General features: G+C 39.2%; 5 protein-coding genes across 5 annotated transcripts; all 5 read left to right on the forward strand.

Annotated features, from left to right (window-relative positions):
• Positions 1-10,632: 10,632 nt before the first annotated feature.
• LOC124513609 (olfactory receptor 1A1-like) lies at positions 10,633-11,562 on the forward strand. The gene has a single exon (XM_047081734.1). It carries the CDS (start codon positions 10,633-10,635, stop codon positions 11,560-11,562), a length of 930 nt encoding a protein of 309 aa, XP_046937690.1.
• Positions 11,563-30,891: 19,329 nt separating this feature from the next.
• On the forward strand, positions 30,892-31,821 carry LOC124513622 (olfactory receptor 1A1-like). Its single transcript, XM_047081746.1, has one exon. It carries the CDS (start codon positions 30,892-30,894, stop codon positions 31,819-31,821), a length of 930 nt encoding a protein of 309 aa, XP_046937702.1.
• Positions 31,822-43,324: 11,503 nt separating this feature from the next.
• LOC124513618 (olfactory receptor 1A1) lies at positions 43,325-44,254 on the forward strand. Its single transcript, XM_047081742.1, has one exon. It carries the CDS (start codon positions 43,325-43,327, stop codon positions 44,252-44,254), a length of 930 nt encoding a protein of 309 aa, XP_046937698.1.
• A 14,424-nt stretch (positions 44,255-58,678) lies between these two features.
• LOC124513205 (olfactory receptor 1G1) lies at positions 58,679-59,734 on the forward strand. Its single transcript, XM_047080992.1, has one exon. The coding sequence runs from the start codon at positions 58,679-58,681 to the stop codon at positions 59,732-59,734; it is 1,056 nt and encodes a 351-aa protein (XP_046936948.1).
• A 10,993-nt stretch (positions 59,735-70,727) lies between these two features.
• Positions 70,728-71,708, forward strand: LOC124513310 (olfactory receptor 1D2-like). The gene has a single exon (XM_047081167.1). It carries the CDS (start codon positions 70,767-70,769, stop codon positions 71,706-71,708), a length of 942 nt encoding a protein of 313 aa, XP_046937123.1. The 5' UTR covers positions 70,728-70,766.
• The last annotated feature ends 381 nt before the right edge of the window (positions 71,709-72,089 follow it).

The following is a 72,089-nucleotide window of genomic DNA, read 5'->3' on the forward strand; positions in this document are numbered from 1 at the left end:
GAGAGGACAGGGAGAGAAATAGAATGGGGAAGAGTGCAGCACATCGGGATCTTGCAAGACAAGCACTCCTATCTGTTCCCCAAAACCATTGATGAGGGAAAAGGAGAGGGTTTCAATACCACCTGGGTTCTATAAACAGTGGAGCACATAGTCTGAAGGTTCAGAGCTCAGTGCTGGTGGTGCTCTGGTGAGGCAGCAGGGAGACTCCACAAGAGCAGGCAGTGGGGTCGCCCATGTGCCACACTGGGAGAAGCAGTTTCCCTGCTTGGAGTGCATTTTGTAGAGGCCATACAGCCTCCCCATAGGCAAAAGTCCCTGTAGACCAGAGAGCGGCCATGTTTACTGATATCGGAACAAAGACATCAGAGGGCAGCAAAACCTGGGGCTGGCTGTGTGTTGTTATTTGCCATAAATTCTGGGCCTCTGCCACTGCAAAATCACAGGAACATTTTCTGGGATAAGCCAGCATCTGGTCATTGCTTGGGGAGACCCTCTCCAGAGAGTCATTGCAGGTTGAGCCATGGGGCTCTCTGAAGTGTGGGGTTTTGAAACACAACCCCATCTGAGATAAAACTCTGGAGGGAGGTACCACCTGGGAGGCTGACAGCTTGGACATGGATAGGGTAAAGGCAGGGAGCAGATGGAGGCCTGAGACAAAGGAGGGGTGCTAGGTCATGAGTCAGTGAAGCCACAGGCTTCCTATGCCAGAAACTAGAGAGCTGGATGAAGCCATTTTCACTTCTAGCATGCACTCATATGCGCACATCACACAGATAAACCCCAGTAAGCTAAGCAGCGTCACCAAGTGGAGAATGGAGCTGTTTCAACAAGTCTGCCCACCGATATCTTCCAGGCACCTCTCCCAGAAGACCAGTACAAATCCCTTCCACCTGCTTATTAGTCTTCAGACTATAGTGTGCAGCCAAGTTTCATTTCTAGGGGAAACGGATGTAACTTCATTCAGGTTTTATTCTGTTTGCTGGTTCATTCATGCATTCATTTTCTTTGCTTCTGGTTTTGTTTAGGTTGTTTTCTTTTTTCTTTTCTTTTTTTTTTCCTCTTTCTTGGATATAGAAAGAGCAAATTCTTTTTTATTTTTTTATTCTATTTTATTTTATTCTATTTTATTATTTAATTTTTTTTTTAATTTATTTAATTTTTCCCCCTTTTCTCTTTTTTCTTTAGTCTATACAGTTTCTACTACCCAACAAACAGACTGCAGCACACCTAGGATCTAGCTTCCTTTATTTGATTTGTTTTGTTTTCACTTTTTTGCTTTTTACCTTTTACTTTATTAATTTTCTTCTTCCTCCAAAATGACAAAATGGAGGAATTTACTCCAAAAGAAAGAACAGGAAGAAATGATGGCCAGGGATTTACTCAACACAGATATAAGTAAGATATCTGAACTAGAATTTAAAATCACAATTATAAAAATAATAGCTGGAGTTGAAAAAAGCATAGAAGACACCAGAGAATCCCTTTCTGTAGAGATAAAAGAACTAAAGACTAGTCAGGCTGAAGTTAAACATGCTATAAATGAGATGCAATCTTGAATGGATGCTGTGATGGCAATGATGGATGAAGCAGAGCAGTGAATCAGTGAGATAGAAGATAAAGTTATGGAAAATAATGAAGTCGAAAAAAAGAGAAACAAAGGCAAAAGGATCATGATACAATACCTAGAGAACTCAGTGATATATTAAAGAGGAATAGCATCCATATCATAGGAGTCCCAGAAATGAAGAGAGAGAAAAAGGGGCAGAAGGTTTATGTAAGCAAATTATAGTTGAAAATCTCCCTAGTCTGGGGATGGACACAGTCAACAAAATCTAAGAGGCACACAGAACTCTCATTAGATTCAACAAAAACTGACCATCGCCAAGGCATACCCTACTCAAATTCATAAAATACACAGACAAAGAAAGAATTATGAAAGCAGCAAGGGGGAAAAAATTCTTAACCTAAAAGGGAAGACAGATCAGGTTCACAGCGGATCTGTCCACAGAAATTTGGCAGGCTAGAAAGGAATGACAGGATATATTCAATGTCCTGAATCAGAAAAATATGCAGTCAAGCATTCTTTATCCAGCAAGACTGTAATTCAAAATAGAAGGAGAGATAAAGAGTTTCCCAAACAAAAACTAAAGGAGTTTGTGACCTCTAAACCAGCCCTACAAGAAATTTTAAGGGGGACTCTTTGAGTGGAGAAAAAAACCAAACCAAACCAAACCAAAACAAAAAAGACCAAAAACAACAAAGACTAGAAAGGACCAGAGAACATCACCAGAAACACCAATCCTACAGGCAATACAATGGCACTAAATTCATACCTTTCACTAATCACTGTAAATGTAAATGGACTAAATTGACCTATCTGTATGCTGCTTACAAGAGACTCATTTTAGACCTAAAGACACCTGCAGATTGAAAGTAAGGGGATGGAGACCCATCTATCCTGTTAATGGACATCAAAAGAAAGCCAGAGTAACCATACTTATCTCAGGCAAACTAGATTTTAAAACAAAGACTGGAACAAGAGATGACAAAACTCATTATATCATAAGTAAGGAGTCTGTCCACTAAGAAGATCTAACAACTGTAAATATTTATGCCCCCAACTTGAAAGCACCCAATATATAAATCAATTAATCACAAATATAAAGAAACTTACTGATGGGATGCCTGGTGCCTCAGTCAGTTAAGCGTCTGACTTCAGCTCAGGTCATGATCTTGCAATTCGTGGGTTTGAGCCCCGTGTCAGGCTCTGTGCTGACAGCTCAGAGCCTGAAGCCTGCTTTGGATTCTGTGTCTCTTCTCTCTCTGCCTCTATCCCACTAATACTCTATCTCTCTCTCAAAAATAAATGAACATTTAAAAAATTTTTTTAAATAAAAAGAAACTCACCGATGATAATACCATAATTGTAGGGGACTTTAATACCCCACTTACAACAGTGGACAGATCATCTAAGCAGAAGATCAAGAAGGAAAGAATGGCTGTGAAAGGACTGAACAGATATATTCAGAACATTTCATCCTAAAGCAGCAGAATACACGTTCTTCTCAAGTACAAATGGAACATTCTCCAGAACAGATCACATACTGGGTCACAAATTAGCCTTCAACAAGTACAAAAAAATCAAAATCATGCCATGCATATTTTCAGACCATAACACTATGAAACGTGAAATCAACTACAAGAAAAAATTTGTAACGACCACAAAAAGTTGGACATTAAAGAACATCCTACTAAAGAATGAATGGGCTAACCAAGAAATTAAATAAGAAATTAAAAAGTACACGGAGGCCAATGAAAATGAAAACACGACAACAAAACCTCTAGGATGCAGCAAGGGTGGTCATAAGAGGAAAATAGCAATAGCAATCCAGGCCTTTGTAAAGAAGGAAGAAATGTCTCAAACACAACCTAACCTTACACTTAAAGGAGCTGGAAAAAGAACAGCAAATAAAGCTCAAAACCAGCAGAACAAGGGAAATGATACAGATTAGAGCATAAATCAATGATATCAAGATAAGAAAAAAGCAGTAGAGCAGATCAGTGAAGACAAGAGCTAGTTCCTTGAAAGAATTAACAAAATTGATAAACTCCTGCCCAGATTGATCAATAAGAAAAAGGAAAGGTCTCAGATAAATAAAATCATGAATGAAAGAGGAGAGATCACAACCAACACTGCAGAAATACAAATAATAATAAAAGAATATTATGAGCAATTATATGTCAACAAATTGGGCAATCTGAAAGAAATGAATAAATTCCTAGAAACTCCCAAAAGTGAAACAGGAAGAAATAGAAAATTTGAACAGACCCATAACCAGTAAAGAAATTGAATCAGTAATAAAAAACCTCCCAACAAACAAGAGTCCAGGGCTGGATGGCCTCCCAAGAGAATTCTACCAAACATTTAAAGAAAAGTTAAAACCTATTCTTTTGAAGCTGTTCCAAAAAATAGAAATGGACAGAAAACTTCCAAACTCATTCTATGAGGCCAGCATTACCTTGATTCCAAAAGTAGACAAAGACCCACTAAAAAGAATTACAGACCAATATCCCTGATGAATCCGGATGCAAAAATTCTCAACAAGATACTAGCAAGCCAAATCTAACAATATATTAAAAGAATTATTCACCACAATCATGTGGGACTTATTCCTGGGCTACTGGGCTAGTTCAATATTTGCAAATCAATCAGTGTGACATGTTGCATTAATAAAAGAAATGAAAAGAACCATATGATCCTCTCAATAGATGCAGAAAAAGTATTTAACAAGATATAGCATCATTTCTTGGTAAAAACCCTCAAGAAAGTAGGGGTAGAAGGAACATACCTCAAGATCACAAAGACCATTTATGAAAGACCCACAGCTAATATCATCCTCGATGGGGAAACTCTGAGAGCTTTCTCCTTAAGGTCAGGAACACTACAGAAATGTCCACTCTCACCCTTGTTGTTCAACATATTGTTGGAAGTCCTAGCCTCAGCAATCAGACAACAAAAAGAAATAAAAGGCATCCAAATCGGTAAGGAAGAAGTCAAACTTTCACTTTTTACAGACAATATGATACTCTATGTGGAAAACCCAAAAGACTCCCCCCAAAAAACTAATAGAACAGATACACGAATTCAGCAAAGTCACAGGATATAAAATCAATGTACAGAAATCAGTTGCATTTCTATACACCAATAATGAAGCAGCAGAAAGAGTAATCAAGGAATCAATCCCATTTAGAATTGCACCAAGAAGGGTAAAATACCTAGGAATAAACCTAACCAAAGATGTAAAAGATCTGTACACTGAAAACTATAGAAAGCTTATGAAAGAAATTGAAGAAAACACAAAGAAATGGAAAATCATTCCATGCTCATGTATCAAAAGAACAAATATTGTTAAAATGTCAATACTACCCAAAGCAATGTGCATATTCAATGCAATCCCCATGAAAATAACACCAGCATTCTTCACAGAGCTAGAATAAACAATTCTAAAATTTGATTGGAACCAGAAAAAAAAAAAAACCAAATAGCCAAAGCAATCCCGAAAAAGAAAACCAAAGCTGGAGGTATCACAATTCTGGACTTCAAGCTGTATTACAAAGCTGCAATCATCAAAACAGTATGGTACTGGCACCAGAACAGACACACAGCTCAATGGAACAGAATAGAAAACCAAGAAATGGACACACAAATCTACGCCCAAGTAGTCTTCAACAACGCATGAAAGAATATCCAACGTAAAAAAGTCTCTTCAGCAAATAGTGTTGGGGAAAACTGGACAGTGACATGCAGAGGAATGAACCTGGACCATTTTCATGATACATAACAATGAATCAAAATGAATGAAAGACCTAAATGTGAGACAGGAAGCTATCAAAATCCTAGAGAGGAAAACAAGCAACCACCACTTTGACCTCAGTCACAGCAACTTCTTACTAGACATGTCTCCAGCGGTAAGGGAAGCAAAAGCAAAAATGAACTACTGGGACCTCATCGAGATAAAAAGCTTCTGCACAGCAAAGGAAACAATCAACAAAACTAAACAGCAACCAATGGAATGGGAGAAGGTATTTGTAAATGACATATCAGATAAAGGGTTAGTGTCCAAAATCTATAAAGAACTTATCAAACTCAACAAACAATCCAGTGAAGAAATGGGCAGAAGATATGAGCAGGCACTTTTCCAAAAACATCCAAATGGCTAACAGACATATGAAAAGATGCTCAACATCACTTATCATTAGGAAAATACAAACCAAAACTACAATGAGATACCACTTCACACCTGTCAGAATGGCTTAAAAGAACAACTCAGGAAACAACAGATGTTGGTGAGGATGCAGAGGAAGGAAGGGGAAACCTCTTGCACTGTTGGTGGGAATGCAAACTGGTGCAGCCACTCTGAAAAACGGTATAGGGGTTTCTCCAGAAAATTAAAAATAGGGCTACCCTACAACACAGTAACCCAAAGCTGAGTTAAATAAGTCAGTCAGAGAAAGATAAATATCACATGATTTCACTCATATGTAGAATTTTTAAGAAACAAAGCAGATGAACATAGGAAAAGGGAAGGAAAAATAAGATAAAAACAGAGAGGAAGACAAACCTTAACAGACTCTTAAATACAGAGAACAAACTGAGGGTTGCTGGAGGGGTGTTGGTTGAGGGATGGGCTAAATGGGTGATGGGCATTAAGGAGGGCACTTGTTGGGATGAGCACCACTGGATGTTAAATGTAAGTGATGAATCACTAAATTCTACTCCTGAAACCATTATTACACTATATGTTAACTAACTTGAATTTAAATAACATTTTAAAAAAATATTTTAAAAATTAGTATTTACATATATTGTGTAATACACTAAACATCTTATGGCAACTTGTTTTTTCCCATCACACTATGGTTTTTAAAAGTTGTTCCATAGGAATACAATCAGTGTTGAACAATATTAATGAGCTAATGTTGTAAATAACTTATCCATTACTAAATTTTCCGTATGAAAATACACATCCTTTGAATATCTTCTTGAACACAGGTGTAAGAATTATCAGCTTTCCTAGATATGGGATAACTGCTTTCCAATGATAAAATGAATTTTTCTTCCCTAGCAGTTGGAACTGTCAGACTTTACAGCTGCTCCAAGATGAGGATGGTAATTGAATTTTATTTTAATTTGTTTGAACATTTCTATATTCTTCTATGACTTGCTTTTTTATGACTTGCTAATTCAAGCCATTACTTCCTGCTGGGTTTTTGCTCTACTTCTTAGTGTGTAGGAATCTTCTGTATTGTGGACAACAATGTCCTATTGATATGTGTGCAGCATATACCTCTTCCAGTCCATGATTTGTCATTCTTTATGGTGTATGTTTCATACAAATGTTTGACTTGGTTTCTTTCTTTCTTTCTTTCTTTCTTTCTAGAGAGAGGGAGAGAGAGTGCAGGTGGGGGAGTGGCAGAAGGAAATGGAGGAAGAACATCTTCAGCAGGCTGCACACTCAGCAAGGAGCCCGTCTCTCTGTCGTGGGGCTCCATCCCGCCAACCCGAGATCAGGACCTGAGCCACCCAGGCGCCCCCATACAAATGTTTTAAATTACAAGTAGACAAATGTCACAACATTTTCTCGGATATGTTGTGCACGTTGTGTCTGGATTAAGAAATCAATCCCTAACCTGATATCATAAACATATTCCTTTTAAAGTTGGTGAAGTTTTGCTTTCCACAGTCAATCCAGTAGGACTCATTCTTTGTGTCATTTGTTATGTACGATACCCGGTTGTCCCAGCAGTCTTTACCAACAGTTAGCACAACCACTCCCTGATTCTGAATCAACCATGTCATCTACTGATTGCTAAGAAATACTTGATCTATTTCTAGGCTTTCTGGTCTGTTACACAGATTCATTTGTCAGTCCCTATGGCCAGAGCTAATCCACCACATGAAGTACCAAGGGAAATAATTTCCATAGCTATAGGGCATTCCTCTCTCCTTATGCTCTTCCTATAGTTGTATCAGTTCTTCTTTGCTCTTTGTTCTCATGCATGAATATTTGGGTCATTTTACTAAGGTCCATTTTTAAAAGAAACCTGTGGTATTTTGACAGGAATTGCAACAAAGCCTAGATTAATGGAAGAGAATTGACATATTTAAAACACTAGTCTCCATAAACATTGCTTAAGTCTACATTTTTTATGGTATTCTTGTTGTCCTTCAGCAAAGTTTTGTAATTTTATAATCCAGTCTTGGACTTCATTTTATTTTATTTTATTTCATTTCATTTTATTTATTTTATTTTATTTCATTTAAATTCAAGTTAGTTAGTATACAGTGTAGTCTTGGGTTCAGGAGTAGAATCCAGTGATTCATCTCTCTAATCTGACACCCAGTGCTCATCCTGAAAAGTGCCCTCCTTATTGCCCTCACCCATTTAACCCATCCCCTCCAGCAACCCTCAGTTTGTTCTCTGTATTTAAGAGTCTCTTATGGTTTGCCTCCCTCTCTGTTTTTATCTTATTTTTCCTTCCCTTCCCCTATGTTCATCTGTTGTGTTTCTCAAATTCCACATATAAGTGAAATCATGATATCTGTCTTTCTCTGACTTATGGACCTCATTTCTTAGAATTATTTCTACGTTCCTTAAATTTTCTGTTTCTATGGGGAATAGGAATCTTTTAGAGATAATATTTTGCAATGTATTTTTAAAGTGTATCAACAGTATTGATTTTTCAATATTGATTTATAGCAAATAATTGTTCTGAATATTCTTAATTCATATAGGGAGTCTCATGGGTTTCTTCTGTAGACAATCATATTTTTCTGTGAATTCTTTCCATTTTGTTCTTTTTCTTCCAATTCTTATATGGCAAAAATTTCTTCTAGTGTTCTCTTCCTAGATAGGACAATGCTTCCAGCACTTATGCCAAAGGCTCAATATAAATTCCCTGATGTATATGGATTTTTGGCCAGATTTTCCAGAGATGCCACAGCATCGGCTCTAGCTTACAGCTCCTGCTCTGAGTTCTTTTTCTTTCTCCTACCTCTGTAATACCATTTCTTTCTTTTAGATTTAGCTCTGTGTTTTTTCTTTTCCTTTAATAATTAATATAGATTGTCTATATGTTTTAATAGGGATATACCTATCAAACATCAGCTAAGTCTGTCGTGTTACCAACACACTGCCTCTAAAATATTATACTTCTCTACCATTTCAGCTAACCATAATTTCTGAGCCATCCCATTTATTGAACCCTCCCAACCCTGAAATAATATGGTCCTTTGTGTACAGGAGAAAGGGCATTTAAGAGAGAAAATCAAATTCATTTAGGTGCAGAGATTTTTTTAAAAATGCATATCATTTTTAGAGGGAGATCATTTTAGCTGTTTCCCCTTGCCAACCATATAATTTCAATGTGTACTATAGGAGACACTGAGAATTGGTAATTAAATTAATTACAGATAGATTTAATTATTGAGTCCAGGTCTCTTTAGAAAATCTAGTGAATTACTTAGTATATCCTGGACCACAGTAACAAATACATGTAAAATATGCAATAGTTTACACAAAATACAGTTATTTTTCTATTGTACAGTAGTCCAAGTGGGTGTGCCTGGTGGTGGGTAGCTTTCCTGCATGAAGAGCACTAGGGACACAGGCTCATTCCACCTGTGATTCCACCATTCCCGTCAGCCTCCTGGCCATTTACATCCAGCTGGCCCAAGGAGACAGAGAACTTGGAGGAAGAGCAGAACATGGACGGATTGGCTAGAACTCAGTCACTTGCCGCACTCCAGCGCAAGGGAGGCTGGGTATGTAATCTAGCGGAATGCCCAGGAAGAAAAGAACAAAGGGGATTCAGGTAATATCCTGGTAGTCTCTAGCACAGTTTGCCTCAGAGCCCAGGTGGATGAAAGGAGGGAACCTTCTTCAGCAGAGAAACAATTAAGAGAGCACTACAATATTTCAGGTAGAAATTGATGGTGGTCAAAGCTAAAGCACTGAAACAATAAGTATAAAATTTATGTACATATAAAAAAGAAAACTTATGTATGAATTATTTAAAAGGAAGAATCAACAAGATCAGGTGTAGAGATGAGGGATAACCTAAGTGACAATGTCTGGTAGCATCCCTCTCGGGAGAACCCATGAAATAAACCTGGCTATATTCAAACCATTGACTACAAACATATTGGTGTGTAAACTAATATTCTAAATAACCTCTGGAAGGGAGATGAAAATAAGATATCGTTCTCTTTCTCAAGCATTTTGCTGTCTCCTCAGGGAGGATGTGCAGAGGATGAGGCTCAGTCGGACATGTTGGTAGGATAACTGTGCATGGAAATATGGGAAGAAAAGACAGTCTACCCACAGATACCTAGAGTCTACTAAGCAGGAGATGAAGCCACAATGGAGTTGGATGGGTCACCAGAGGAAATAATAAAAAGAGGTAAGGCAAGGTCAAAGAGAAAAACTTGATTCCATAAATTTAAGGGTTTGGAATAAAGATAAAATCTGTTGAAGGAGGTGGTGAATATCTACTTTCAAAATTGGCTACCTGGAGAGTAAACACCAATTCTTCCTTTGTTACAGTCTAACTCCAGTGGTCCTCTGATTTACAACTTTCCATGCCAATGTAGACAGACCCTGGTTACCTCCCGGCTCTGGGTTCACCCTCAGTCTGGACAGTGGAACAATATCTAATTGTTCACTGTACCCTGGTATGAACCACCCCTTGCATTGGAGAGTTTTTGCAAAGAATCCAAAACACTGTCCTTTCATTTCCATGTGTAATAAAATTATCATGTGATTCTTCCTTCTCCATTAAGTTGTAAGGTATTACAGAGTAAAGACTATGTCATATATGACTAAATGGATAAACTGTTTTTCACATATGTATAATTTTTCCACAAAGCCTAACAAACTTTCTAACACAGAGAAATTAGGTCCAGTGACAAACAGGGATTTTCCCTAGAACATATTGGCTATCTATGCATTTAGTAAACCCAAGTATAGACACAGCAACCACAGAAGTTAAAAATGTTGGTTTAGAATATCATTACATACAATAAATTTACTAATAATGCTGGATTCCTCTTCCCTTTCTGCTGAAGGATCCATGAGAGGAGATAACCAGTCCTTTGCCCTTGGTTTCATTCTCCTGGGACTTACTGGTCAGCAACAACAGGAAAATTTCTTCTTCATCCTCTTCCTCTTCATTTACCCCATCACATTGATTGGAAACCTGCTCATCATCTTGGCCATTCGCTCTGACATTCACCTTCACAACCCCATGTATTTTTTCCTTGCCAACCTCTCCTCCGTTGACATCTTATTCTCCTCTGTAACCATCCCAAAGATGCTAGCCAACCATGTCTTGGGCAGCAAAGCCATCTCCTTTGGGGGATGTCTAACACAGATGTATTTCATGATTGACATGTCTAACACAGATAGCTATATCCTGGCTGTGATGGCATATGATCGTGCCGTGGCCATCAGCCGCCCACTTCGTTACACAACAATTATGAGCCCACGGACTTGTGTCTTGCTGGTTGTTGGGTCTTGGGTGGTTGGAAACGCCAATGCCCTCCCCCACACTCTGCTCACAGCTAGTCTGTCTTTCTGTGGCAACCAGAAAGTAGCCAACTTCTACTGTGACACTGCCTCTTTACTCAAGCTGTCCTGTTCTGACATTTACTTTAATGTGAAGATGATGTACCTAGGGGTTGGTATTTTCTCTGTGCCATTACTATGCATCATCATCTCCTACATCCGGGTCTTTTCCACAGTCTTACGGGTTCCATCCACCAAGGGTGTGCTCAAAGCCTTCTCCACCTGTGGCTCCCATCTCACTGTTGTTTCTCTGTATTATGGGACAGTCATGGGCATGTATTTCCGCCCTCTGACTAGTTATAGCCTGAAGGACGCAGTGATAACTGTGATGTACATTGCAGTGACCCCAATGCTAAATCCTTTCATCTACAGTCTGAGAAACCGAGACATGAAGGCTGCCCTGGGAAAACTATTCAGCAAAAGACTCTCCTCATAACCAAGTGAGGACATATTGAGGAATGCAGTCATCAATTAGGCTGCACTTGAAAATCCAGCTGCAATCCCCTCCCCCTCCAAGAAGCCACTTTTGTTTCCAGCCACTGAAGTCTTATCAGATCTTGTAACAGTTTCATGAGACATCCCATTGAGATTATAGATATAGATGTTAGTGTTCCTTTTTCAGAGTTACAGCAAAGGAATATTGGGATCATGTCCCAGCTACGCTACTGACTAGCACTTCATTTCCGTATCTAAATAATAAAAATAAGAATGTCTTCCTTGTCTGTCATAGGGTGTGAGGGTAACAGTACTTCATGCTTTGAAGGTTGTAAGTCCCTATTGAAATGTCTATTGGACTATTGTCAATTGGACTATCATGCTTCATCATCCCTACTTTGCTTGTGAACCTTGAGGGCAAGACCTATCTTAACACATCACTCTATTTCTTCCAATGTTGGTCATTAAAGTGCAACCAATAAATACATGGAGGTGAAATAAAGGAATGCAATTGAATAAATGTAGCCTGATAATGATCAGGCATGATCAGTTTGACATTCGTTCCCATCCATCATATACCTGCTATTTCTGAAAGTTACTTTTGATCCATTTTTTTAATTTTTTTTTTTTGAGAGAGAAAAAGACAGAGCATAAGCAGGAAAAGGACAGAGAGAAAGGAAGACACAGAACCCAAAGCAGGTCCTAGGCTCTGAGCTGTCAGCACAGAGCCCAACATGGGGCTTGAACTCATGAACTGTGAGATCATGACCTGAGCCAAAGTCAGACTCTTAACCGACTGAGCCACTCAGGTGCCCCTACTTTTGATCCGTTTAAGGAGAAATCATACCCACTATTTTTATTATTTAATTTTTTTTATTTCAGTATAGTTGATAGACAATGTTACATAGTTTCAAGTATACAGGTAGTGATTTGAGAAGTTTATACATTGCCCTACACTCACCACAAGTATAGCTACCATCTGTTGCCATACAATGCTATTACAATATCATTGAGTATATTCTTTATGCTGTACATTTTATGCCTATGACTTATTCCTACCATAGCTGGAAGACTCTATTTCCCACTCTCCTTTACTCATTTTGCCCATCCCAATGATAGACAAATGGATATGGAGATGCAGTATATATATATATATATATATATATATATATATATATATATAATGGAATATTAGCCATTAAAAAGAATGAGATCATACCATCTGCAGCAACATGGAGGGACCTTGAATGTTTTATGCAAAATGAAGTGTCAGACTGAGAAAGACAAATGCCATATGATTTCACTCACTTGTAGAATCTAAAAAAAAAAAAAAATGAATAGGGGCACCTGGGCGGCTCAGTTGGTTAAGCATCTGATTTCAGCTCAGGTCATGATCTTGCAGTTCATGAGTTCAAGCCCTGCATTGGGCTCTGTGCTGACAGCTCAGAGCCTGGAGCCTGCTTTATATTCTGTGTCTCCCTCTCTCTCTCTGCCCCTCCCCTGCTCGCACTCTGTCTCTCTCTCTCTCTTTCTTTCTCTCTCTCTCTCTCTCAAAAATAAATAAACACTTTAAAAAAAGGAATAAACAAACATATCCATTATTTCTTAATACAAATGATTTAAAACAAAGAATTAGATACTTTCATGTATTCTGAAAGTGACTACAAGAAATAAAAGATGGATGCTGGTGTAACCTTAAAGTTATTAACTACAGGAAGAAGTTACTTCCGTTAGAACAGAAGGCTCTAAATGGAAACAGTGGTGCTCCCAGGACCTGGGAGCTCAGAAGAATTTCATATCTGGTGCTCAGGTCTTTGAGAAAAGTTGCCAACCTTCTGCCACTTAGTCCTCACCTGCTGAAGTGACCCCAACTTTCATTCCTGGGGGATCTGACTCCTCAGTAGTACTTCCTGTCTTTTTGGGTGTGTTGGGAAGGGCTGTTGACATAGTTTCTATTCTATTTCTGTTCATGGAAATACTAATGCATCCCAGACATGGCTACAGGCATGGGCCTCCTGGCAGCCCAGTATGTGGTATCAACACAATGTCCTTCTAATTGGGATCGACCACTCAACCAGCAGAGGAATCCTTTATTTTCTGAAGAGTCCATAGAGTCTTGCTGCAATCTGGTAAATCTTTTCATAATAATATAAACTGAAATATGTAAATCCCAAAAGATTATTATTGATAACCTTTTCATAAGGCTATTAGCTACTAAAGAACCAAAAATACACTTTGTGACAATAGACGTAGATGCAATAAAAATGCATTAAAACAAAAACATGAGAACAACGAGTATAGGATTCAAGATGAAGGGTCATCCAAGAGGAAAGACTGAAGAAAATGGAAGGGGATAGCAACATATAGAGGTTATTACTAAAGTCCTAATTGTCATGTTGGGTGGTGGGTCAATGAGTGTTTACGATATTTTTCTTTAAAAAAATACAATACTTCTCTTTATGAATTAATCAATACATAGATGATGGATAGGTAGATAGACATACGTAGATACATTAAAAAGAAGAAGAGATCTGCATGAAGCAATGAGGGGGGGGTTGTCTTTAATCCAGGATTGGAGAGAGAGAGAAAGCAGTAAGGGAGTAGTGGAGTGGGGAGACCAAGAATTTAATCGGGCATCTCAGAGCCCCCTAGGAAGAGACAATGAAGATATAGACAAAGAATCTAGATGCAAAAGTAATGAGGACATAGAAAAAATAGAATACAATAACTTTTATAACAATAAATGATGCCTGTAATAAAAAGAGTGAAGGAGAGAGTGATTTTTTAAAAATTATTTGCACTTGGGGCAGATTTTAAAGGGTTCCTGTGGGACATCTCATGGAAGTATTAATAAATTGTACAATGAAGATACAAAACATCGCAGCAAAATTAACAGAGCATGAATCAGAGTGGAGTTGATACATGGAAAGTTTAGAAATGGATGAGATCATCTAGTGGACTCTTGTAGAATGTCTAAATTTCAAGAAAGTGCTCCATAATGGAGAATAAAGATTCTAGTGGAAGAAGAAATTTGTACAATCTTGACTGATGTCCCTGCAAGTCAGGCTATGTGTCTCTCTCAATGTGCTATCTGTCAAAGACCATTGCACTGTATATTTTCAGTGCATTGCAATTATACTCTTGAGTGGTCACACAAATACTTGTTTGGAAAAAAATGAAACAGTAGCCTTCATAAGGAACAAAGTGATGAGTGCTACAAAGGAAGTTCAATATACCATGTAGCCTCAGAAAAATTAAGAACTAAATATTTATTAAATTGGATATTCATTAAACATCTAAAAATGTGTGTGCATATGTATTTTATATCACATATACAATTGTCTTTTTTAATATTCAAAACAGTCCTGCAACATAGATAATAATGGCCCTCTTTTACAGACAAGAAAACCAGATCTCTGAAAGGTGATGTGACTTATCTGATGTCTTTCAATTAGAAGGAACAAATGAGGATTTTGAACCCAGCTTTCCCGATGCCTAATATGTTTCATTGATTCAACAGCTGGCCCATAGAGAAGATATGAAATACTAAGGAGAGATATCTAAGGAAGTCGGGATGTGTGCAGGAGACATGACCAGGATTTTGACAAATATTAGCCACGGCAATAGGTGAGCTACAGAGCAGAGGGGAGAAACACAGACTCACATAGATGGTATCAAACTTTATTATTCTTTGTGCTTTAAAAAGAATATTTATCATTACTGTCCTTTATTTATGAAAATAATGAATTCTTATCTACAATTTATTGAGCAATTTTATGTGCCTGGCCACATGTGAAGCCCAACACGTGAAGTATTCACTTCATCTTCATGCTTTAAAGCAGGAGAGAGAAGTGGTCCTTTATCTAGGTTCCCATTCTCATCACCATCATTCAATACATCCAAACGTACCCAATGCCATTACAAAAAATGCCAAGGAATTCACAAAGAGAGATGACAGTAATATAAATCACAGCTATCACGTTCTGTTCATGCCTCCGGTTTCCCAGGAGGTCCTGGACATTGTTAAATGGTGTAGCACTGGGCCATGGGCCTGGGCAAAAAGCAGAGCAAAGGAAGTGTTTCTATTCTAACATTATGCCTTCCCTATCCTGAAGAAAGAGATAGCAAGATAGATATCCTCTGAGGACAGTTGTTCGTTCAGGCTACAGAAAGGAAAAACCTTCCAAATCATTTTTAAAGCACTTGCACTGGTGATTTTAAAACCTGATAAATATTGCACAAAACTAAAACCACAGATGATATGGCTTGATGCAAAAATTCTCAAAAAATATGAGAAGGGGCCAATAAAACATTAAAAGAAGACAATATCTTCACCACATGGAGCTTATTCCAGGAGTGCAAAGAATAATACACATTATGAAAATTTCAATTAGGAAATTACATATTAGGAAAAATAATGGGAAAGCTTCAGATATTTAACAATATTCAAAACCCATTTCTCATTAAAAATCATCATTAATTGGAAAATCGATTGATGTTTCAGGAACATGATATTATATACATATATCTCTATTAAAAAGCTAATTTCATAACGGGAGAAGGGAGGCATTTCTACTCAAGTCATGAGAAACATGAGGATGCTCATTGCTAAAATTCCTAGTTTTTTTAAGAGTTGAACATTCCTATTTTTTTATTTTTATTAAAATTACTGTTAGTTAAAATACTGTGTAAGATTAGTTTAAGGTGTACCATTTAGTGACTCAACACTTCCATACATCACCCAGTGCTCATCACAACAGGTGTACTCCTAATCCCTATCACCTATTTAACCATCCCCAACCCACCCCCCTTCTGGTAAACATCAGTTTGTTCTCTATAGTTAGAGTCTGTTTCTTGGTTTGCCCCTCTCCCCCCCCCCCCCGTAGTTTGTTTTGTTTCTTAAATTCTACATATGAGAGAAATCATATAGTATTTGTCTTTTCTCTGACTTATTTCAATTAGCATTTAAAATTCCTATTTAAAATTATATTTGAGGGGCACCTGCATGGCTCAGTCGGTTAAGCATAGGACTTCGGCTCAGGTCATGATCTCACAGTTCACGGGTTTGAGCCCCGTATCAAGCTCTGTGCTGACAGTTCAGAACCTGGAGCCGGCTTCAGATTATGTGTTTCCCTTTCTCTCTGCCCCTCCCCTGCTTGTACTCTGTTTCTGACTCTGTCTCTCTCTCTCTCTCCCAAAAATAAATAAACATTAAAAAACATTTTTAATTATATTGAAGGATACATTTACTGCAATTCATCAAAAGCAGTGCTAAAGGGGAAATTACTAGATAAAACTGCTTACAGTAAAAAATAAGAATGATCTCACATCAATAACCTAACTTCACACCCCAAGGAACTAGAAAAAGAACACACTAAAACCCAAAGCTAGCAGAAGAAAGGAAATATAAAAATTAGAGCAGAGAGGGTCGGCTGGGTAGCTTAGTGGGTTAAGTTTCCAACTCTTGCTTCTGGCTCAGTTCACCGTCTCACATGGTGAGATCCAGCCCTGCCTTGGGTCTCACTAAGAAGTTTAAGTTCTCTCTCCCCCTCTCTCTCTCATCCTCTCCTCCCCCACTCTCTCTCTCAAAAAACAAACAAAAAAAATTAGATCAGAGAAAAATGAAATAGAGAATAGAAAAACAATAGAGAAAGTCAATAAAACCAAAAGTTGGTCCTTCAAAAAGATCAACCAAATTGACAAAAAATTAGTTGGATGGCCTAAGGAAAATAGAAGATTCAAATTTCTAAAATCAGGAATGAAAGTGGGGGCAGCGGGCCTTCACTGTGGGCAGCGCTAGTCAGCCAGGTGGATGCCGCTGCCCTTGGCCCAGCAGTGCGCCACCCCCCCCCCCAGTGGCGGCAAGGCTATGCTGGAGGTTCAGAAGAAATGGGGCCAGTGGCTAGGTCCAGACAAAGTGGGAGGCTGCGGCCCTGAGGCCAGGGTTCAGGAGGAAAGCAGGCAAAAGAAGGGAGTGGTGGCCCTTCTCTCTAAAACAGAGAGAAGAGGCAAGTCTGTCAAGGGAAAAAGAAAAGTTACTGAAGCCTGAAGTGATGATCCAGTCATCACTTAAGCCATTTTCGGAAGAAAGAAGGCTTCAGAGACCTTGGGAGTTAAAGGCAGGAAGCCAGAAGAGTATTTTAAGTCGATGCAAAGCTCAGTAGTGAAATTACCTAGTGATCGTCATCGTATTGAAAACAGATCTTCATGGGAAGGCTTGAGCAATGACGCTGAAGAAAAGAAGTTAGGCTGTCACAAAACAATACTGATGACTGAGTACCATAACAGAAAGAAACTGAATCTTCAAGTAAAGAAAAATTGGATTCTAATATAAATTGTTTGTCTTCATTCAGTCTCTCTGGTAGAACCGACTTTAATGATTATAAAGGAACCTATAATCACTGATGATAAAAAGATGAAGTCCGAGGAACCTAGCAGAAGTGGGTCAGAGGTAGTTTTTTTTGTTTGTTTGTTTGTTTTTTTGGTGCAAAAAGGTGATTTTATTAAAGCATAGGGACAGGACCCGTGGGCAGGAAGAACTGCACTGTAAGTGTGGGGGTGATGGATTTATGAGGGGGGGTGGGAAGAGGTAGTTCCTAAAGGGATTTTCATATGCTAAAGACTCACAGGTTATTGGAGGCCTAGCTATTGTCAAGCTAAGGTTGTTTTTGCCTCTAGCAAAGCATTAACCTTAAGACTGTAGGGAGTTCCTGGGCACCTGGGTGGCTCAGTAGGTTAACCAATTGACTTTGGCTCAGGTCCTGATCTCGTGGTTCCTGGGTTTGAGCCTGGCATCAGGCTCCGTGCTGATGGCTCAGAGCCTGGAGCCTGCTTCAGATTCTGTGTCTCCCTCTCTCTCTTCCCCTCCTCTGCTCATTCTTGGTCTCTCAACAATAAATAAACGTTAAAAGAACAAAAGACAGTAGGGAGTTCTGTTGATGGATTGTCTTTTTCTGATAAATTGGTGGAAACTCTTAACAGTTTAACCATTTGGGTTTTTTTGGTCCTTTCCTGTTTTTGGGTAGCCTGGAGTGTCCAAGGAATATCACGCATATCCCACCCGCAGGGGGGTGAGGGGGGATTGCAGTGAGGGGTGTGCTAGCTTGTGCTTTGCCCCTTAGCCTGCCTCCTGCTCCCTCATCATATACCCCCAGAACAATTTTGACCCTTAAATCTTTAAAGTTGTTGAAGGTGAAACGGAAAGTAATTTCTAATACCGCTGAAGATACTCAGCTAACCAATGTGACTCAAAACTCAGCAGGAAGTAAAAAAAAATTAGAGGGAATTTGACAAAACTTAATTTGACAGGGCTTCACAGTATGACCAGGAAGCAAATAACTCTACAGGCAAAGTTATTCATCGAAAGGCATGTATTTTTGGGGCACCTGGATGGCTCAGTTGGTTGAGGTCCAACTTTGGCTCAGGTCATGATCTCACAGTTCATGGGTTTGAGCCCCCACATCAGGCTCCGTGCTGACCACGTGAAGCCTGCTTCTGATTCTGTCTGTCTCTCTCTCTCTCAAAAATAAACTTTTAAAAAAAGGCATGTATTGCTAAGCAAACACTTGTGGTTCCAGAATTGATTAAAATATTGAACACAGGACAGCTATTTTTAAAATTCCATCACTTAAGAATAACACAGAAAAAAAGAAAAGAAATAAATGCCAGATCATGAGAGAGAGAAGCATATGGTTCCCTAGAACTTCTTGACAATTTACCTAGAGCAGAGGTAAGACAAAACAGGAGTAAAGAAAATATCTCCACAGGAACTTCAGGACCTCAATCATTGAGTATACAAAATAGCGTAACTCCAGTGCAAGCTAAGTCTGACTCGTGCAGCTGCAAGGATTCCTGTAGTATTTCTCCAAGCTTTTAAAGCAAGGTAATGATAATAAACCATGTAACTACATCTCTGAATCAGGCAATATTGTTTTCAATAATGAAGCTGTTTCTCTCACAGTTGAAAGAAATATTTTTCTTGTGATCTTGGGTGTATAGAAAAAAGGTCTGTCTTCTGCTCTAATGAACAAGAAACATTCAAACCAGTTTCCTCTGAAGTTAGTGGCAGAGAAATGACTAAGAACTTCTCAGAATTTAAAATCGAGTTTCCAGATATTCTTAAAGCATATGAAGGAGATGTCCTCTTAATTGATGTCATTCAAGATGACCCACACCTTTCTGGGATCGCCAATGAAGGGCATTCATTTATTTCAATGGTTCCTATGATAAGCCAGGGGCCCAGTATTTCTAAACAGCACCAATCAACAGACTTTAAGCACATAGAACTTCCAGAAAAAAAGAACCAAGCGATGACTTGAGAGAACTTCCTATACTGGATCCTGCACTGATGAAGTCAGAGATCTGTGCTTCACTGTCAGCAGCAAAGAGACAACACAATTCCAAAGATGAAAACATTTCCTTAGGGGAAATTACTAATGAGACCTGTAAAAGCGAAAAACTGGGACAACTCAGTGAACACATAAAAAGTTCAGACTTGGATGAAAAGGAACTTTCATATATTAAATATATTCTTACATTACTTATCATCAGGGAAATATAAATCAAAACTACGAAGAGATACCAACTCATACTCATACTCAAAATGGCCAAAATTAACAACACAGGAAACAACAGACACTGGTGAGGATGCAGAGAAAGGAGAACCTTCTTGAACCACTGGTGAGAATGTAAACCGTGCAGCCAATCTGGAGAACAGTATGGGGGTTTCTCAAAAAGCTAAAAATAGAACTACCCTACAACCCAGCAAGTGCACTACTAGGTATTTACCCAAAGGATACAAAAATACAGATTTAAAGGGATACATGCACCCCAATGTTGATAGCAGCATTATCAACAACAGCCAAATCATGGCAAGAGCCCAAATGTCCATTGACTAATGAGCAGAAAAAGAAGATGTGGTATGTATGTATGTATATACATATGTATACTGGACTATTGCTCAACCATAAAAAGAATGAAGTTTTACCATTTGAAATGACATGGATGGAGCTGGGGAGTATTATGCTAAGCGAAATAAGTCAATCAGAGAAAGACAAATACTGTATGATTTCACTTACATGTGGAATTTAAGAAACAAAACAAATGAGCCCAAAGTGGGGGGAAAGAGAGGCAAACCATAAAACAGACTCTTAACTATAGAAAACAAACTGAGGGTCACTGGAGGGAAGGTGCACAGGAGGGTGGGCTAGATGTGTGACGGGTATTGAGGAGGGCACTTGTGATGAGCACTGGGTGTTGTATGAAGCCCTTCCCCATTTCAAGATTTAAAATTTTCTCCTGGTGTTTTTCTGTTGTTTTTTTTTTTTTTTCAATAAATTTGAATTTTTTATCTACCTAAATCTAAAATTTATCTTTGGAGAAAGGATGTAAAAACAATGTAACCTATAACTTTTTTTTGGACATGGCTTTTGCGCACTTTGCATTCTCCTGGCATAAGAAAATATCTAAAATATTTATGTTCACACCTGTTAATGTCATAACTTATGGTTTCTGGTTTTGATATCATGCTTAGGCTTTCTCCACCCTCCAAATTATACAAATACCCTTTTATTTATTTTTGCTACTTCTGATATTTATTTTTTATATTTAAAATTTTTTTAACGTTTATTCATTTTTGAGAGAGAGAGAGAGACAGAGTGTGAGTGGGGGACAGGCAGAGAGAGAGGGAGACATAGAATCGGAAGCAGGCTCCAGGCTCTGAATGGTCAGCACAGAGCCCAATGTGGGGCTCGAACCCATGAACCACGAAATCATGGCCTGAGCTGAAGTTGGATGCCTAACCGACTGAGCCACCCAGGCGCCCCTATTTTTTATATTTAAATCTTTATTGAACCTAAAAAGCATTTTGACATATGGTGAGTTGGTACAAAGCTCATTTTCTATCCAGTTAACTAGACTGTTGTTCTACTGACATTTATTGAATCATTTCCTCATAAATTTCAAATGCTATCTTCAATATTTTCAAGTTTTTATGTATGGAACTATTCCTTTACTTCTCTTTTGTTTCATTGATTGCTCAGGTCCTTGTACTGATACCACATGGTCAATTATTTGAAAAATAAAAATAGCAAACAAAATAAAAATAAAACAAGGAATGCTTGCTTTAAAAGATACTAAGATGTGAGGTGCGTGGGTGGCTGAGTCGGTTAGCGTCCAACTTCAGCTCAGGTCATGAGTTTGAGCCCCGTATGGGTCTCTGCTGTCAGCACAGAGCCCACTTCAGATTCTCTATCCCCCTTTCTCTCTCTCCCTCCCCCTGCTCATTCTCTCTCTCTCTCTTTTTCTCTCTCAAAATAAGTATATAAATTTAAAAATAAATAAATAAGTAAGTAAAAATACTAAGATGCATTATAAATCTAAAATATTTTTGGTTGTTCTTATATTCTCCTAGAGTGCCTTAAACTCATGATAAAATAGTTTTTTAAATCTATAAATTAAGAATTACATCTTTACCTTTAATATTCTCATTCAGGAACATGGTATTCTTTTTATTTGTTAAAGTTTTATGTTTCTCAGTTGATTTTTGCAATTTTCTTCATAAGGATTAATAGTATATGAAGTGTATATCATTATGTAATATGTGATTATGGACTTTAAAAAAAGAATAGTTGTTAAGAGAGTACATTTCCAGAGTCCTCATCACAAGGAGAAAGTTTTTCCTTGCTTTCTTCTTCGTTTTTGTTATATCTCTGTAAGAAGATGTTAGCTGAACCTATTGTAGAGATTTTACAATATATGTAAATCCTACCATCATGCTGTATGCTTTAAACTTACACAGTAATGTATATCAATTAATTCTCAATAAGACTGGAAAAAATTTTAATAATTAAAAATTGAATTTTTAAAAAATTGAAAAGACTAGGCAGATATAAAGTGAGATATTAGAGGGTTATCTCAGCTCAAACAAAAATGAAAGTGGACTCATTACTACCAATTTTATAGAGATAAAAAAGGATAGTAAGAGAGGATTATGCACAATTATATGCACAAATTTCTAGAAACACATAACCTACTAAGACTAAATTATGAAGAAACAAACAATCTAAATAGACCTATAACAAGTAAGGGCATTAAATCAGTAGTGAAAAATTTTCCAACAAAGAAAACCTGTGGACCTGAGGGCTTCACTGGTGAATTTTAACAAACATTTAAAGAAGAACTAATACCAATCATTCTCAAACTTTTCCAAGAATATGAAGAGGAGAGGAATTTCCTAACATTCTGTGAGAATACCAAAACAACCAAAGACACTACAAGAAAAAAAAAGAAAACTTCATACCAATATCCCTTATGAACAATGATCTAAAAATCCTCAACAAAACAGTAGCAAACAGAGTTCTGCAGCACATTAAAAGGTTTAGACACCATGACCAAGTGGAATTTACTCCTAAAATGCCAGGATCATTCCACACAGAAAAATTGATCTCCCTCTCTCCCACACCCCCAGGCCCTGATAAACGATCCTCTACTCTCTGTTACTATGACTGTGACTTTCCTGTAATACACATAGAAATGAGATCATTCACTATTTGTCTCTATGTCTGGCTAATTTCACTGAGATCCCTTAGGTTCACTATTGTTATGTAAATGGAAGAATTGGCTTCTTTCTTGTGACTGAATAATATTCCATTAAATGCAGTGTATATGTGTGTGTGTGTGTATATATACACACACGATATATATATGTTGGAACACCCAACAGGATGTTCCAATTGGTGCCAGGAGCCCATATGCCAACAAAGTGTCTAGAAAAGGTCAGCTCAGAGCTTGGACCCTGGAGACACATTCTCTAAGAAACCCTCTTGCCCATACTTCCTTCTAGAAAAGAACTCTGGGAAAGATTACTCTTGAGAACCACTGTCTCCTCAGGGCACAGCCATAGGAGTGTGTAATGAGTCTCAACAATTACTCTGACTACGGCCAGGATGAAGACCTGAGGGAGTCACGTTTCAAGAGATGTTATAACCTGGTAAAGAATTCCTAATTTTCTCTATTCTATGACCACCTTGCTTCCTGAGGAGGAAGCTAGAGTTCCTGTCTTCATGGCCCATCTAGAACAGTCATCCCTTCTGCTCTATCATTAGGAAACTCGAGGCTCTTTTGTCCAAACCATCCAAGTCCTAACTCCTTCACCTCAAGTACAGAGGACCAGAGACCCACTCTTCAGGCCTACTACTGACCTTTTCTGCAGCATGCCTGCCTCCCCAGGGAGGAATGTTCACAAGTGTTTCAGCAGCTGGCTGTGAACTTCCCACTTGTGGAAGAGGAGTGAAGGCCACAGGACCAAAACCCCTTTGACAGCATCTGAGCTGACTCCTCAATAGGAGGTGTGAATGTTGTGGAAAAGGGTCTTTATGACAGTGACAAATCAAGGATAGATAGCCAGCAACTGCACTACCTGCATTAGCTCCTTTGATCCTCACATAACCTCCAAAGGTAAGGTATTTTTGTCATTTTATCAGGTGAAAAATGGTGAGTTGAATTGCCTAAAGTCACACAGAGATGTAGTAGCAAAATTAGGACTCAAACCTTGGCTCCAGAACCCAAGTTCTCAAGGTCAGGTGGCTAAAAAAAGCAAAGAGAAAAACAGCGACGCTTTCTCTCTGATAATTCTCCTTGGGCTTACTCCAAGAAAACAGGATGAGGAAGGGGCATTTGTTTGGTTATATTAGTTCTGCACTCTCTCCATCTCCTGAATTTATAGTGTGTATGTGCACTCATTATCACCAAGAAAAGCTACAAACCCTCCTTTTACTCCCACATACAATGGTGCATACTCATTGGCCCCTTCAGGAAATTATGTTATTTCATTGGCAAAGTAGCAAAGAGTTGAACTTTGAGGAGTCTCAAAGCACTTAGAGGATGTCCAGTTAGCATGTTTGCTGCTTCCAATGACCAGGGAAAGCATTTGGCCTCTTCTGTGCCTTCTAGACTCTCTTCACACCATTTTACTCATGTTACAGGCATTTCAGAGCACAAACATTTTCCAGAAAGGTGGTTTTAGTGACCCAACATTGCCCTCAACTCTGAGTTACTTCCTGTGAACTCAAGACTCTTATTCTGCTTCTAGCATTCATGCTTTTGTACCTCCTAGCTCCTCGCCCTGGGGCCGAAAGTTTCTGTTACCTTTTTCTCCAAGAATTTTGCAGAAATCATTCTGCATTCTCTCCATGATGACACCCTGACATCCAGTTCTGAGTATCTCTATCCTCAGTCCCTGTGCTCAGAAACTTCTCTGCTCTAGTTCCCTGTTTCTCCAGTTCTCCCATTGATTATACCAACCAGTTCTCTTCTGGTGTTACTTGCTCTTATGTTTTTTAGTCATTTTTCATTTTATTATGTTGTGGTTTTCCTTGTACCAGATTATCATTCAAAATGTTGTCTTGTTTATCATTTAATGTATATATTCAAATACTTATGTTTATATTAAACAAAAGTTTGCATTTCTCCAGTATCAGAAACAGTGCGATTCACATCCACTATACTAATTCTTAGTATCTAATGAATAAATTATAAAGTCCTTGCATTGGTTAGAATGCTCCACAATATAAACCCGAACTTCTTTCTGTATTGAACACTCCCTGTCTTGTGCCTGTATTCTCAGCTCCTGACAAAAATGTGTAACATATTTCTTCCTAAACCATTTGTTCTTGAGTTTTTCTCCATGATAAGGAACTTCAAGTTCATCAGTTGGATGATGGGTAGTCAATGAGTGGTTTCAGAGACAGACACAATCACATTTGCATTTTATAAATATAATTTTGATTTCAGTAAGCAGATGTCTATATACACAAGCAGGATGAGCATCATAATGGCCCCTGGATTCCCTTTCCAGTAGAAATAACTTCCATTTATTCTCAACCTCTTCACAAGGAACACATCCTATCTCCTCCATTCACTGAAAAATGGACTTGAGCCACCCCGCGCTATGGCCACCCTCTCGACCCAATTACCATCGAACATGCAAAAACTCATTTTAAATCAAAATTATTTATTACTGTTAAAACATCAGAATAATTAAGAATAACCTAACAAAAGTTCACCATCTGTATTTAGCAAATGTAATAACTTGGTCTATATGCTACAAAATTTTCTTAAAGCTTATTTATTTATTTTGAGAAAAGAGAGAGAGAGAGAGAGAGAGAGAGAGAGAATCTCAAGCAGCCTCTGTGCTGCCATGAACTGTGAGATCGTAACCTGAGCCAAGACCAAGAGTCAGACGCTTAATGGACTGAGCCACCCAGGCACCCCTATGCTACAAAACTTTTAATGAAAAAAGTATTACAGAAATAATTGAAACCTTTCTTTGTTCCCATCCAAAATTCATTTTTGTCCCTCTCACTCCAGAGATAACTACAATTCTAGACTTGTTAGTATATTCCAATTAGGACTTATACTTTCACCATGTATTAAATTGCGCACATAATGTGTGATACAGAATATATCATTCAGTGACTTCCTTTTTTCCAGCCTATTTTTAAAAATTTGTCAGGTGAATTCATTCACTTTTACTGAGGCACAGAATTTATTCATAAGAAAATTGCATAATTTTCTTATCTACTCCTCCATGGGTAGGCCATTTCCAAGTTTTCTATTGACAATACATCCTCATGGATGTCTTCAGGAACACAAATGCCAGACTTTTTCTAGGGTCTAATCTAGAAGTGGAATTGCTAAATCACATGTGTATGAATTCCAGCTTTCCTAGAGGTTGGCTAATTGTTCTCCAATGGCAATATTAATCTTTCCATTTCTTCCCAACACTTGAAGTTGTCATAGTTTTACACATCCCAAGATTAAAGATGTTAAATTGTCTTTTAATTCAGTTAAACATCTTTTATTTTCTTTCTTGGCCATACCAGCTTCCTCCTCTATGGCTGGCCTGTTCCAGCCTTTTTGCCCATTACTTCTTACAGTATTTTTGGTCCTTTTCTTATCAGTGTATAGGAAACCTCTGTCATTCTGAATATTAATCCTTTCTTAATTATGTGTGCAGCAAATACCTGTTTGCAGTCCATGACTTGCCTTTCCCCCTTTCTTATAAATCTCTTTTTCATATAAATGCTTTAAATTTAAAATAGTCAACTTGAATAAATTTTCTTATGTTTTATATGCTTTGTGCCTGGTTTTAAAAAATCAATTCTTGGGGCACCCGGGTGGCTCAATCGGTTGGGCATTTGACTTTGGCTCAGGTCATGATCTCGCGGTCTGTGAGTTCAAGCCCTGCTTCGGGCTCTGTGCTGACAACTTAGAGCCTGGAGCTTGCTTCAGATTCTGTCTCCCTTTCTCTCTGCCCCTCCCCAGCTCGCACTCTGTTTCTCTCTCAAAAATAAAATAAAAACATAAAAAAATAAAATAAAAATAAAAAACCAATTATTTTCCCCAAATCATAAACATATTTTCCTCTAAATATTTTTCCAGCTCTATTGAGATATGATTGACATACTACATTGTGTAAGTTTGAGCATAGCATGTTGATTTGATATGTTTACATATTCCTCTAAATACTTTGAAGTTTAGCTTTTTACAATTAATCTTTAGGAATTATTTTCAGTACTGTCTTCATTATATGGGTGTCCCCATATACAAAATGGTCAGTCCATCCTTTCTCTGCCCATTTCTAAATCAACCTATGTTATATCCTAACTCCTAATAAACACTTGACCTATGTCTGGACTTTCTAGTCTGGCACATAGGTCTATTTTTCATTCCCTACACGAATACTACTCTTTGAATTATAATAGTAAATCATTTGATGACTGATATGGTAATTAATACCTTCTTATTCTATATACTCAAATTATATTTGCTCTTCATGCTTCCTTATTTTTCTGCATGCTAAATTCAAGTTTAACAGAAATCTGTGGTATTTTGATTAGGATTGCATCCTATTCATAGATTAATCAGAAGAGAACTGACATGTTTCTCATAGTTAAGTCTTGCCATTAACATTGCTTATCTTTCCATTTTCTTTAGGTATTCCTTTTTTGTTCTTCATAGTATTATAACTTTTTTCACTAGTTGGACTTCTTTTTTAGGATTATCTAGATTCCTGAATATTTTCTATTGCTGATTGTGAATGAGGAGTCTTTTTTTAAATTATAAATTTAATTTATTACTATTTAAAAATAAGTAGAGGCGCCTGGGTGTCTCAGTCGGTTGAGCATCTGACTTTGGCTCACGTCACAATCTCATAGTTCATGGGTTTGAGCCTTGCATCGGGCTCTGTGCTGACAGCTCAGAGCCTGGAGCCTGCTTCAGGTTCTGTGTCTCCCGCTCTCTGTGTCTCTGCTCCTCCCCTGCTCACACTCTGTCTCTCTCTCTCAAAAATAAACATTTTTTTAATTACAAAAAAATATGTATAGTATTGATTGTGTTTAATGTTGGTTTATACCAAGCAAACTTGTTGATAACTCTAGAGGTTCCCTTGGGAATCCTTGGTTGATCTAGAGATTTCCATGGGTTTTCTTTGCAGACAATCAAATATGACATCACTGTAGTGTTTTATGCACAGGACTCAGATTAGCTCTCTACATTATGTTTATCTGTGACTGCATCTCCTGAACCAAAAGGGAATTAACACACCAGAATCCAGCCGTTGGGGCCTTATTTGTGGTTGGAAACCTGAAGGGGCTATAGTGGTTTCAACTATGACTTATAACACTTGTTCTGAGTTTTCTTCTTATTTCTCATACCTAACTATTCCCATTTATTCCCTTTAGATTTGGATATATACTTTTTTTTTTTTTTTAGTTTTAAAACTTATCTAGAATTTCTATGTGTTTTAACCGGAATGGGACTTGTCAACATTAGCTTAATCCTCCATGTTGCCAAAAGCCCCACCTCTGAAACGTTATAGGCCACATGAAATACCATAGTCTCTTAGCCCTTTAGCTTCATTGAAACCTCTGAACCCTTGTATATTATGTGTGAAGGTAGGGAAAGGCATTTCAAAAGAGAAAACCAACAAAGACTTTTTTAAGTACATCATATTTGGGGAACAATTAATGAGAACAGCTTTCCCTGTACCTAGCATATAATTCACACAGGCACTATAGGAGACATTAAGAATTAGTGGTTAAATTAAATATAGATTGAATTGGGTCACCTGAGTGGCTCAGTTGGTTGCCTGACTCTTGATTTCAGCTCAGGTCATAACCTCACATTTCGTGGGATCAAGCCCCACATCAGGCTCTGTGCTATTAGCACAGAACCTGCTTGGGATTCTCTCTCATTCTCTCTCTGCCCCTACCTCCCCTCATGCTTGCTTTCACTCTCTCTCTCTCAAAATAAATAAATAAACTTTAAAAAAGATAGATAGATTGATTGATTGATTGACTTAATTCATTAATGGAGTAGAGTGCTCTTTAGAAAATTTAGTGATTTATTTAGGATATCTTGAACCACAATAACAAAGAGATCACAAAACATATAATGGTTTCAATGGAATAAAAGTTTATTTCTCTCCTACATAATAGTTCCTGTATGTTTCCTTGGTTCTCCACTGAATGTGGAGAACTAAGAACACAGGTTCATCCCACTGTGTGATACCACCAACCCATTCAGCCTACTGGCCATTTCCATCTAGTTGGAGGAAGTCCAGAACTGGAATGCATGGATTGTGATGCATTGGCTAAAATTCAGTCACATGAACCCACCTCAGTGCAAGAGTGGGAAATATAGTTTAATTTTGTGTCTATGAAGATGTGAACAACAAGGATTTGAACAAGAAACTAGTAGTCTCTGCCATCATCAGTATGCCTCAGTGCAAGCGACTCAAAGAACAGAGAATCTGTACTCAAGTAATTAAGACAGCATTACAAAGTTTCAGGTAGAAAATGATGACGATCTAAGCTGAAGCACTGAAAGTATACGTAGAAAAATTGAGTTATGTAAGAATTATTTCAAATGAAAAATCAACAAGATGTAGAAGTGAGAGATAAACTGAGTGAGTGTGCTTCTGAATCTCCCATATGTGAGGAACCCCAAAAATAAACCTTGATTTAACCCAAGAAATATTGAGTGCACACAGTGAACAACTTTCTATAATGACCTCTCTAGGGTTATTGACATAAGCAAAGTATGATTTTCCTCCTCAGATAAGCTTGCAAACCACTTAGGTTGTAATGTGCAGAGTATAGTGTTTGGACAGACATGTTTGCAGGATAGCTGAGTGTAGAAATATGGGAAAGAGAGATCAAGCCTACAGGTATGGATCTGACAGTTTACTTACTAAGCAGTAGTTGAAATGAGTATGGAGTTGGATGGCTCAACAAAAGAAATAATAAAGGAAGAGAAGAGAAAAGCTTTGTGATTATCGATATTAGAGAATTTTCTAAAGAGATACATTCTTTCAAAAGAGGGGACGAAATTCTTCTCTGAAAATGGACAGTTGGGGAGAAAACTCACTAGGCTTGTTATTTCTAGGAGTGAAACCCCGTGATTCTGGTGATTTACAATCATCCAATGTCAGCATAGACACCTGCTACTTCCTGGGCTCTAGGATCACTATTAGTTTGGCCATTGGAACAATTCCTAATTTCATGGCTGGTCCTTGTAATAACACAAAGATTCCAAAATGCTTTACTTCCTTTGTCATGTGTAATTAAAAAAAAAATGCGGGGGCGCCTGGGTGGCTCAGTCGGTTAAGCGTCCGACTTCAGCGCAGGTCACGATCTCACACTCTGTGAGTTCGAGCCCCGCGTCGGGCTCTGGGCTGATGGCTCAGAGCCTGGAGCCTGCTTCTGATTCTTGTCTCCTTCTCTCTCTCTGCCCCTCCCCTGTTCATGCTCTGTCTCTCTCTGTCTCAAAAATAAATAAATGTTAAAAATTTTTTAAAAAATAAAAATAAAAATAAATGCGTGTGATTTTTGGCTTTTCCATTACATAAAGTCCCTGAGAGTGGACTATGTCTTACATGTTGGAGAAGTGGGTTTAAAAGTGTATTTTGCACATATTTGTGTTTTTCCATAAGCTTAGCAAAGTATCTAGCACATACAATATAAAAAGTTTTTGTGAAGTGATTAAATCCTAGGTGTTTGAGTGATGGTTCTGGGATAGAGGAGTATTGGTATCTTTGATTCACACAGTTCTCACTTCTTAAACATGAGTGTCAAGGGCTAAATGTTGATCGGTACCACTGAACAAAAAGGATATTTTCCCACAAATGTGGGCTGTCTCTGGGTTTAGTAAATTCATCATTAAGATTACTGGTCACTTAATCAAAACTGGTGGGTAAGAAAGATCATTACATTCGTGGCAACTCCAAAATAATTCTGAATTCGTCTTCCTCTTTCTTAACAAAGGAGCCATGAGGGAAAACAACCAGTCCTCTACCCTGGAATTCATCCTCCTGGGAGTTACTGGTCAGCAGGAACAAGAAGACTTCTTCTTCATCCTCTTCCTGTTCATTTACCCCATCACATTGATTGGAAACCTGTTCATCATCTTGGCCATTCACTCTGACATTCACCTTCACATCCCCATGTACTTTTTCCTTGCCAACCTCTCCTTTGTTGACATCTTATTCTCCTCTGTAACCATCCCCAAGATGCTAGCCAACCATCTCTTGCACAGTAAAGCCATCTCCTTTGGAGGATGCCTAGCACAGTTGTATTTTATGATTGCCTTAGGTAACACAGATAGCTATATCCTGGCTGCGATGGCATATGATCGTGCCGTGGCCATCAGCCGCCCACTTCATTACACAACAATTATGAGCCCACGGACTTGTGTCTTGCTAGTTGTTGTGTCCTGGGTGGTTGGAAATGCCAATGCCTTCCCGCACACTCTGCTCACATCTAGTCTGTCCTTCTGTGGCAATAAAGAAGTAGCCAACTTCTACTGTGACACTATCCCTTTGCTCAAGCTTGCCTGTTCTGACATCCGTTTTAATGTGAAGGTGATGTACCTAGGGGCTGGTGTTTTCTCTGTACCCTTACTATTCATCATCATCTCCTATATTCAGGTCTTTTCCACAGTCCTGAGGTTTCCATCCACCAAGGGTGTGCTCAAAGCCTTCTCTACCTGTGGTTCCCACCTCACTGTTGTTACTCTATATTATGGGACAGTCATGGGCATGTATTTCCGCCCTCTGTCTAGTTACAGCCTAAAGGATGCAGTGGTAACTGTTATGTACATGACAGTGATCCCAATGTTAAATCCTTTCATTTATAGCCTGAGAAATCAGGACATGAAGGCTGCCCTGGGGAAACTCTTCAGAAAAAGACACTCCTCATAACCAATGTGAAGTCATATTGGACAGTCAATTAGAGTCACCAATTAGGTGCATTTGGAAATCTAGCTCCAATGTCTTACTCCACCAAGAAGCCACCTTTGTCCTTCCCACATGGAAATTCCTCTTCTCTGAAATCTTATGATACATCTTATAAAATTATCACTTTGTACACATTATTGTCCTTTTAGCAGCACAGGAATATTTGGGTCATGTCCCAGATAAGCTACAATGATCAGAGTAAAATTGAGAAAGTCTGAAGCTCTGCTTCTATAGGAACATGAACATGAACATGAACATGAACATGAACATGAACATATTAGGAATAATACTATCTGCCCCACCATGGTCACAGGGTGTGAGGATCACAATAGTCCATGATTTAAAAGCTATAAATCACTGGGGCACCTGGGTAGCTCCGTTGGTTAAGCGTCCAACTTCCGCTCAGGTCATGGTCTCATGGTTTGTGGGCTTGAGTCCCCCATCAGGGTCTCTGCTGTCAGCACAGGGCCCGCTTCCGATCCTCTGACCCACTCTCTCTCTGTCCCTCCCCTACTGGTTTTTCTCTCTCTCTCTCTCTCTCTCAAAATAAATTAATAAACTTAAAAAAAGTTTATAAATCACTATTCAAATGTCGGGTTTTTTTACTATTATGCTAATTGCCCCTACTATGCTTGTAAGCCTCTGAGGGAAAGAACGGTCTTAAAATACCACTGTACCTCTTTCACAGTCTTGTTCATATAAAGCATATACTGATTATACAAAGCTTATAATGATTCTTGGTGGAAAGTGAGATGAACAAATGAAAATATTGCTGTCAGAATTATGATCTGATAATAGAAATAATCAGACTAGACATTATTTACCCATCTGGTAAAATCTTTAAAGGAAATGACCTGGGTAGATGTTTTTGTTCTTATTGTGTTATTGATTAAACTAGACTGTGTCTAAAGAGCATAAGATTTTTCCTAAAATCATGCCAAAATGACACTCATTGAGTTCTTGTATTTTAACATAAAAAAATTCTGATTTAATTAATTATAGCATGAAATAAAGTTATCATAAAATTGTTCATCACTATTAATAATCAGGGTGCCAAATAAATGAAGAAAAAAGAGCAATATCAAAATATGTGACTTTTTTCTCCAGTACGGCCCAGGGAAGATGAGACTTTGATTCTGGATGATCAGCCCTGATATGTGTAAGTGATAGTTCCTAAACAGAGATAGTTAATCCAACAGGTCCTAAATAACCAATAAGGAACTCTCTTACCTATGATTTGATCCTGTTCATGAGGAAATTATAAATTTTTTTCAAAATATTAATAATTTATAAATGATTGTCCTTAAATATCGTATCTCCAAACAGGATAACTTTTTGAAGAGGTGAAATAAGTGTATCTTAGAACAGTGTGCAAGTTGTTTTATGATCTACTATTTTTAACTGCCAGTAAAAATATAAAATTATTGTTTTCTATAGATAATTCACATTGTCAGCTATTTATCCATGTTGGAAGAATTTGGATGTTGGAAGATGATGTTATTCACTGTTTAATGCTCTCTGGGTCTCTAAAACACCGAGGGGTAGAACTATCCTAATTATCTTCTTTTCAACCAAAAAGATTTTGATTACAAATGCATATGAATCTGTGTGAATGGCCGACCAAATCACAGAGGAAATGGAGGTATTTTATGTAGGGCATTTCAAGGTTGGCCAAGGAAAATGTTATACAAATTTGCTGTACTGTTGTACAAATTTATTGTCTCTACCCATGAGAACGTGAAGATTTGGGATCTGTTTTGTTCACTGTTGTATATTCAGAACTTAGACAGTGCTGGCATATAGTAATTACTTAATAAATTTGTGTGAAATGAATAAATGAACCCTGCAATATTATTTTTAAACAATGACTGCAACAAGGTTAATTTTGTTGTTATAGGTAAGCTCAAATAGCGTGAGGTGTTTCAAATATTTCCCATAGTGAAATATTAAGTGCCAAAGAGGAGAGTATAAAAAAGGCCTAAGAATGTAGGTTCTTAGGAGAGCTCCATACCATTTAGCTGCTCTATATCAGGCTCATGTTATTCCTCTGTTTAACTTGGACATGGAAGTTAGCCTCCTCTACTGTATCCTACAGTAATCATAAGAATCTATGTGTATGATTATTATACAAATAAAAATTATTGTACCTGTATGTCAAGTCATTGTTTCAGCTGTTTCCCTTTGATCCTGTCAAACATGCTGTCCTAGAATAATTTTAACACTATAATTTAAATTTCTTCGTGTACCAATGTTCAGGTACATGTACAATGGATCAATTGACTAAGTCTGGAAAAGACTACAGTCTATGGCTGGTATGTCAGCTTGGGTCAGTTCAGGCCTATTCAGAAAACACAAATCACATCTGATTTTTTTTAGTGTTTATTTTTGAGAGAGAGAGAGAGAATGAGCAGGAGAGAGGGGCAGAGAGAGAGAGGGAGATAGAAGATATGAAGCAGGCTCTGCACTGACAGCAGAGAGCTCAGTGCAAGGCTCAAACTCACGGATCATGAGATACGACCTGAGCTGAAGTCAGACACCTAATTGACTGAGCCACCAATATGGCCCATATATGGTACTTTTTAAATTTTCTTTTATGTTTATTTATTTTTGAGAGAGACAGAGTGTGAGCAGGGAAGGGGAAAGAGGGAGAGAGATACAGAATCTGAAGCAGGCTCCAGGCTCTGAGCTGTCAGCACAGAGCCTGACACGGGGCTCAAACCCACGAACCACGAGATCATGACCTGAGCCAAAGGTGGATGCCTAACCAACTGAGCCACCCAGGTGTTTCCCACCCCCACCCCACCCCACCCCCATAATCTGGTATTTTTAAACCCAGAAGATTTAATACAGGGAAGTAGATATATAGGTGTGTCCTGAAAAAGACTGTAGGAGAAAGAGATGGATGTGAAGGTAGCCCGGAGATTAACCACAAGAATAAATCACTTCCCCTAGGTACAAAAGGGAAAGGTGATGTTACCAGAACCTAGGAACTCAGAAGAGGGATGACCACATGTCTGAGGGATGACCTCAAAAGCTCACGTCTCTGAGGGGAGCTGCCAAACAGCTGCCACTAGGTCTTCACCTGCTGAGATGACCCGGACCTTCATTCCTGAGGGGTCTCAGTCCACAATAGTACTGCCTTTATTATTATTATTATTATTATTATTATGCTGTAATTCCTTTTAATCTCTATTATTTGGCATGGAAACACAAAAATCACCCCATACATAGTTCTAGACATGGTCCTCCTTGCCCCCCCCCCCCCGCCCATCGTGTGAAGACAACAAAATGTCCTTAGTAATTGGCTTAGTCTCTCCAGCCAGTAGAAAAATTTCTTTTCCTGAATGGCTCACAGAAATATTTTACTGAATCGGAGCAACATAACAGTAATATTTAAAAATGTAAATCCCTTCCCTATATAGCCTCAGGATGGGGCTTGCCATTAGAAAAACCAAGAGATTACAGGATTGTGACTTCCAACCCTTCCCACAAGCCTCTGGGGAAGGGAGAGTTTGCTGGAGGTGAGCTCCACAAACACTCTCAAAGAACCAGTTTAGAAGACTTTCCAGGTTTGTGAAAGTTTCCATGGTCCTCAGTGGTAGCACATCCCACCTCCATGGGGTACTGCCCTCAGGACACAACTGGACCTCAACATATGTTCCTCTAAATCTGACTGCTAACTACTGTATCCTATATCCTATAAAGGATAGACCTAGGTAAAAAAAAAAAAAAAAAAAAAAAAAAAAAAAACACAAAAGTAAATCCCTAAAAATTATTATTGATAGTATTTTGTAAGGTTATAAATAACTAAGCAAAAAAACTGTCTGGGAATAGATATATGCAATAAAAATGTATTAAGAAAAAAAAGGCAGAGAATTCTGGAAAGATGGTGGAGTAGGGGTATCCTCATCTCACCTCGTCCCACAGACACACCTAGATAATAGCCACATCAAAGCGACCAACCCAGAAAATTACTTGAAGACTGGCAAAACAGACTTTCCACAGTTCACCTTAGAGATGAGGATACATTAAGAAGGGTAGAAGGGTGGAGATGGGGACAGAAACCAAACTCCCAGCAAGACTAACCACAAACAGGAAGGGCACCACAAACACAGAGAAGAGAGAAGAACAGACATCAGGGACCCTAGACATGGAAGTTGCACTAGATAGATGAGTTCCCATAATATTTGGCTTTGAAAACTAGTAAAGTTTAACTTCCCAGAGTTTTTACAGTTAGTGGGGCTTAAAAAGGGGTACTTTAAAAATCAGCAGGCCTAGTTATGGGAAACCTGGAAGGTAATAGGAAACTGAGTCCCCACCCTTAAAGACCCAGCATAACAAACCACCACACCAAGATGCAGCATAGAAGCAGTAGCTTGAAAACAGGTGGGCAATATGTGAGGGAAATTTATTTACTAATCTCAGAACATGCTGGAGGGGCAGAGACCTTTAGGAGACTTCTTCAAAAACAAAAGACCTGATAGGCATCATTTATTTCCCCTTTCCCCAGTCTAGAGACACATACACTTGCAGGAACCAGTGCAAACACCCTTAACCTACCTTGGTAACACTCTGTGCCCTGCCCTTCTGTTCTGTAAATCTACCCAAACCAAAGCATGCCATTTGGCAAGCATCCTTCCAAAGTGGTTTCTACTGTGACACATCCTGCAAGCAGATCCAGGAGGGACAAGCAACAGTCCAAAGTGACTTCTTCCCTGGGGAAAGGGGAAGAAAACCACACACACCAGTTTGCCTGCAGCCGCAGCAGATGGAATGGGGTAAACACATGATCTGACTGTCAGCCCTGCCCACCAACAAAATCTTTTCAAGGGTCAGCACTGGAAGAGGGCCCTCCAGTTTGTGTTGACTGTAGCCCCAGCAGAAAGATTGGGGGCAGACATTTGATCTGACTGCAGACCCTGCTCACCAACTAAAGCCTCTTAAGGGACAACACAGGAAGAGAACTACACAGTTCAGTTTGCCTGCCACCTGGCACATGCACTGAGGACAGGCATCTGGTATGACTGCTGACACTGCCCAACTATAAGCCCACAGAGGTCCCAAACTGGCCCCTTAACGGCACAGGAACAAAACCCTGCCCACAAGAGACAAAGTTGGCCATTGCAGCTGACTGGACTGAAGGCAACCCTGACTCAGCCACAATAGTAAGGTGAAAACAACCTACATAGGGGACACCCCTGAAGTGCCTGGTTCTGGTAAACAGGGAACATTGTGCTACAGACCACCACGTGATCTGTTCTTCAGAAGGCCACTATTTTCAAGATCAGTAGACATAGCTGACTTTTCTAATACTCAGAAACAAACACAGAGAGTTAGATGAAATGAGGAGAAAAAGGAATGGGTCCCAAATGAAAGAAGAGGACAAAACCACAGCAAAGAGCTAAATGAAATAAGCAATATGCTTGGTAACAAATTCAAAGTAATAGTCATAAAGGTACTCACTGGACATGAGAAAAGAGTGGAGGCTCTCAGTGAGACCATCAACAAAAAGATATAAAATATAAAAAAATGATCTATCAGAGATAAAGGACTCAATAACTGAAGTTGAAATTTCACTGGAGGAAACCAAGAGCACATTACAGAGGCAGAAAAATGGATCAGTGAGCTGAAAGAATAATGGAAAGCAACCAACCTGAAGAGCAAAAAGAAAAAAGAATAATAGAATAATGAGAACAGGTTAAGGGAACTCTGAAGTATCATCAAGCATAATAATATTTACATTACAGGGATCCCAGAAGGAAAAGGGGAGAATAAAATTTATTTTAAAAGTAATAACTGAAAACCTCCCTAATCTGGGGAAGAAAACAAACATCCAGATCCAGGAGGCACAGAGAGGCTCCAACAAAATCAACCAGAATATGCCAAGATACATAATAATAAATATGGCAAAAAGTATTGATAGAGAGAATTTTAAAAGCAGCAAGAGAAAACAGTTGAATACAAGGGAAACCTCATAAAGCTATAAGCTGATTTCTCAGCAGAAACCTTGCAGGCCAGAAGGAAATGGCATGATACATTTGAAGTGCCAAAAGGAAAAAAAAACATGCAACCAAAAATACCCTACCCAGTAAGGCTATCATTCAGAATAGAAGGAGAGATAGTTTCCAAGGCAAATCAATGTTAAAGGCATTCCTCTCCACCAAATCAGTGTTAAAAGAAATGTTAAAGGGAATTCTTTGAATGATAAGGAAAGGCCATTTTCAACACTAAGAAAATTATGAAAGGAAAAATTTCACAGGTAAAACCAAACATAATGAAAGTATTAGACTGATCACTTATAAAACCAGTATGGAACAAAAATAAACTCAAAGTGGATGTAAGACCTAAATGTAAGACAAGAAACCATCGAAGTCCTAGAGGACAAAACAGGCAACAACATCTTTGACCTCGGATACAGCAACTTCTTACTAGACATGTCTCTGGAGGCAAGGGAAACAAAAACAAAGTGAACTATTGGGACCTCATCAAGAATCTACACAGTGAAGGAAACAATGAACAAAACTAAAAGACAACAGACAGAATGGGCAAAGATACTTGCAAATGACCTATCAGATAAAGGGTTAGTATCCAAAATCTATAAAGAACGTACCAAACTTGGGGCACTCGGGTGGCTTAGTTGTTTAAGCGTCTGACTTCAGCTCAGATCATGAGCTCATGGTTCATGAGCTCAAGCTGCACATTGGGCTCTGTGCTGACAGCTCAGACCTGGAGCCTGCTTCGGATTCTGTGTTTCCCTCGCTCTCGCTCTCTCTCTCTCTCTGCCCCTCTTCCACTCATGCTCTGTCTCTCAGTCTCTCAAAAATAGATGAATATATATATATATATTCATTATATATATATATATATATATATATATATATATATATATATACAGAGAGAGAGAGAGAGAGAGAGAGAGAGAGGAACTTATCAAACTCAACACCCCAAAAAAATTAATCCAGTGAAGAACTGGGCAGAAGAGATGAATAGACAACTTTCCAAAGAAGACATCTAGATGACTAACAGATACATGAAAAGATGCTCAATGTCACTCATCATCAAAGAAATAAAAATCAAAACCACGATGAGATACCATCTCACACCTGGCAGAATGACTACAATTGACAACTCAGGAAACAACAGATGTTGGTTAGGATGCAGAGATAGGGGAACCCTTGTGCACTGCTGGTGGGAATGCAAACTTGTGCAACCAGTTTGGAAAACAGTATGGAAGTTCCTCAAAAATTTAAAAACAGAGCTACCCTACAACCCCACAATTGCATTACTAGGTATTTATCCTAAGAATACAATAATGCTGATTCAAAGGGGTACATGCATCCCAATGTTTATAGGAGGACTATCAACAAAAGCCAAATTATGGAAGAAACCCAAATGTCCACCAAATGATGTATGCATAAAGGAGAGGACACACACACACACACACACACACATTGAAATTTTACTCACGATCAAAAAAGAATGAAATATTGCCATTTGCAACAACATGGATGTAAGTAGATATTTGGTTGGTTTGCAAATATCATATTACACTAAGTGAAATAAGTCAGTCAGAGAAATATATGATTCCACTCACATGTGGAATTTAAGAAACAAAACAGATAAGCATAGGGGATGGGAAGGAAAAAACATGATAAAAACACAGAGGAAGGTAAACCTTAAGAGACTCTTAAGTACAGAAAATGAACTGAGGTTTTCTACGAGGGTGTTGGGTGGGGTGATGGACTAAATGGATGATGGACATTAAGGAGGGCACTTGTTGGGATGAGCACTGAGCATTGTATGTAAGTGATGAATCATTAAATTCTATTCCTGAAACCATTATTACACTATATGTTAACTAACTTGGATTTAAATAATCAGAAATAAATAAATTAAATTAAATTAAAATAAACATAAGAATGATCTCCCATCAATAGCCTAAATTTACAACCTAAGGAACTTAGAAAAAGAACACGCTAAAACCCAAAACTAGCAGAAGAAAGAAAATATAAAGATTAGAGAAAAATGAAATGGAGAATAGAAAAACATTAGAGGAAATCATAAACCCAAAAGTTAGTTTTTCGAAACCATCAACAAAATTGACAAAAAATTATCTGGATAGACTAAAGATAAAAAAGACTTAAATTACTAAAATCAGAAATTAAAGTGGGGACATTATTACCAATTCTATAGTTAAAAAAGGATAATAAGAGCATTATGAATGGTTATGTGCACAAATTCCTAGAAATGCACAACCTACCAAAACTAAATCATGAAGAAACAAACAATACGAATAGACCTATAACTAGTAAGGACATTAAATCAGTAATGAAAAATTTCCAACAAAGAAAATCCCTGGACCTACAGGCTTCACTGGTGAATTTTAACAAACATTTAAAGGGAACTAGTACCAATCCTTCTCAAACTTTTCCAAATATTGAAGAGGAAAAGAAATTCCTAACTCATTCTGTGAGGATACCAAATCAACCAAAGGCACTACAAGAAAAAAAAAAAAGAAAATTTCATACCAATATCCCTTATGAACAATGATCTAAAAATCCTCAACGAAACAGTAGCAAACAGAGTTCTGCAGCATATTAAAAGGTTTAGACACCATGACCAAGTGGAATTTACTCTTAAAATGCAAGGATCATTCCACACAGAAAAATTGATCTCCCTCTCTCCCACACCCCCAGGCCCTGATAAACCATCCTCTACTCTCTGTTACTATGACTGTGACTTTCCTATAATACACATGGAAGTGAGATCATTCACTATTTGTCTCTGCGTCTGGCTAATTTCACTGAGATCCCTTAGCTTCACTATTATTATGTAAATGGAAGAATTGGCTTCTTTCTTGTGACTGAATCATATTCCATTAAATGCATTGTATATGTGTGTGTATGTATACGTATGTATACATATATATAATATATATAATAGTCTCATAAAATGAGACTGAAGATATCTTTTCAATACCCTGTTTCATTTCCTTTGGATATATACCCAGAAGTTAATGAAATTGCTGGATCATATGGTAGTTCCATTTTTAATTGCTTGTGGAATCTCCATACTGTTTTCTATAGTGGCTGCACCAATTTACATTCTCACCAACAGTCCATACAAGTTTCCATTTCTCTACACCTACACCCTTGCCAACTTTATTACCGCACGTCTTCTTGATAATAGCCATTCCAACAGGTGTGAAGTGATATCTTATTGTGGTTTTCATTTGCATTTCCCTGGTGATTGATGACATTGATCATCTTTTCCTGTACCTGTTGGTCATTTGGGTGTCTTCTTGGAAAATGTCTATTTAGTTCTGCTGCCTATTTTTTCATTCAATTTGTTTGTATGTGTGTTTGTTTCATGAGTTCTTTAAATATTTTGGTTATAAACCCCTTATCAAATATATGGTTTGCAAATATCTTCTCCCTTTCCATAGGTTATTGTTTCACTTTGTTGATTATTTCTTTTACTCAGTTGTACCACAGTCTTTGCAGCACCCAACAGGATGTTCTAATTGGTGCCAGGAGCCCGTATGCCAACAAAGTGTTTAGAAGAGGTCAGCTCAGAGCTTGGACCCTGGAGACACATTCTCTAGGAAACCCTCTTGCCCATACTTCCTTCTAGAAAGGAACTCTGGGAAAGATTACTCTTGAGAACCACTGTCTCCTCAGGGCACAGCCATAGGAGTGTGTAATGAGTCTCAACAATTACTCTGACTACGGCCAGGATGAAGACCTGAGGGAGTCACGTTGCAAGAGATGTTATAACCTGGTAAAGAATTCCTAATTTTCTCTATTCTATGACCACCTTGCTTCCTGAGGAGGAAGCTAGAGTTCCCGTCTTCATGGCCCGTCTAGAACAGTCATCTCTTCTGCTCTATCATTAGGAAACTCGAGGCTCTTTTGTCCAAACCATCCAAGTCCTAGCTCCTTCACCTCAAGTGCAGAGGACCAGAGACCCACTCTTCAGGCCTACTACTGACCCTTTCTGCAGCATGCCTGCCTCCCCAGGGAGGAATGTTCACAAGTGCTTCAGCAGCTGGCTGTGAACTTCCCACTCGTGGAAGAGGAGTGAAGGCCACAGGACCAAAACCCATTTGACAGCATCTGAGCTGACGCCTCAATAGGAGGTGTGAATGTTGTGGAAAAGGGTCTTTATGACAGTGACTAATCAAGGATAGATAGCCAGCAACTGCACTACCTGCATTAGCTCCTTTGAGCCTCGCAAAACCTCCAAAGGTAAGTAGAATTATTTTTGTCACTTTATCAAATGAAGAATGATGAATTGAATACCTAAGTTGACATAGAGTTGTAGTAGCAAAATTAGGACTCAAACCTTGGCTGCAGATCCCAAGTTCTCAAGATCAGCATCAACTATGGCTAACTGTTACTATGACTATGACTTTCCTAAAATACACATCGAAGTGAGATTATTCACTGTTTGTCTCTGTGTCTGGCTTATTTCATGTAATGAGAAGAGAGAGAGAGAGAATACAATATCTTCTTTATCCCTTCATCTCTTGGTGGACACTTATGTTGTTTCCATAGCTCAGTACGGTGAATAATGCTGCCATAAAAATGAGACTGAAGAAATCTTTTCAATACCCCATTTCATTTCCTTTGGCTATACACCCAGAAGTGAGAAAAATAATAATAAAGGAAGGGAAGTGAAAAGCTTTGTGATTATGGATATTAGAGAGTTTTTTAAAGAGATATACCTTGTAAAAGGACATGGTGAAATTCTTCTCTGAAAATGAGGTGCTTGGGGAGGAAATTCACTAGGCTTGTTGTTGCTAGGACAAAAACCCAGTGATCCTGGTGATTTACAATAATCCAATGTCAGCATAGACACCTGTTACTTCCTGGGTTCTAGGATCTCTATTAGTTTGGTCATTGGAACAATTTCTAATTTCATGGCTGGCCCTTGTAATGACACATCTTTTGTACTGGAGTATTTTATCAAGATTTCTAAGTGCTTTCCATTCCTTGTAGTGTGAAATTTTTTAAATGTGCTATTTTTGGCTTTCCTATTACATTGTAAAGTTCCTGAGAGCACAGACTTTGTCTTACATGTCGAATAAGTGGACTAAAAAATTGTATTTTTCACATATTTGTGCTTTTTTCCATTAGTCTAGCAAAATATCCAGCACATACAGTGTAAAGGCATTTGTGAATTTATTGAATCCTAGGTGTTTGAGTGATGGTTCTGAGATGGGGGAGGATGGCCACTTTGGATTCACAGATTGTTCACTTCTTAGACATGAGTGTCAAGAGTTAATTGTTGATCAGTTTCACTAATCAACAAGGATATTTCCCCAAAATGTTGGCTATCTCTGGATTTAGTAAACACATCGTAGAGATTGATAGTCACTTGAATCAAAACTGATGGATAAAGAAGATCATTACATAAAATCCATTAATAATTCTGGATTCTTCTCCCCTTTCTTAACAAAGGAACCATGAAAGAAGACAACCAATCTTCTACCCTGGAATTCATCCTCCTGGGAGTTACTGGTCAGCAGGTACAGGAAGACTTCTTCTTCATCTTCTTCCTGTTCATTTACCCCATCACATTGACTGGAAACCTGCTCATCATCTTGGCTATTCGCTCTGACATTCGCCTTCACAACCCCATGTATTTTTTCCTTGCCAACCTCTCCTCCGTTGACATCTTATTCTCCTCTGTAACCATCCCCAAGATGCTAGCCAACCATGTCTTGCACAGCAAATCCATCTCCTTTGGGGGATGTCTAACACAAATGTATTTTATGATTGCCTTGGGTAACACAGATAGCTATATCCTGGCTGTGATGGCATATGATCGTGCCATGGCCATCAGCCGCCCACTTCATTACACAACAATTATGAGCCCACAGACTTGTGTCCTTCTAGTTGTTGGATCTTGGGTGGTTGGAAACGCCAATGCCCTCCCCCATACTCTGCTCACAGCTAGTCTGTCCTTCTGTGGCAACAAGGAGGTAGCCAACTTCTACTGTGACATTACCCCTTTGCTTAAGCTGTCCTGTTCTGACATCCACTTCAATGTGAAGATGATGTACGTAGGGGTTGGTATTTTCTCTGTGCCATTACTATGCATCATCATCTCCTATGTCCGGGTCTTTTCCACAGTTTTATGGGTTCCTTCCACTAAGGGCATGCTCAAAGCCTTCTCCACCTGTGGCTCCCACCTCACTGTTGTTTCTCTGTATTATGGAACAGTCATGGGCATGTATTTCCGCCCTCTGACTAGTTACAGCCTAAAGGATGCAATCATGACTGTTATGTACATGGCAGTGACTCCAATGCTAAATCCTTTCATTTATAGTCTGAGAAACAGAGACATGAAGGCTGCCCTGAGGATACTATTCAGCAAGAGAATTTCCTCATAACCAATGTGAGGTCATATTGAGGAATGCAGTCATCAATTAGGATGCACTTGGAAGTCCATCCCTTAATGTTCATCCCCTCCAAGAAGCAACCTTTGATCTTTCCAGCTACAAAATCCCCTTCTCTGAAATCTAGTAAGTTTATGACACACTTTATTGAAATCATCACTTTGTACCAATTATTGTCCTTTTGCCAGCACAGAAATTTTGGGTTCACGTCCTAGATAAGCTACTGATAATCAGAGTAAAGTTGAAAATATCTGACGCTCTGTTTCTATATCAACATATTAGGAATAATAATATCTGCTCCACCATGGTCACAGAGCATGAGGATTGCAAAAGTCCATGACTTGAAGGCTAAACATCACTATTCAAATGTCAGTTTTTCTTGGATATATGTTAATCACCCCTACAATGCTTACAAGCCTCTAAAGGCAAGAACTATCTTAAAACATCACTGTACCTCTCTCCCAGTCTTGTTCATGTAAAGTGTATCCAATTATTCTTGGTGGAAAATCAGATGAGCAAATGAAAATATCAGTCTCTGTACTGTAATCTGGTAATGTCAGACATAATTTGGACTAGACATTATTTACCCATCCAGTAAAATCTTTAAAGGCAATGACACAGCAGGTATTTTTGTTCTTGTTGTATTATTGATTAAACTAGACTGTTTCTAAAGAGCAGATGATGCTCCTTAAAATCATACCAAAATCATACTCATTGATAGTTATTGAACTTTAAAGTAATAAATATTCTAACTTAATTAATTACATCATGAAATAAAGTTACTGTGACAACAGATTGGAGTGCCAAATAAATGAAGAAAAAAGAGCAGTATTGAAACTGATGTGACCTTGTTTCTCCAGTATGGCCCAGGGAAGATAAGACTGATTCTGCTTGCTCAGCCCTGATATGTAGGTGATATTTCCTAAACAGAGATAGTTAATCCAACAGGTCCTAAATAACCAATGAGGAACTCCTCTACCTATGATTTGATCCTGTTCATGAGGAAATTATAAAATTTTTTCAAAATATTAATAATTTATAAATGATTGTCCTTAAATATCATATTTCCAAACAGGATAACATTTTGAAGAGGTGAAATGACTGTATCTTGGAACAGTGTGCAAGTTGCTTTATGGTCTAGTATTTTTAACTGCCAGTAAAAATATAAAATTATTGTTTTCTATAGATAATTCACATTGTCAGCTATTTGTCCATGTTGGAAGAATTTGGATGTCAAAAGATGATGTTACTCACCTTTTAATGCTCTCTGGGTCTCTAAAACACCAAGGATGCGAACTATCCCAATTATCTTCTTTTCAACCAAAAAGATTTTGATTACAAATGCATATGAATCTGTGTGAATGGCTAACCAAATCACAGAGGAAATGGAGGTATTTTATGTAGGGAATTTCAAGGTTGGCCAAGGAAAAGGTTATACAAATTTATTGCTTGTTTCTACCCATGAGAATGTGAAGATTTGGGATCTGTTTTGTTCACTGTTGTATATTCAGAACTTAGACAGTGCTGGCATATAGTAATTACTTAATAAATTTGTGTGAGATGAATAAATGAAACTTGCAATCTTATTTTTAAACAATGAATGCAACAAGGTTAATTTTGTTGTTATGGGTAAGTTCAGATAGCATATGTTTCAAATATTTCCCCTAGTGAAATATTAAGTGCCAAAGAGGAGAGTATAAAAGAAGGCCTGAGAGGGGTGCCTGGGTGGCTCAGTCGGTTGAGCGTCCGGCTTCAGCTCAGGAGCCCTGTGTCAGGCTCTGTGCTAACAGCTCAGAGCCAGGAGCCTGCTTCGGATTCTGTGTCTCCCTCTTGCTGACCCTCCCCCACTCATGCTCTGTCTCTGTCTCAGAAATAAACATTAAAAAAAAATTTTTTAATAAAAAAGTAAAAAATAAAAGAAGGCCTGAGAATGTAAAGGTCTTAGGAGAACTCCATACCATTTAACTGCTCTGTATCTGTCTCATGTTATTCCTCTGTTTAACTTGGACAAGGGAAGTTAGCCTCCTCTACTGTATCCTACAGTAATCATAAGAATCTATGTGTATGATTATAATACAAAAAAAATCACTGATTATACTATAAATAAAAATCACTACACTGGTATGTCAAGTCATTGTCTCACTCATTTCCCTTTGATTTGGTCCTGGAATAATTTTAACACAATAATTTAAATTTCTTCACATACCAATGTCCAGGGATTGACTAAGTCTGGAAAAGACTACAGTCTATGACTGGTGTTTCAGTTTGGGTCACATCTAGTATTTTTAAACCCAGAAGATTTAATACAGGGAAGTAGATATATAGGTGTGTCCTGAAAAAGACTGTAGGAGAAAGAGATGGATGTGAAGGTAGCCCGGAGATTAACCACAAGAATAAATCACTTCCCCTAGGTACAAAAGGGAAAGGTGATGTTACCAGAACCTAGGAACTCAGAAGAGGGATGACCACATGTCTGAGGGATGACCTCAGAAGCTCACGTCTCTGAGGGGAGCTGCCAAACAGCTGCCACTAGGTCTTCACCTGCTGAGATGACCTGGACCTTCATTCCTGAGGGGTCTCAGTCCACAATAGTACTGCCTTGATGATGATGATGATGATGAAGATAATGTAATTATTATTACACCATACATACAGTATATTACAGCAACATAACAATAATATTTAAAAATGTAAATCCCGGGGTGCCAGGATGGCTCAGTCAGCTGAGTGATTAATTCTTAATTTCGGCTCAGGTCATTATCCGAGGGTCATGGGATCAAGCCCCATGTCGGGATCTGTGCTGAACATGGAGCCTGCTTAAGATTCTCTTTTTCGTCCCCTTCTGCCCCTCCCCCACGCTCTCTCTCTCTCTCTCTCTCTAACAAGCAAACAAACAAAAAAAAAACAAACAAAAACAAGGCAAAGATAAGTGTAGGATTCAGTATGAGAGGAAATTCAAAAGGGGAGAGTCAGGAGACTGTAACTGGAGATACCATGTAGTTAGACATGAGTTATTACTAAAGACCTAACTACCAGGTTGCATGGTGTAGGAGTGTTTATGGTACTGTGTATACAGATAGATGATTGATAGATAGATAGATAGATGATAGATAGATAGATAGATAATAGGAACATAGATGGTAGGTGTAGATAGATAATAAAAGCTCTACATGTAGCAATGGTGAGAGTTTGTGTGGAACTAAGATTGGATAGACAGAGAGCAGTAAGGGAACAGAGAGGATTGGTGAGACCAGGAGGTTAATTAAACAGCTCAGAGCAATCTAAAGAAACAGTGAAGATATAGAAGAGGATCTACAGTTGACCCTTGAACAAACAGGGGTTTAAACTGCACGGGTCCACTTATACACAGATTTTTTATAGTACAGTACTGTCAATGTATTTTCTCTTCCTTATGATTCCCTTAACAAACATTTTCCTTTCTCGAGCTTACTTTATTGTAAGAATACAGTATATAATACATATAGTATACAAGATGTGTGTTAATAGATTATTTATGTTATTGGTAAGGCTTCCAGTCAATAGTAGACTATTAATAGTTAAGTTTTAGGGGAATCAAAAGCTATTTGCAGATTTTTGACTGTGTAGGGGGTTGATGCCCCTAACCCCAGCTGTTCAAGGGTCAAGTGCAAATGCAAAGGTAATGAAAATATGAACAATAGAATATGGTAATTATTATGTAAGTAGTAAGATATCTTCAAGGTTTTGAGGTTTCCGTAAAAAGTCAGTGATATGTTTAATGAAAATTGCTAACAAGAGAGTCATTTAAGAAAAATTAGTTCCACTTAGGTATGTTTTCAAGGGTTCTTTTGGGACATTTTCATGGAAGTATTCAATTAAATAGTAGAATGAAAGATACGAAACTTTGAAGTAAAATTAATAGCACATAGACCACTGTAAAGTGATAAGTAAAGTTATGGAAATAGATTAAATCATCTAAGAGTATAAGATTCCAGCCTGAGTGTCTTGCATTATTGTGTCACATATTATTGTGTTTTTTAATTTTCCAAATAGCCCTGTGGCATGAAAGAAAATAGCCCTCCTTTACAGATAAGAAAGCTGTATCTCCGAAAGGTGAAGTGATTTATTCAATGTCTTTCAATTAGTAAGATGCAGGTCTAGTAAGATGGGATTTGAGCCCAGTTTCCTTATGACAATGCTCTTCCCTCAGCTCCACAGCTGATCCACTTAGGAGCTATACAATTCTGAGGGATGTCTAAGTACGTCAGGATGTGTGCACCAGCAGGAGCCATGGCTAGAACTTTGACAAGCTCACGGATTGGAAGAATAAATATTGTCAAAATGTCAATACTACCCAAAGCTATCTACACATTCAATGCAATCCCAATCAAAATTGCACCAGCATTCTTCTCAAAACTAGAACAAGCAATCCTAAAATTCATATGGAACCACAAAAGGCCCCGAATAGCCAAAATAATTTTGAAGAAGAAGACCAAAGCAGGAGGCATCACAATCCCAGACTTTAGCCTCTACTACAAAGCTGTCATCATCAAGACAGCATGGTATTGGCACAAAAACAGACACATAGACCAATGGAATAGAATAGAAACCCCAGAACTAGGGGCGCCTGGGTGGCGCAGTCGGTTAAGCGTCCGACTTCAGCCAGGTCACGATCTCGCGGTCCACGAGTTCGAGCCCCGCGTCGGGCTCTGGGCTGATGGCTCAGAGCCTGGAGCCTGTTTCTGATTCTGTGTCTTCCTCTCTCTCTGCCCCTCCCCCGTTCATGCTCTGTCTCTCTCTGTCCCAAAAATAAAATAAACGTTGAAAAAAAAATTAAAAAAAAAGAAACCCCAGAACTAGACCCACAAATGTATGGCCAACTCATCTTTGACAAAGCAGGAAAGAACATCCAATGGAAAAAAGACAGTCTCTTTAACAAATGGTGCTGGGAGAACTGGACAGCAACATGCAGAAGGTTGAAACTAGACCACTTTCTCACACCAGTCACAAAAATAAACTCAAAATGGATAAAGGACCTGAATGTGAGACAGGAAACCATCAAAACCTTAGAGGAGAAAGCAGGAAAAGACCTCTCTGACCTCAGCCGTAGTAATCTCTTACTCGACACATCACCAAAGGCAAGGGAATTAAAAGCAAAAGTGAATTACTGGGACCTTATGAAGATAAAAAGCTTCTGCACAGCAAAGGAAACAACCAACAAAACTAAAAGGCAACCAACGGAATGGGAAAAGATATTTGCAAATGACATATCGGACAAAGGGCTAGTATCCAAAATCTATAAAGAGCTCACCAAACTCCACACCCGAAAAACAAATAACCCAGTGAAGAAATGGGCAGAAAACATGAATAGACACTTCTCTAAAGAAGACATCCGGATGGCCAACAGGCACATGAAAAGATGTTCAACGTCGCTCCTCATCAGGGAAATACAAATCAAAACCACACTCACGCAAGTCAGAGTGGCCAAAATGAACAAATCAGGAGACTATAGATGCTGGAGAGGATGTGGAGAAACGGGAACCCTCTTGCACTGTTGGTGGGAATGCAAATTGGTGCAGCCGCTCTGGAAAGCAGTGTGGAGGTTCCTCAGAAAATTAAAAATAGACCTACCCTATGACCCAGCAATAGCACTGCTAGGAATTTATCCAAGGGATACAGGAGTGCTGATGCATAGGGGCACTTGTACCCCAATGTTTATAGCAGCACTCTCAACAATAGCCAAATGATGGAAAGAGCCTAAAAGTCCATCAACTGATGAATGGATAAAGAAATTGTGGTTTATATACACAATGGAGTACTACGTGGCAATGAGAAAAAATGAAATATGGCCTTTTGTAGCAACGTGGATGGAACTGGAGAGTGTGATGCTAAGTGAAATAAGCCATACAGAGAAAGACAGATACCATATGGTTTCACTCTTATGTGGATCCTGAGAAACTTAACAGAAACCCATGGGGGAGGGGAAGGAAAAAAAAAAAGAGGAAAAAAAGAGGTTAGAGTGGGAGAGAGCCAAAGCATAAGAGACTGTTAAAAACTGAGAACAAACTGAGGGTTGATGGGGGGTGGGAGGGAGGGGAGGGTGGGTGATGGGTACTGAGGAGGGCACCTTTTGGGATGAGCACTGGGTGTTGTATGGAAACCAATTTGACAATAAATTTCATATATTAAAAAAAAAAAGAACTTTGACAAGCAGAGAGAACTCTCTACTCTTGGTAGAGCATGAGCTATAGTGCAGAGATGGGAAACATGGGCTCATAGAAGTCATCACTTTGAAACAAAAGAGAGAAATGATCCTTCAATGTTTCTTTCTTTTTTTCTTTCTTTTTTTAATTTGAGAGAGAGAGCTTGAGCAGGGGAGAAGGGAAGAGAGGCAGAGGAAGAGAGAAAGAAAAATCTCAAGCAGGCTCCATGCTCAGCATGGAGCCCAACACGGGACTCGATCCCACAACCCTGGGTCCATGACCTGAGCTGAAATCAAGAGTCAGACACTCAACCAACTGAACCACCCAGGCATCCCTGATCCTTCACTGTCTCTATCCTCACTACTTTCAGTCAGTCAGTCCAAAATATCCAGTCCAGACTGAAGATGCCAAAGAACTCCACAAGTAGCCCATGACAGTATTTAAGGAAAAAAAAAGTCCCAAATGGCATCACTTAGAGTTCCCACACTGATGCCTAATACATAATCTAACTACAGTTTCAACCTGCCCCACAAATGTAGTCTTAATTGGTCAGTCAGAAATTTTTCAGTCAGCACCAATGAGGCTGCTACATGGGCCCTAGCCATCCCCCAAAGAAAAATGAGGTCATCTGCATGATAAGACCCCTAGCCTTTCTCCCCTAGCAAACAGCCCTGCATCAAACAATCCTTTTCTTTTGCTAATAGCTTTCTTGCCCCATCCTCCTTCTATAAAAACCTTCCATTTTGTACAACTCCTTGGAGTACCTCTTTACTTGCTAGATGGGGTCTTGCAGATTCGTTAATCATTTAGTAAAGCCAGTTATATCTTCAAATTTACCTGGTTGAATTTTGTTATTTAACACTAGTGACATAAACCACAGCTGTCATACTGCATTCCTCCTCTGGTTTTCCAGGAAGTCATGGGAAAGTTTAAAATATGTGGCATTGGGCTATGGGTTTAGGAAAACTCAAAGCAGATCAAGTATTTCTTCTCTAAAATTACTCCTTCTCTATTCCTGAAGAAAGGAATAGTGAGACCCATGTGTCCTCTGAGGACAGTTGCTCATTGTCTAGAGTTAATGAGCAGCACTGGGGCTGTAGTCTCTGATGGTTGCAGCAAGCCTTGAAAGATCTCCATGTGTTGCTGGCAAGTAAAATGCTAGGATCGTGCTCAGACCACAGAGGTGAATGGCAGGTCCTTAATGCCTTAGCCTCTCCCAGATCAGCTATGGCAAGGACACAACACTGAATTCTTAATCCTTTGGGGTTTGGGGTTCTTCACAGAATTAATTATCTTCAACTTAATGGGTCTTGAGATTGGTCCAACCTACAGCTAAGAAAAGCAGAATTTTAATTCCAAGGATGCTAATAAAGTTACTAGAACACATTTCTCATGGGTCCTATGAACAAGTAAAAGGGACAGACATTAGCAGCAAATTCTGAAATCAATAGAAAAGGGATGCTATGTGGTGGTTATTAGGCTCCATGTGGTGTTCTGTGAATGCAGCATCCCAGGATGACATATGTTGGCATAGTCATAGTCAACCTGGAAATCTTGTCCCTTTTTCTCAGAATGGACAAAAATTAAAAGGTTTCTAATATTGTGAGACAAAAAGGAGAAAATTGAGCAGATGCAGTGATGGCAAGAATCATTCAACACATCCAGAGCATGAAGCAAATTTCCTTTTGGTGCCTCTACCAGATGTTCCTGTCTCCCTCTTCTGACCACCCACAATGGGAAAGATGTATGCAAACCAGATGAAAGCCTGCTGGTAACACCCTCAGAGATTGTCAAGAACAACCAGGTAAGACCTAAGGGACTCCATTCTGCTTCTTTTCTCCCCCTTTCTTCTGCGCCCATCCCACACTGCGGTCAACTGGTTGTGCGTCTCTCACAAACAGCCCTGTAACAACAGTGACGATACTGCGTTAGAGGCAGATCCCCAGGTCCTTAGACTCTTACAGACAGTGGGAGTCATTGTGCTATAAGCAGAACAGAGCACAGGAACCAGCAGTGACTTGTCTCCAAATAATTCCGTGATGATCCCATGCACTCAACCTCTAGCCTCTGCAGGAGACACAAATGCACTCACACACCCACATACATGCACGAATACACAAACACACACATTCATGTCCACACACCACATTAAAGCATTAAACGGATATGGCTCCAACCAAACAAGTTTTTCTGCTATTTACAGAATCTCTAGCAAAGAGAGGCTGCATTATTCTGCATTATCTTTCATTTTATACATTTTATGAGCCCATTGTTTGGTTTTGGAGAAGGGAAATGTCAATTAATTTATTTTTCAATAAGTAGTACATTCACATGGTTTAAACTTTGAAATGAGCTAAAAAGTGTACATGAAAATCTCTCCCTCTCCTATGTCTCATCCACCCAATTCCCATACCTCTAATAAGTAATAACTATTATTGGTTTCCTGCTTATTCTTCTGGATTTTTTAATAAACACACTAGCCAACAAAATATAGATTATCCTGGGAGCTGGGATTAAATCGTTATATTTAGGAATAATATGGGAATAGAAGCTGGACATCATAGGAGTTGGATCAGGACTTGCTGATCAACCAACTACCATCTGATTCCCTGTTTCTAACCTTGTAACTTTTACTTCTTTCCACCCTGGATATTCCTTTCCTCACCTGTGGGGAGCACAGATTCTCTAAATTTCATTTCCATTTTCCAATGTGAACTTCTGTCCAGAGGGCTTCCAAGTTAAGTTCAAATTATAATCAATCAATCATAGAAAATGTATGTGTTAAAAAAAGTACACAGCTAATATGAGCTAATATGAGAACAAATTTGTTTTGAGTCGCAGGAGTTATATTTTATAACAAGCCTGGAGAAATGCCCACTGGCCCCATGTGACAAGGAAAGACTATATTCTGAATGAGTTTTACGTTTGGATGAAGTGTTGGGTCTTATACAGTAAGAGATAGCCCCAGAGTTGGGGGTAAACTATAGCAAACATGGAAAGAAAAGAAAAAGCCCAGTCTCAGATCTGTGACTTAGGGAGCTAAGAGGAAAAGTGATGGGGGAGTTAGGGCCTAGGTTTCTGTTTCTGCTGAGGCAGAAACCATCAAGAGACAAGACTGACAGGAGTGGAGATTCTGAGGCCCTTTCGATCTGCCTTAAGCCAATGAGCAACTTCTGTCCTGAGTGAGGGAGAGGTGAGGTCAGCTCCAAGCAGTGGAAAAAGCAACAGGTATGGGGGCCAGGGAACACAGAAGTTGCTGTGGTTAGAAGGGGCCAACCACTGCCGCTATGCACAAATATGCACTGAGCCCCACTACTCCCCCCCACTACACGGAGAACTCTAAGGGTGTGGTGAATAAAGAATCTAGTAAACATAGGCCCTGAGAAGTGTGGGAACTCTCGGGAAAGAGTGGAGGGAACACCAGCTGTCAGGATCACATTTTGGCCAATGGCACACAAGCAGACGACCTTGCAGATGTCACCTGCGAGCAGACAAATTCTGGTGACTTAAGACCATGAGTGGAGTGGAAGAACAGGTCTTGGAATTAAACACTGAGGCTGGGTCCAGTCTCTGCCCCTTCTGGATGTGACTTAAGGGTTAGTGGTTACTTATTCATTTTTCTTAGGGGGAGGGTGTTGTCTCTTACCTAGTTATTAAAATTAATGATTGTGCTTTTAAGAATATACTTTCTAGGGGCGCCTGGGTGGCGCAGTCGGTTAAGCGTCCGACTTCAGCCAGGTCACGATCTCGCGGTCCGTGAGTTCGAGCCCCGCGTCAGGCTCTGGGCTGATGGCTCGGAGCCTGGAGCCTGTTTCCGATTCTGTGTCTCCCTCTCTCTCTGCCCCTCCCCCGTTTATGCTCTGTCTCTCTCTGTCCCAAAAATAAATAAACGTTGAAAAAAAAAAAAAGAATATACTTTCTATAATATATGCTGAAAATAGCTCCCCACGTTTTGCTTGCCTTTTTTACTCTGCATGTGACCTTTTTCTTTAATAGGAGAATTTTTAATTTTAATTTGATTCAACCTATTTTCTTTTCCTTTATTGTTGCTTCCATTGCTTTTTACCTAGGCCACCCTTGTCCCAAGATCAAACAACTATCGTGCTGTATGTTCTGCTGGTTGCCTTAAGTTGTATCTATGTAAAATGCTTTAACAACCTGACATGTTTTCAGTCAACACTGTGAGGTGTGAATCTAAATTCACTGACCCCATAGAGTCAACAAGCCTACCCCCAGTCCATCTGTCCAATCCCCCTTTCCTTTCTTGCCAGTCGGCACTGCCACATTTAGCAGACCAAAATCTGACCTTTACGGTGCCATTTCTGGGCTTTCTATTTTCCCCTTTGATGGATATTTGTAATGGGGGGGGGAGCAGCATGCAACATGCCCCGCAGTACCTGCATAAAAGAGAAAGAGAGTGTGGTGGGGAATATCCATGGTCAGGGAGGTGCCACCAATGCCAGCTGAACAGTAATTCCGGTGGGTGGCGCCAGGGCTGACAAATTCATAGGACAAACTTCACTTCGGAGGGAAAATGAAGCCTGGTGGGAAACTGTTTCTGTGATGTAATTCCTCTGATAAAACAGTGTTCCATTCCCAGAATTTTACCTAGAAAGAGCACATTTGCTTTGTTTGACATCTTTATGTTTCTGTAACCATGTTTCCTACATATTCCCATGGCCAAAACTTTATCAACTCAAAGCTATGTATGAAACTACTAATAAAAATATGCAGGCTGTTCCCTCCACCTGATATTACTTCTATCCAATCTCCCTGTCAACTCTTTCTATTCCTTGAAATATAGACATAGACATAGATATAGATATAGATATAGATATAGTTTACAGCATACAGATCTATTATATTATAGATTATGTAAGATATATATTTGGTTTATTGTCCAATTAGTTTCCATACAACACCCAGTGCTCATCCCAACAGGTGCCCTCCTCAATGCCCGTCAGCCACTTTCCCCTCTCCCCCACCCCCCATCAACCCTCAGTTTGTTCTCAGTATTTAAGAGTCTCTTATGGTTTGCCTCCTTCCCTCTCTGATCCTCTATTGTTCAGGATCCACATATGAGTGAAAACATATGGTATCTGTCTTTCTCTGCCTGGCTTATTTCACTTAGCATAATACTCTCCAGTTCCATCCACATTGTTGCAAATGGCAGGATTTCATTCTTTCTCGTTGCCAAGTAGTATCCCATTGTATATATAAACCACATCTTCTTTATCCATTCATCAGTTGATGGACATTTAGGCTCTTCCCATAATTTGGCCATTGTTGAAAGTGCTGCTATAAACATTGGAGTACAAGTGCCCCTATGCATCAGCACTTCTTTGAGACTTATTCATTCACATGATAGATATTACTGAGTACCTATCTTGTATCAGGCTCAGGGCTAATGCTACATTTCCAAGATGAACAAGATAGACATTTTCTTGGGCTACTCACAAAGATACAGTAGAATGGAGAACACAGACAAGTAAATAGTTGGTCACAGTCCAGAGTGACACATGCTGTGATGGGGGAGGCACAGGGCCAGAAGGGGCGTGAACCTGAGTTTGTCGTCAAGAGAATAAGTCAGGAAAGTCTTCCTCAAAAAAAGACTAATGAGGGGCGCCTGGGTGGCGCAGTCGGTTAAGCGTCCGACTTCAGCCAGGTCACGATCTCACGGTCCGTGAGTTCGAGCCCCGCGTCAGGCTCTGGGCTGATGGCTCAGAGCCTGGAGCCTGTTTCCGATTCTGTGTCTCCCTCTCTCTGCTCCTCCCCCGTTCATGCTCTGTCTCTCTCTGTCCCAAAAATAAATAAACGTTGAAAAAAAAAATTAAAAAAAAAAAACAAAAAAAACAAAAAAGACTAATGAATAGATAAAGAAGATGTTATGTGTGTGTGTGTGTGTGTGTGGCCATCAAAAGAATGAAACCTTGCCATTTGCAACAATGTAGATGGAGCTAGAGTGTATTACATTAAGCTAAATGAGTCTGAGAAAGACAATATCATAAGATTTCACTCATATGTGGAATTTACGAAACAAAACAGATGAACATATGGGAAGGAAAAAGGGGGGGAGGGAGCAAACCATAAGAGACTTTTAACTATGAGAACAAACTGAGGGTTGATGGAGGGAGGTGGGTGGGGTGTGGGCTAAATGGGTAATGGGTGTTGAGGAGGGCACTTGTGAGGATTGCTGGACACTATATGTAAGTGATGAATCACTAAAATATATGCCTGAAACCAAGTTTACCATATATTTTAACTAGAACTTAAATTAAAACTTGAAAAGAAAAAAAAATGACATCTAAGCTGAAACCCGAGGGAAGACTATTCCAGCACAAGAAAATAAGATGGGCGAAAGCCCAAAGGTGAAAAAGTATCTAGATCTTCTAAATAATTGTAAGTATAAGTGGGGCATAGGATGTAGAATGGAGAGGAAGGTCCATGAATCAGGGGAGACATCAAGGGTCTTCAGGCCCTATGAAGATGTGTAGAGTTTATCCTGAAAGGAATGAGAAACCCCTGAAGGATTTTTCAGGTGGAGTGACAAAATCAGATATGGTTTGTAGAAAGCCCATTCTCTCTGGAGTGAAACCAGAGGGCAGGTGGGTATGCCTGTAGGCAAGAATGACTGCCCATATTTAAGTGATAAATGAGTATCGTGAATGAAGGTAGTGGCAGCTGGGACTGAGGACAGTGGGTAAATAAAGAGAAATGGGTAAATTTTAGTTACATCGACAAAGTAAAATCACCAGGATTTGGTAGTATTGGATGCATGTGAGGAGGAAGAAAAATGGGTCTATAATGGCACCCAGATTTCTCACCAGACCAGCTGGTGGCGATAATGATTTCAGCATTAGATATGCTTTTCACCAATTCCACATCCTTTTTTCCAATAGCCATGCTTTTCAAGATATTGGGGAAATATGCTAAAGATTTACTTGACCTGTGAAATCTTTGGATGGATTAATGTCACAATGTCCACATGAATACCACAAGAGTTTTGTGAAGAAACAACTTCAACCTAGCTTCAAAGTATATGTATTGGTATACAGTTATGGTATTGTTGCTCAAATTATATGTTTAAATGAATGGCTTTAAGATGCAGCTGTAACACATGATTGATCCTGCTACTGCTACATGCAAACACTTCATAACATACTATGATTTGTGTGTGTGTGTGTGTGTGTGTGTGTGTGTATGCATGTTATACTTTGGTTGCTCTTCAAATACAGCAAGCTGAAGAAAAAAGATAAATCCCTCATTCACTCAAATAAGAGCTGGTCACATGTCCACACCTAGATGTCAATTTGGCTAGGGAAGTAGTCTTAGCTAGCAAGCCACTTTCGAGAACGACTTCATATTAAGGATTAAAGGGACGTATGAATTTTGTCAGTATGATATCTATTTTGCCACAGCCCATGCTCAAGTCTCTTCCCACAAGGTGCTGGTAATTGCCTCTTCAGAACTCCTTAAATAGCTAGAACATTAGTTCCAGACTTGATATGACTCCTCCATACCAGTGAACACCAAGTAATTTTTCGTAAATTCAACAAATTTATTGATCACTTATTATGTGTCAGCAAGCATGTATTAGTCTAAGGGTGTAAAGGTGAATAGTGTTTGCATCATGATGTCCAAGAACTTACAGTCTGGCAGAGGGGATGGCCAGGTTGTAACGGTTTTAGGTTTTGTGGGGGTCACGTATGGCCTTTGTTGCATCTGCCTCTTTAAGGTTTGTGGGGGGGGTTTACCACCCTTAAAAACGTAAACTACATTCTTAGCTTGAGGTCCATGCCCAAAAAAAATGTGTGAGGAGGATCTGGCTCTGGTTTTCTGGTTTGCTGACTCCTGGTCTAGTTAACACAGTCGGAGAAAGGCAAGACTGGGAAAAGTGCACAGAAATCGGCGACAATGATTGACTAAAATCTCCTCACTGCTTAAGAACAAGCAAAGGCAAGCTTTTGTTTATATTTGATGAGTTTTGTAAACAGTTCATTATGTAGGTCAAAGCTTTATATCATGAATTTTAAAAAGTATGTTACTTAAAATATTAAAAAAGTATATGTATTGGATTCGTGCTTATATAATAAAACTTTTTAAAAAGAAACCTCTCCCCCCCCCACCGTTGCAGACAAATCTTTGGTATCCCATGGCAGAAAGCACAGGCATTTGCAAATATTCAGTTGAAACTGCCATTTTTGTGCATTGTAAGCAGTTAAATATTGGATATTTCATGATTCCATCTTACACTAGAAGATCAACGTTGGAATACTGCATCATTTTCAAAGTCCACAAACCAGGGCTTACCAATTTCATTCAATTAATCCATCTTTCTGCTTACCGACAAATGGAGTGGGAAAACCTGACCAGCATCTCAGCATTTGTCCTCCTGGGGCTTTCCAAGCAGCCAGAGCAGCAGGAAGTCCTCTTTGGGCTCTTTCTGTTCACGTACCTGGTCACAGTGGGCGGCAACCTCCTCATCATTCTGGCCATCATTGCCGATGCCCACCTCCACACGCCCATGTACTTCTTCCTGGCCAACCTCTCTCTTGCTGATGCCTGCTTTGTGTCCACCACAGTCCCCAAGATGCTGGCAAACATATGGATCCAGAATCAGGCCATCTCCTATGCAGGGTGTCTATCGCAACTGTATTTTTTCATGCTGTTTGTGATGCTGGAGGCATTCCTCTTGGCCGTCATGGCCTACGACCGCTATGTGGCCATATGCTACCCGCTCCATTACGTCATGGTCATGAGCCCTGGGCTCTGTGTCTTCCTAGTTTCTGCATCCTGGATTATGAATGCCCTCCACTCCCTCCTACACACACTCTTGATGAACAATCTGTCCTTCTGTGCCGAACGCAAGATCCCACACTTCTTCTGTGACATCAACCCACTTCTGAGTCTGTCCTGCACGGATCCCTTCATTAATGAGCTGGTGATTTTCACTGTTGGGGGCCTTGCAGGACTGGTTTGTGTGCTTTGCCTGATAATCTCTTATGCACATATTTTCTCGACCATCCTGAAGATCCCCTCAATTCAGGGGAAGCAGAAAGCCTTTTCCACCTGCAGCTCTCATCTCTCTGTGGTTTCTCTATTCTTTGGGACTTCCTTTTGTGTTTACTTCAGTCCCCCCTCGACCCGCTCAGCACAGAAGGGCACAGTTGCATCAGTGATGTACACAGTAGTAACCCCAGTGCTGAATCCCTTTATCTATAGCTTGAGGAACAGAGACATCAAGTCTTCCTTGAGAAAGCTAATTTGGGTTAGCAAAATCCCTTCCCCTTAGCAGTGGTGACTTCACATCCAATATGGGGATCTCCACTTAACTGCATTCACCATATAAGCACTAAAGATGAGAGAAAATGGAGACCTCACTTTCAGGACCTGTGATCTGAACTTGAAATCTTCATGCCTAACCTACAGGACTTTCTCCAAACATACCCATCATCAGGCCAATATCATTCATTAACTTAATTTCTTACAATCATAATGCCCTAAAATCACAGCGATTCAGATTTATAATATAATAAAGGATGTACTTGAATACTTTTGAAACAACTCGTGACCAAAATAAGGAAATACTGGTTGCGCTATTGTATGTGTCCAAGAATAAGCTTCAGGGAAAGATAACTTTCCCCCACCATCACTGTGACCTTGGTGACTTGGATTCCTACCAACAGTGTTTTTGACACTGGGAATCCCCATATCTGTGAAGTCCCCATGCTGAGATAATAGAACCCGGGACTGGAAAGGAAGGGTTTGACAGGGTGGAGTCCTTAGATAGACCTACTGTAACATTTTACCAGGCATCCGAGACCCCCATCCCTCTTAACAGCTTAAATTATGAAAATTGTTACTTTCATGAAGATTTAATTTTTATCTTTGGGGAACGTTTTTCCAAGTCAATTTCATCTTTGCAATACCAATGCTTACCATTTGGCACAACGCCTGGCACCATTAATATGTGCTAAACCCCAATGCCATGGTTGCACTCATAAAGTTAGGGATCAGGAAAGAATGATCTTATGGACAGTTCATAGTCTCTTAGCTGAATGATTGAAACCCCCTCCTAGATATTCCTCAGTCCCTAATCTCTCCCCATTCCATCTATTCTGCACACCACAATCATACTAACCTTCATTGAATATGACTACCACCCTATTAGAAATCTCCAGGGGCCTTATACTGCCTGCAGAATAAAGTTCAAACTTATTTATTGTAGCATTCAGGACCACCTTCACCAGTTCATAACAAATATGGTTTGCAGCCCACACTGTTCTATATTGCTCCCAAGATCAACTCAGGCCAATATTTTCATAACTTACTGATTACTGTTGAAGTTTACCAAAAAGGACTTGGAGAGCTAAGTCACCAAGAGTTTTGACAAATACATGTATAATAAGGTACACCCTAACCAATTAGACGCCATAAGAAAATAAAAAGCTACCATGGGGTACTATTTTTTATTCTTGCCTATTTCCCTTTAGGTATCTTGCTGCATGCTTAATGACATAGGTTGTGTTTACTGTAGATAATATCTCCTCCAGTAGAAGTCAATTTCTGATGGCCAGCTCCCTTGATCCCCATTTGTCTTACAGTAAGCTTACATACTATCTTCTGACAATAAAAGTTAGTACAGCAAAGTGGTAAACATTGGCTCTACAGTTAGATAGATAGACTGCAGCAAGTTCAAATCTTAGCTCTGCTGCTTGTAAGCTGTGTGACCCTGGGAAATTACTTAACCTTTCAAAGCAGATATAAACTACCTTATTGTGTTGTCAGGAAGTTTAAATACGGTAATGTATGTTAAAGCATTGTTTGTGATATTTAAGTGAGATATTCATATAAGTATATAAAGGGTGAATGCCTAGTACATGGTTTTGTTTGTTTGTTTGTTGTTGTTGTTGTTGCTGTTGTTTTAGTAGGCTCCACGCCCAACATGGGGCTTGAATGTGATGACTCTGAGATTAAGAGTCACACGCTCTAGTGACTGAGCCAACCAGGTGCCCCTAGGATATATAGTATGTTGTCAATAAATGTTAACTGCCGTGGCAGTAGTCCTTATTAAAATTAAAGCTGAGCAGCAGTAGTTAATGCAAATTCACTCACAAGAACTTAAGGGGTCACCCATGGCCTGCTCTGTGAAACTAGATGGGATCCTGTATTTCAACCATCCTTTTTAAGAACATTTTGGGTTTAATGTAGAATCACCTACTTGCTGGGATTCATGTGCAGGGATGATTTCAGTCTACCTTTGAAACCATGCTTACCAGCTACTTAAACTTAGAGTAAAATTTTACCAGCTAACTTAAAATACATAAGTTTGTACTATCTCATATGCTCTCCTAATTCATTGACAGACGTGCGTCTTCCACTGCTTAAATATTCACCAATATTTTTAGTTCCAGCTTTTAACTTAAATTATGTTACTCTTCCATATTTATATTTTGTCTGTGAATGTCTTTATAACAACACAGTTTACACATTTGTCATAATTATACCTTCTGAGATACGTCAATACACCCTCACACCATAGTTTTGTCAAATGTTGCCCTACTATGCTGTTTGAGGATTAATTCAAAATTTTGAATATTAAAAAATATCATTTCCACAAGCATTACTTTCTCATATGATTTACTCTCTTAGCCTACATTCTTAAAAATAAATCCATCCACGTGCACATATGGATAGTTTTAAAGTTCTGTCCTATACTGCCCATTTGCCATGAAACTATAACTGTTTACCCATCGTCCCACCAATAATGTTTCACTATTGTTATTCATTTTACTAGCTTGGTAAATATGTAATAACATAGTATAATTGTGGGTATGGATTATTATTCTTCTGTAAGTATTGAAATCTGAGAATTATTTAATAAAAGGCAATAAACGCTTGGGAATAAATCTAGCAAAGATGTGAAAGACTTCTACTCTGAAGACTACCCCACCTTATTATTTGTTTGAAGTAAATAGGTGTCTCTTAGCCCTCTGTATGCCTTCTTTGGAAAATGTCATCATGTCCTCTGCCCACTTTTTAACTGGATTATTTGTTTTTGGATATTAAGTTTTAAACTTCTTTATATATTTTGATACTAACCCTTTATCAGGTATGCCATTTACAAACATCTTCTCCCATTCATATATTGTTTCCTTCACTGTGTGGAAGCTTTTTATTTATGTATTGAATATTTTTGATATTCAAATATTGAATATTGAATATTGAACTTATTTTTTTAAGTTTATTGATTTACTTTGAGAGAGACAGAGACAGCATGAGCAGGGGAGGGCCAGAGTGAGGGGGAGAGAGAGAATCCCAAGCAGGCTCCACACTGTCAGCACAGATCCTGATGCGGGGCTCAAACTCACAAAATCGTGAGATCATGACCCGAGCCAAAACTGAGAGTCAGACACTTGACGGACTGAGCCACCCAGGCGCCCCAGAAGCTTTTTATTTTGATGAAGTCCCAATAGTTTATTTTGTTTTTGTTTCCCTTGCGTCAGGAGACATATCTAGAAAAAAGTTACTATGGTCAATGTCAAAGAGGTTACTGCCTGCATTTTCTTCTAGAATTTGATGGTTTCCTGTCTCCCATTTAGGTCTAATGAACATAGGACAGAAATAAAAGAGAGGCAAACCAAAAAACAGACTCTTAACTATAGAGAACAAACTGATGGTTGCTGGAGGGGAGGTGGGCAGGGGGATGGGTTAAATAGGTGATGGGTATTAAGGAAGGCACTTGTGATAACCACTGGGTGTTGTGTGTAAGTGATGAATCACTAAATTCTACACTTGAAACAAATATTACACTGTATGTCAACTAACAGGAATTTAAATAAAATTTGGAGAAAGAAAAAAATAATAGTTAAAAGAATAATAAATAAAAATAAAGTGAGCCAAAAAAAAAAATGGAGAAACACAGCATGTTTAAGATTCAGTTGGAGGGGCGCCTGGGTGGCTCAGTCGGCTGAGCGTCCGACTTCGGCTCAGGTCATGATCTCGCAGTCTACGAGTTTGAGTCCCGTGTAGGGCTCTGTGCTGAGAGCTCAGAGCCTGGAGCCTCCTTCAAATTCTGTCTCCCTCTCTCTCTGCCCCTCCCCCACTCGTGCTCTGTCTCTCTCTCCGTGTCAAAAATAAATAAAAACATTAAAAAAAAACTTTTTTTTTTAAAGATTTAGTTGGATATCCACACTTGTGGGAAAAAATATATCTTGACTTCTACCTCACCAGATATTATAATCCATTCTAGATTACTAACAGATCTAAATGATAAAGTCAAAACAACAAATCACTTCACATAAAGTATAGATGCCCAGGAAGTATGTGTAGCTGCACTATTCACAGTAGCCAGAAATAGAGACTACTAGAACTCATCAAGGTAGAATGGATTTCTTTCAGTGGCATAGTCACACAACAGAGCATTTTACAGCAATGAGCAATCTACAACCACGTGCAGCAATATGGATGAACGTCACATACAATGCTGAGTAAAAGAAACGGACACAAAAGAGTACAACTACGTGCTTTCACTTACATAAAGTACAAATACGGGCAAAACTAAATTATGCTATTAGGAGTGGTTACTCTTTGCAGAAACAGTGACTGCAAGAGAGCATGAGGTGTGCGAAGTGCTGACAATGTGTTTTTTTATGCAAGTTCTGGTTTTTCATATTTTGTCAGTTTGTCAAAATTCCTACAGAAATTTTCAAATATTGGTAAATAAGACTCATTTCCCAAGACCCTTCCTAACAGATACAAACATTGGAGCAATTATCCAGGTTCATCTCAACAAGCTGTCATGGGATCGCTTCCCCAAGGCCTCTCCAAAACAGATAGGTAGGCCTGGTGCTCTCCCAGTACACCCCCTTCCTTCATGAACCTGAGACACAGGCTTCAATTCCCAGATGCCGAATTGTCATCAGGGCGTCCACGGCCTTCCATACTGTCTCCTCTTTTACAGGGACTGAAGGTCCAGTCACCAATATCCTCCTTCCCACTTTAGCCAACGGGACAAATTGCCAAGTCCTACTCAGAAAGCAATGTTTAAGGGTCCTTTATGTCTTGATCGAATTGATATCCTATGTGAGAGGAAACGAGGCAGCAGAACCAGAAAATTCTGAGAGCAGCACAGGACAGTGGGTAAGGTCTGCATGTCACAGGTTCATGTTCTCTGTTTTTCCCTCCTTTCTTATCTTCCCTCTTCTCTATTTTTCTCTCACAAACAGACTCACAAACTTTGACAGAATCTTCATAGAATCAAACCTCTTAGTGTTTAAAGGTAACTAATAACCCCTCCAATCTTTTCAGTGCTCTCCAGTTTTCAAAGTGCTGTCACAAGCTCTGTTGCATGTCATTCCCGAGCCTGCGAGGAAGGCTTCACGGGTGGGACAGAGAGGCTCGGGGAGGTTGCATGCCCTCCTCAAGGTCCTGCAGCTGGGGAGCAACAGAAGAGGTACCAAAGGCCAGTTTTCCAACATCAAGGAGGGACTACTTTTCCATACCACCCCTACACCCTCCCCCTCCCTGCAGAGCTATCCTGGAAAGGGGTTTCTGTCTCTGAGGTCAGCTGACCATACAAGTGTTCAGAACCCACAGACTCAGAACAGCATTTCTGCACAATCAGAATCACCAGATGATTGCTAAAAAGGACTTGGTTCTCAAACCAGAACCAGTCTTTCCAGGAAGGGGACCAGAAAAGCAGCTGTTTGTTTTAAAGTATCACAGGAGATTCTGATGCAGACTAAAGTGTCCGGGGGAACTTTCCTTCAGCGCTAGAAAGCAAAGATAGTATTCCCTCTGGGTGTCCTCTGACTTTCCCCTGCGCTCCTCCCTGCTTCCTTCCTTCCCCCCTGTGGGGCAGATATCCCAGAGGGCCCCAAATCCAGGCAAATAGGCTGTGGAGGGACGTTGTTTCTGATGAGGTCTAAGGAGATGGGAGGCCTTTGTCTCCACGGCAGAAACAGAGGGGGTAGCTGGTGTGCTCAGGGTTGGGGTCACTCAGGGAGTTACCACTGTGCTCTTTTTCATTTTAGGCCATTTGGGGGTTCTTGGAGGGATCTCTGGAATGAGCCCATCAGTTCCCCATTATTGGTCAACCGTTTTTCTAAGAGGAAAGCAGTCTTTCTTTTGCTAGCCCCAAGTTTCCAGGCTTTCTACCTTCTCCCACTTCTAGGCTAACAAAGCAAACATGTGACTTGAACTCCTGGTCAAAGCCTCGTCCCTGCCACCAAATCACTCCATGACCTTGGGCAGATCTTTTCAGCGAAAACTCTCCCTTAAGTACTAGGAGAACAAACTATCTCATTCATGGTATTGAACCATAGGTGAATTATATGGTAATAAACCACAGATATGGGAAGTTGTATATACGGAAAGTCTCTAGAGCCTGTGCTAAGAGTACTTCCATTTTCACGCAAATGCCGAAGGACCACCGTATGATTACTCTATGGTTTGGAATCTTAGAGTTAAAAGAGATCTTAACCTTCACCTACTTCCACAAAAGCTGAATCAGCTCTGAAACAACCACTCCGCCTGCATGATAATGTCTGAATGCCTTCTGTGATAGGGAATCCACTCCCCCTTCCCCCCCCAACCCCCGCACCCCACCCCTCTTCACTGGCAGAGCACTAGCTTCTCTGGGAGATAGCCTGGCTCTTCTCTTTGTCTCTGGTTTACTCCCTAGCTGCTGACTTGGACAAATAACACCCCGTGTATGGGAAGCCCAAGACGATACATTCTGGCACTCATTTCTCCCCCATGTAGACAGCACCGAGGGGCTGGCCACTAACAAGTCTGCCTGTGAGTCACTCTCTGCAGACATAGGCGGGCTGAGACTGCTCTGTTTGAGGTGGGGGGAGAGCCAGGCCCAGGATGGGGAAGAGACTAGGGCCCCTGATGCCTCTTTGTCCTGAGAGCAGGGTTTCCTACTGGAGGAGGTAGGAGATAGAAGTTTGAGAAAATTGTTCAGAATAGAGCTCCCTTTACAATCACTTCCAGTTAGGCTGAAGAAGTGCTTCCATGTACAGCATTTCATCTCTTTCTCCAAACCTCCATTCGGGTGGGCATTATTCGTCTTCTTCCAAGTGTGGCAAACTGCTTGGGACATGGGCTTTGGAGACAGAAGAAGGGGGCTCGCATTTCCACTTGATCAGTTCCTGGTTGTAACTTGGTAAACTCATTAACCTAAGTCTTAGCCACCTTATCAAGAAATTGGAATATTAGAGTCAATTTGTGATTTTGTATGTGAACTAAATACAAAATTTTACAACACGTTTTCTAGCCAGTGCTCAGTAGGAGGTAGTTGTTGGCTCATACGTGTTAAGCTAGCACTTGGACCCAAACTTCTGACTCAAAATATCCTCCCGCTGTACCACCCACACTGGATATGTGGGGATCCAATTTTGTGAAGATAACAAATCTGTTCATTTGCTAAATGCTGGGCCTTCTCCCTTACCCTTCAACTGGAGCTCCAAGCTATTTTAATCCCCTGGGTTACTCCCTGTGCGCACATCTGCATGTGCTTGTTTAGCTGCTTCTTTGAATTCATCGTATTCCAGATTGAAATTCCAGAACAGGCCCACTTACCCTGGCACGCTGGTTGATTTTTCGAACAACAGCATTTTATCTGTAGTGTTACTGAAAAGCTCTTGGCGCCGATCACTGTACTTCATTCATTCATTTCAAATGCATGGAATGCCTAATACTCCATACAGTTCAGTTCCACCTTCATACGTTGAGCCTGTGCTGTGTCTGGTGCCATGCAAGGCCCTGGGATACAATGATGAAAATGTCCCTGTTCTTGAGGCACTCACAGTCTTGTGGGAAACAGACATTTAAGCAAAATGTAGGATAGGGCAACTATAAAAGCACAAAGACCAGAAGGTAATAATGTTTCCTACATGTCTCATGTCTTGTCGTGCCTCTATTCCTCCTTTAACTGATTTCTTTTCCATTAAATGAATAGTGTCTAATGTAGAATTTTAATTTCTGTAATGATTTTGAAGCCATGTTCTTTGAGAGTTGGATTTTTTTTTAGTGGCTGCTCTAGGGTCTCCTATATACACCTTAACATATGAGAAGCAGCTTCAGATCTGTACTAGCTTAATTCTAGTGACCTATAGAAACAATTCTTGTGGAGATCTATTCCCTTTCCCCTCTTTTTTGTACTATTATTGTTATAGGTATAACATCTATTAATGTTAGATGCTATATCTATATATATAGAGATATGTAACCCAGTATATATATAAGCATATATATACACATATTTATATAAGCATATAACCCAACAATATATTGTCATAATTATGAATTTACCTTTCTATAGTCATTTCCTTAGTCAATACAGCTTTGATCCCACTGACATCCCTTGTCCTGTTATTGACAATATGTTGTATATCTATGCACTATAAGCTTGACAATATACTATTACCTATTATTTCATATACTTGGTTCATAAATCAGTTAAGACAAGAAAGGAGAAAATAAGCACTTAAGCTGTATTGTATATTTACCTAACTGCCTTTACCGCTATTCTTTGTTGCTTGTGTGTGTGCAAATTACCAACTGGGGTCATTTACTTTCAGCTCAAAAACCTCCTTCAGTATTTTTTGTAAGTAAGGCAGGACTGGTAAGAACAAATTCTCTCAGTTTTGTTGACCTGAGAAATATTTTATACTGTCTTCATTTTGAAAAAGAGCTTTACTGGACATGGGATTCTTGTTTTATGGGATTTGGGGGTTTTATTGTTTTGTTTTAACTTTAAATATATTATCCCAGTGCCTTCTGGCCCCCATTGTTTCTGCTAGGTCAACTGTTAATGTCATCAGAATTTCTGTATAAATAGATATTTGTTTCTTTCAGCTTTCAGGATTTCTCCTTGTCTTCACCTTTCAGATTTTTTATGGTGGTGAGTCTGTTTGTGGGTCTCTCTCTGTTTATCCTACTCGGAATTTGTTGAGCTTCTAGATGTGTAAGTATTTTTCAATAAATTTGGGAAGTTTTCACTAATTATGTCTTCAAACACTTTTCTGCTCCTCTCTTTTGCTCTCTCTCCTCTTTCCAGTACTCCCGCCACATATATGTTGGTGTGCTTAATGGTGTCCCACATTTCCCTGAGGCTCTCTTCATTTTTCTTCATTTTCTCTCTTTTTTCGGCTTGCATCAATCTATCTATAGGATTACTAATTCTTCTGCCATTCGAACTCACTGTTGAGCCCCTCCAGGGACTTTTTTGTTTTAATTATGACACTTTTCAACTCTACAATTTCCCTGTGATTATGTTTTAAAATTCCTTCCTCCTATTGATAGTCTTGATTTGATAGGCATTGTCATAATACCTTCTTTTACTCCTTTATTGTTTTTAATTTTTTAATGAGTATTTATTTTTGAGAGAGAGAGAGAGAGCATGAGCAGGGGAGGGGGAGAGAAAGAGGGAGACACAGAATCCGAAGCAGGCTCCAGGGTCTGAGCTGTCAGCACAGGGCCCGACGTGGGGCTGGAACTCAGGAACGGTGTGATCATGACTTGAGACGAAGTTGGACACTTAACTGACTGAGCCACCCAGATGCCCCTTCTTTTACTTCTTTAAACACATTTTCCTTTAGTTCTATGGACATGTGTTTTTTTTGAAGTTGCCTTTTAATTTTTTTTAAGTTTTATTTTAATTCCATTTAGTAAACATACAGTGTATTATTAGTTTCAGGTATACAATATAGTGATTCAACATTTCCATACCACCCCTGGTGCTCACCACAAGTGCATTCCTTAATCCCCATCACCTATTTCAACCATCGCCCCATCTACCTCCCCTTTGCTTATCAGCAGTTCTCTATAATTAAGGGTCTGTCTTCTAATTTGTCTCTTTCTCTCTCTCTTCTTTTCCTTTTGCTCATTTGTCTGGTTTCTTAAATTCCACATATGAGTGAAATCATATAGTATTTGTCTTTCTCTGACTGACTTATTTCACTTAGCATATATTCTCTAGCTCCATCCACATTGTTGCAAATGGCAAGATTTCATTCTTTTTTATGGAGGAATAATATTCCATTGCGCATATATATATATATATGCCACATCTTCTTTAACTATTCATCAGTCAATGACACTATTCATCTTTCATTCTAGCCTTAATACACTCTTTTATTTTTAGAGTCCTGGATATTTCACAGAGCAAGTGTCTCCTCACTCTGTTTTTTTCTACATTTTCTTAGCTTATTTTCATGCTTATTTGTAGATGACATTTAGATTATCTTTTATTTCTTAAAAATTTTATGTTTCAATACATTAAATTTTATGTTAGAATTTTATGTTTCAATACATTAAATTTAGATTAATTCAAGGGAATATGCACCAGTGCCACAAATTTATCTTTCTGCTTGGTACCATGGTATATCTATTCTTAAATGTACACATCATGCCTCACCGGAGATGGTGAAGGTCCAGTCTGATTCCTGTTAACATCTCAATGCATAGATCTGTTTGGTGATAGTGTGGATGCAATTGTTTCACCTCAGCTTCTATCCTACTTCTGATGATTGTCTACATGTAATGACAATAGGCAATGTTTCTTGACTGCTCACTGCAGACAAGCGCTCTGTGTTAAGCACATTGTGACTTAATTTTCACATGAAGAAATGGGCTATTAAAGAGCACGAATGATTTACCAGACAACTGACTGGTGGTAGCACTTGGGCTGGAATTCAAGTGTTCTGACAATGCAATCTTACTAACTACATGAGATGACTACGCGAGTGCCATTAGTTTGGGGTCCACGTATTGTGTGATTGTCCAGTCCAATGTAAACCCTTTTTATTCCTAATGGCCTATCCGTTGATTGTCTTAGATTTCCCAGATAAATTCTCATTTTAGCAAATAATTACTTTTCTTTCTCTTTTCCAATACTCTTACTTACTCTTTTTTGTTCTCTTGTGTAATGCCCATTTTTATAATGTATATAAAATATTATTGAAACACCTATGCAATATGCACTACATATCATCTTTAAGCACTGCAAGAGTATTTAAGACAATAGGATTTCATATATGACATAGACATAATTCCTAGAACATTGAGTATGCCAAATTAGCAGTTGCTGGAATGATTAAGGTTCATAAACATTTTCCATGTTCTGTTTCTGTGTCTGTTATTTCTTTCTTGTTTAAAAAAAGTATAAAATTGAGTCTATTTTAATGATATTTTTATAAAATTAAGATAATTTTAGTGCTAAGAAAATAATTTATTTTGCTCATCTGAATGTACTTATTCAATAGAGGACACTTAGCAGACATTTGGTGGTACTGATATTGTAGACAGTTGGGGAAATGGATGGAGGCAACCAGACTAGAATCTCTGACTTCCTACTCCTGGGGATTTCAGAGAGTCCTGAGCAGCAGCAAGTCCTGTTCTGGATGTTCTTATCCATGTACCTGGTCACAGTGGTGGGAAATGTGCTCATCATCCTGGCCATCAGCTTTGATCCCCGCTTGCACACTCCCATGTACTTCTTCCTGGCCAACCTCTCCTTCACCGACCTTTTCTTTGTCACCAACACAATCCCCAAGATGTTGGTGAACCTTCAGTCCCAGAACAAAGCCATCTCCTATGCGGGGTGTCTGACACAGCTCTACTTCCTGGTCTCCTTGGTGACACTGGACAATCTCATCCTGGCTACGATGGCCTATGACCGCTATGTGGCCATCTGCCGCCCCCTCCACTATGTCACAGCCATGAGCCCTGCACTCTGTATTTTGCTCCTCACCTTGTGTTGGTCACTTTCTCTCCTCTATGGCCTCACCCTCACCCTCTTCATGACCAAGGTGACATTCTGTGGTTCCCAGAAGATCCACTACATCTTCTGTGAGATGTATGTTCTGCTGAGGTTGGCCTGTTCCAACACCCAGATCATTCACATAGTGCTGATTACCACAGGCATCTTTATCTTCCTCACCCCCTTTGGGTTCATGATGATATCCTACATTCGTATCGTCAGAACCATTCTCCAAATACCTTCAGCCTCTAGTAAATACAAAGCCTTCTCCACCTGTGCCTCTCATTTGGCTGTGGTCTCTCTTTTCTATGGGACACTTTGTATGGTATATCTGCAGCCTCTCCAATCCTACTCCATGAAGGATTCAGTAGCCACAGTGATGTATGCTGTGGTGACCCCCATGATGAACCCTTTCATCTACAGCCTGAGGAACAAGGACATGCATGGGGCTCTGGGAAGACTGCTTCTAGGTAAAGCCTTCCAGAAGGTGACATGAGGTAATTTTGGAGACTGAAATGGAGACTGGGAATTTTCTACCACATGCAAGGCATTATCTCATGGGAGACACAGGAGTGATTAGGACATAGCTCCAGCTCAGAATGAATTTATGTATCCGTGGTATGTATGTGTAACACAAGATCCCCTGACCAAAAAACCTTCAAAATAAATAAGGTAACACTAACACTAATACCAGAATTTTGCAAATAAGAACCTTCAACTTATGTGGCCACCGCATCATATTGCCACCATGCTGTGGAATCCATGTAAATGGATAAACTCCCCAACTAAAAGATATACAATGTCTGAATGGATAAAATAAATATTCCCAACTGTATGCTACCTATAAGACATAACACTAGAAGTTGAAAGATTGTCA

The sequence above is a fragment of the Lynx rufus genome, unplaced genomic scaffold, assembly GCF_022079265.1.
Source record: "Lynx rufus isolate CCGP_SWC_20201006 ecotype Redwood Valley unplaced genomic scaffold, mLynRuf1.p SCAF_18, whole genome shotgun sequence".
Classification (NCBI taxonomy): Eukaryota; Metazoa; Chordata; class Mammalia; order Carnivora; family Felidae; genus Lynx; species Lynx rufus.

Bases quoted from the DNA above. Each gene is read 5' to 3' on its own strand.
- LOC124513310 (XM_047081167.1), top strand. From the start codon at position 70,767: ATGGATGGAGGCAACCAGACTAGAATCTCTGACTTCCTACTCCTGGGG.
- LOC124513205 (XM_047080992.1), top strand. From the start codon at position 58,679: ATGATTCCATCTTACACTAGAAGATCAACGTTGGAATACTGCATCATT.
- LOC124513622 (XM_047081746.1), top strand. From the start codon at position 30,892: ATGAGGGAAAACAACCAGTCCTCTACCCTGGAATTCATCCTCCTGGGA.
- LOC124513618 (XM_047081742.1), top strand. From the start codon at position 43,325: ATGAAAGAAGACAACCAATCTTCTACCCTGGAATTCATCCTCCTGGGA.
- LOC124513609 (XM_047081734.1), top strand. From the start codon at position 10,633: ATGAGAGGAGATAACCAGTCCTTTGCCCTTGGTTTCATTCTCCTGGGA.